Raw genomic sequence first — 71,608 nt, 5'->3', positions numbered from 1 at the left:
TCCGCAGAGGTTTTCCCAGAGCCGCTTCAAAGCTTCCCTCGCGGAGCTGGGGCGTCGCAGGGGGTCATCAAAGCACGCACGTACACACACACACACACACACACACACACACAGGCGTTGTTGTCCAAACAGAAAGTATTTACAACAAATTCGACAAGCGGTTTTTCTCTGCCAGCAGCAAATGCCTGAGGGCCCCTACAGCTTCACAAATCATAGCACAAAGAGCCTAAAGTTCCTCTAAAATTTAGGGAAATAATTCAAAATAGATCTGCTAGGGGAAAACGATCACTGGCGGCAGGGTACACAATACACCCGAGCCTCAGCTCTCCTCCGCAGAGTCAGTGCCCACGCCCAAGTGCGACGCTGATGGCACCCGAACATTTGCTGTAGCAGGCAGCAGAGCCAGCAGCTCAGGGGAGCAATTTTAAAAACCAGGAGGCACTTAAACCAACCCTTAATTGACCCAGTTACTGCAGGAGAGTCCCGACTACTCGCCCTGGAGTCCTACTGTCACCAGCAAAAAGCACCAACCAAAGCTTGGGGGAACTTTGGTACAGCACAAGAGAAGGGAGTGGGGGTAGCGTAGCCGTATCGCAGAGCTGCTGCTTTTCACACCATTTTATCATCCCTGATAATTGAAAGTAAGGCCGGGTGGGCTGACCCCACCACCACCACTCCTGGCAGCATGTTTGGTCCACAACGCTAGAATAATTATTCTGCTCCCTCCCGCCCCTACAGCTTCGTCATCTGAAAAGATTACAGTCAAAACAATGGCATACACAAATAAAAGTCAAGAGTTGACATAGTAACTCCGGGATTTGGGTATCAACTGTCCGAGAAATCAGAACACCCAGGCTTCACAATGTGCCCAACATCGAGCTGTGCCAAGGGGGGGCGGAAGGAAGAAGCTTTCCGTTTAAGCCTTCAGAGCATCGCTCCATCACTACGTCAATTCACAGCCACCACAGCGTGCCGATGGACATCTTTCTGTGCCAAAAGAAACAAGTGCTTTGTCCTCTTGATATCAAAGGTAGCCACCTATAGTTACGGAACCATGCACAAGACCTTAACTCTGACCAGCAGGGAAACTTAGGACAACTGAGTGCAGATCCTGCCAATTTCTACCAGTTCCAACTGTGCTTTAAGTCTCATTGCAAAGCCTCAGTTAGAAAAAGGATCACCTCGGGGTATCCAACAAGAAGAAGAGTTGTTTTTTTTTTGTTTTTTTTTGTTTTTTTTTTTAATATACCATAGGACTATGCAGTTCAATCATCAATCATCTTGGAAAGCTCAAGGAGGAGGTCATCCTCATCCTTCCCTGGGTCCAAGTCGAGCTCGGCTTCCAGTATGCCGTCTGAGAGTTCCCAAAGTAGCGTCTCTAAATCCTCGTCTACAGATACGGGCGCGTTGCCTGTGGAACTCAGCCGGCGTGTCCTTGCTTCTTCTAGCTGGGAAGAAGCTGAAGTCGAGCTTGAGAACTCCATTGGCTCCACAGATTCTGCCTGGCTTCCAAGATGTGCTTCAGGTCTTGGCAGAGCAAGGAAGAGAACAATCAGTATATGCCATTTCTTAACGGGAAATCCCTTTTCTGCAAACCGGCTCTTAAATCCGTAGCCAACCCCTCCTGCACTTCAATCTTACCCAGGGATTGTTATTCAATTAACCCAGGGCGACATTTAGAGCCCAATATATTAGCAGGTACATTTTTCAGTTTGGGGGTTTCTCTGTGAAGCCAGAGCACCTGGAGTCTAGCAAAGATGGTTCAATTGTTGTAGCAAGAGGCACTTTGCCACCTTGCTTAATTTTCCTGTAAAAATGTTAAGAAGTCTCCATCTGCAAATATCTGTTTGCTAAGTTAGTCATTTTTCCCACGGCACACTCAGCAGAGTTTGCTCCCCACTACAGGAAGCTGATCTGCAGCCATCACTTCCCTCTGCTCTCCCTGCACTCTTGTCACCTTGTATGTTTGTTCGGGTGGCATTCTTGAGGACCAAAAGGCAGAGGACACTACTCATCATTTATCACCTCACGAGGAAGTAGGAGAACTTCACCTCATCCTCATTTAGGTATTCAGACAGAGCAAGAAGTCACTGGAAAGCTGTACCGACTTGCAGCATTTAAAGAAAGTAAGTCTAATTAAGCATTCCTGCTAGCTGCTAGAAAGTCATTTCACGTGACTTATTCCTCTGATGGATTTGGGCTTTAATTATCTCAGAACCCTCCTTTTTTCCCCACGTGTGACAGAACTTATGTTTCACTGGGGATATACACCGATTGAGAAAAAGAACAAGTTGTGGTCATCACCTGTTTTGGGGATTTTCTTCAAGTCTGGTGGCTGGGACGTGCTCCAGCGTGGCTGGAACAGCCTAGAAAGCAGCAAAACAGCATTTAGGACTCATGGGTAAAAGATTCCTTACTAGCTTTTTCCTCCATGCTGCTTCTCCTCTGGCATTGCGGAGCCTTAGCCAAAATACAAAACCAAGGTGCTCCTGAAGAAAGTTAATATTCACTTGGAGGTTACTAATGATCTTGTGTCTTTTAAGAACACAGCATTAATGGACAAAATCCTCCACACCAGAGAAATCACAGAATCACAGAGGACTAAGTAAATAGTGCCATTAATCTAATAAATATGGAAGGGTACTACAAGAATTCTGTAGGCAGCTACTGGATTTAAAAGGAAACAGAAAGCCTGTAGAACTTTTGAGTTTTCCATCTTTTCTCCTAGAGGAGGGTGTAAATTTTACAAGGGATCCATTTCTGCATTAGCCCCTGTCCTTACCATAGCTGCTTTTTTGGCTGGAGGTCCCATTGTGTCAGCGTCAGAGGCAGTCCGTGGCTTCACAGCTGCTACAGCAGAGGGAAAACTGCCAGGTGCCTTACGTTTCAGTGCCTTCTTCTTGGGGGAAGCGACTTTCCCATCCCAAGGCTTCGCAAACATGTTAAAGTTGGCTAGAGTAAAAGGAAGAGAGAACTGATACAGTCTTGCTCTGCCTCATGAAAAATCCACGTTCTCTTCCTCATTTCCACGGCCCGTCTACACAGTTAACTGTATTTGGCCAGCAGAATTACACTGCCATTGCCTGGATTCTCAGCAATATCTTCCACATAGTAAACTCCGTCTACCAACAATCCATACAAAGGAACAAAGGAACTGAATAGCTACAGTAAATCATAATCCAGGACGAGGGAAACTCAGACACAGAGCGATCCCAAGTGCAAGCAATACTCTAAGACGTTGTATGAAGTCTAGTAAGATTCACAAATGTTGACAGCTTTTGTATTTAAAGTCTTGCTCCCTCTAGGAAAGGAAAAGCAGCAGGTATAGTAAGACAAGAGAGTGTATGCAACTGTTGTACCAGCTTCCTCTCCCCTGCAGTGATGTCCCACAAAATCTATTAAGTTGTTCTACAAAATCCAAATTTGTAGAGTCATATTCTAGTCTCCCATTCCTGACCTAACATCTGGCTGGCAGGAGAAGAAACGAAAGAAAGCTGGGTACTTGTTTTCTTTGTGTGTTTATTTCCTCGTGTCCCATGAGACAGAGAGAAAGGCTACAATGTGCAGTGCATGCAGCCTTTAAGCCCTCCTTATCTCCCTCACACAATCTCATTTTACAAAGTTGATATAATCTTAACAACGAGGCCTTTGATCCTCTGTCATTTTTGACAGAAACTGGCCCCCCACATTAAGACGCTGAAGCATGCTTTACAAACACATACACGTGTCAAGTTAAGCAACACATGCCAAAGAGGAAGGTGAACTTGAACTCAACGCAGGGAGGACTTCATACCATAAACAGATGGCAGAAAAAAACAGAATACCAAAATTAGACTAAAAAGCCCCTCAATGTGTTAATTTTCTAGTGGGAAATACAGAATACCATCACGTAATTAACGAAAACAGACATGGTTGCATGTTCTGGCCCTTCTTTGCCTTTGAACTTTGCAGCCTTAAACTCTTTTATCCTCTGCATTGAAGGAAAAAGCAAAGCAGATCCTGAGCAAACGGAACTTGCTCAATATGGGAAGCACCTCACCGGGGCAGGTATTAAAGCATCTTATTACCTGATAGCTTTGTGTTCCATAACGATTTCTGCCCGGCTGGGGCAGGTCCAGGTTGTGCTGGGGGAGCTGGCACATTTTCTCCACTCTGCTGCATCCGCAGAGCTTTCTCGCGCTTTATTTCTTCCAGGGTTTTAACACGCACTTCTCCTTCTGGCTTGGCTTTACCTGCCGGCTCCTTCGACTGCACTTTGCTGGGCCCGGAAAGAGTGAGCACGCTCTGCTTCTTGGGCTCACCCTCAATTTTTGCCCCTGCGCTGGGATCTTTGGTTTTACCATGCCATTCAGCCTGGGCTTTGGCTTGACATTCTCGTCTCTGAAGAGCTCTCTCACGACGGATTTCCTCCAGTGTTTTCACATGGACCTCTCCCTTTGGCTTAGCAGCCTTCCCTGTCATCATCAAGAAATGAGAAGCGCCAACATTTAAAGAGAGTCCAACAATAGTTTAAGTCTCCAAAATTTGTCACAGTACTAAGGAAAACTAAGCCTGAGCGTTCCCAATAACGCATCTTAGGACAATAGCCTAACATTCTCCTCCTCCTCTGAGCCACTTGTTGTATTTTGAAGACCAGCCCTATCCAGAGAGAGTTGCTACACAGAAATGCTAGTTTACTTGATTACTTTTTCAGACTGCATTTCAAATTCCTGCTCCCGGCAGTGGCTCTATTCTAATTGTATATGATGGTTCACAGAAGCAGCTTAAAACCTTGACAAGGCACAAGCGGAAAATAAACACACACCTAGAGCCAGATTTCTGATAGTGGCTGTCAGAAGAGCTTCAGCACTCGAGCAAGAGGAATCAGTTCTTTGTTTTCATTTGAATTCCTTTTTAGGGCTGTATGAAAACGGTCTAAGTTCACGGAAAGGAAGAAGGAGAAAGTATATTTAATAGCCAGTTGTTACCTTTCGCAGTACTAGTCCGTTGAGAAGGTAATCCTAGCCTCTCCTTCACAGACTTGGGAACTTGAACTGCAAAACAGAAAAAGACCAAATTAGGGAGGCTGCATAAACGTCAACTTTGTGTTCACATTCAAAAACAAGGCAGGAAAGGTAACTTTGAATCCCGGTGATTAAGACCTCAGCCAACATGCAAAAAGAAACATCGCAGGAAAAGGACAAACAGAAAGCCTAACTACAAAACCCGTGAATCACATCCAGATGCCTGTTTAGTAGCTGTACCTCTCTTTGGTGCTTTGTCAGCATTTCCCGGAACCTCCACCTTCTTCCCCAGCCTTTCAGCAAGGCTGCGCTTCACCGGAAGGGCGCTTACATCAGCTTCAGACAGAGAAAACAAGGAATATTTTAAGAACATTTCTTTGCAGGAAGATTTGAGAACAGTCAACCACAAGCTTCTATTTTTCAAGCATATTTTCATAAAATTGCCTTTCAGCTGCTAAATGGTTTTTTTGCCATTTCTGCAGTCAACACAGATCTCCACTGCAACGCATTTTCCTCTCATACGTCAAAAATACTCTTCAATGCAGTCATATAGAGAAGGCGGCACCTAAATAACAGCTCATAAAAAGTTCTTACCCACGGAGGCTTTCCGTTTTCCTTGTTTCTCAGCAAGATCTAGTCGAACCACAGGTTCCTCCCCTAAAACAAAAGTAAAATTTTTCTATTTCATAGAAACCAGTAGCCAATAGAAATAGTATACTGTTAGCCCATGTCCAAAAAAAACCCAGCAAGGCACTGTTTTGACAGCTAAACCACACAAACTCATATTTCAACTATAATTAACTTAGAAAAAGTATCCATAGTCTCAGTGTTTGCCTCAAATTCCAGCTGAATGTAGTCGAGAATGAATCTGAGTCTGCTTGACAGCTATACTTTGTGCAGAACAGAGCTGCATAAGCAAGCAGAATATTATTAGGTACAAATGCTGAGAAATATTCCTTTCTAAGGTGAATGTCTATGGGTAGAAGTACTTCTTCACTTCTTTCCCTTTCAAAGGAATTTGCACAACTCTAAACAATATAATTTATACACAGACTCCTATCGCACTACTGTCCACACGTGCCACTGTCAGCCTCTTTAAAGCTTCAGAAATTGCTTCTTACATAGCACTGTCCTCTAGAGCTCTTTCTTCTCGTTACTCTCCTGTTTTTCAGTTATCCCCCTATTTGCATACTGACACATTTTTTTCTTTCTCCTGCTACTGCACTTAACCTGAGCACCAAAGCTTTCCAGTACAACCAGGGACTTTCAGCATAAAAGCATGTTTTGAACAGAAGGCGGCAGCACCAGGAGGCTAACAGGGGTGAATTGCCTTCCTTCTTGCTTAACCTTCCAGTTTAGGAGTAATGAAATCAAAACAAAAGCATGAATTATTACCTTCCTCTGTAGACAGTGTCACAGTTCTCACCACTGTCCGGACATTTTCCTTTTCCGGAGCAGGAAAAATCATAGAATCGACGGGAGGAAGAGAAGATCTTGAAGGACCTTCTGCTCAGAGCAAGCAAAACATAAGGAAGTTTACCAAACAGAAAAAACTATCACGAAGAACAAAAAACTTTAATTATTCATTACTGTCAAACATACAGTGACCAGAGCATGCAAATAAGAGAGGTGACTAGTTTGCCTCTGGTTGCCCTTGGAATTCCCATCTAGAATACCAGCTGGCTGAGAATCAGGTTGCTCGATGCCCCCAGCTAAACATGGAAGTCTATCCCTCAAGCAGCTCCCAGCCACCATCACCTGCCATTCTGAAGCCAATCAAATTTCACTTCTTTGGCAAAATAGTTGGATTCACCAAAGCATAGCCAGCTACCCGGTATTACTGGAAGAGGTTTTTTTTGAAAGAAAAATCATCACACAGGATGAAGGTGAACCGGGTAAGGAAGCAGGGAATATTAACTCACCACCGTGTCTCTTAGTTTTTTCCTTCATTTTCTGCAATTTGATTTCTTCAAGTGTTTTTATTCCAAAATTCAGACCGTCCTCTGAAAACAGAAAACAGTTAATGAGACTAAGGCTTAGAGGCACTCACTGAGGACCACAGATCCTCAGGCTTCTTAGTGCTCAGGAACTTTCAGAAGTATTTAGAATAAAGCCTGTCAACACTCCTCACAAGTGAAACAACCATAGAATCAATGGCATTTTGCCCCTCCTTTCACCCTTCAGGGTAAAAACTGTAGTTTTAATTTTAATCCATTTACGTGATATTAGATCCCTCTATCGTTAGATATGGCTTTCAACAGTGGTTGCCAGGCTGCACGTGCAGCCATTTAAACTCCATGCTGTGACCCTGTTTTGTTCTCCAAAAGGAAAGAAAAGCAGTTCAACTTTCTGACCCAATGGGCACATGATGGTATCAGGGAGAAATGAGATCATGGAAATAACCGAGTCCATTCAGCACCCCTACATTCTGTTGTGTTTTTACGCCACATTGCTTTTGAGTTAATTGTCAAGTTATCCTGCCGATTTATCCTACTACAGGTGCTGGAATACCTTGTTTAGCAGTAGTAGCACTGGCTTTCCGAGTGGAAATCATCCGTAATCCATTTTGGCCTTCCTCAGCTGGTTGCTGGACGGGAGTTTTAGTTTCTTCTCCTTCCGCAGAAAGCTGGTCTGAAGGGGAAAAATCTATTCAGTTATGCATAGGCCAGATTGTTCGTGATTATGTAGCTCATGCAATGACACTTCAGTCCATGGTTCCTATAAAAAAGTTGGTTTTTTTTTTTTTTTTTTTTTTTTTTTTAATACAGCTACACTGACCTGATGAACTCGTAAGTAGACTACCCTAGGACAAAACATCTAGGACTCTAGATTCTCTCTGCAGCTTTAACTACTACACGACATATTACTCTTCAGACAAAAAAAAAGGAATTTCCTTCCTAGTTTCACATAGAGCTTTACACAACAGACCAGCTAAAGCCAAGAGTGGTTCTAAGCTTTCCTCCAACATTTCAGGTTCTGTCCACTGACTGCCAGACAAAGCCACCAGTGACCTGAGCGGACTGCCTGCCCTATCGCTAGTCAGACCTCAGGTCATCTGTGATTTATACATTCATTTACAGCACAAATTCCTTCCAAGAACCAAAGACTTACACAATCATTTACAGCACAAATTCCTTCCAGGAACCAAACCATGCTCACCATCATCATCTTCATCATCATCTGCAGCATTGATTACAACTGGAGGGTGTGTAGGGCTTGGGACATTTTCCGAGTTTTCCACTTTCATCACCCGCCTTAGCTATGGAGAGGGATTGGACTGGACAGAAAGTTTGTTTTGCTGCAGTGACATCTGAGCCACTTTCAAATCATCGTCCGCGGACTCAGGCGGACTTGGCAGTGTAGCTAGAGGAAGAGGAGGATCATCAGTAATATGGCAGTTTAAAACTTTGACCACAATGCACGAAGATGGTAGCTAAGGCAGATAACCTGCACAGGCAATGAATGCAGCATCTCCTTTTGCCCATCCCGCCACTGTTTACACCGTGAACAATGACTTGCCTTCAAACAACAACACATCTCCCTGCCACCCAGCAGAAGACGAAACAACAGAAAGCAAACTGCAAGGCAAATATCACACAAAGCAGAGAGAAGCTGAGCATGAAAGCAGAAAACAAATACCAGCAGTACAGCAGCAGTACACTCGGTTTAGCTGACCACCTAGGACTGCAGACCTTTTCCTGCACTCACAAATGAACGGTTACCTGATGTCTCCTACACTATTGGCACCCACTAAGTAATATGCAAAATTAATTCTTCAATACTTAAAGAAAAAGGACCTAAACTCACTCTTGCTTGGTGGTAAGAAGACGCCATCGATGTAACGTCCCTTTGCGTGATGAAAAGCACAGTTGGCTTTCTGACAGCCTACTGGCTGCTTCTCCCAGTAGCAGGGAATCTCAGCGCGCTTTTTCTGAAGACAGAAAGAAAGACAAGCTCGTGATAACATGCACCTAAGGTTTGCAAAGAGATGCACAGTTCCAGGTCACGACAGCGATAGGGCTGTCACAATACAGTGCTGAAACATCATTCCAAAGGTCAGTTTATCACGGAAGTATAGTATTTCCGGGCATATTCACAAAGTTTGCAGAAGCTGTAACCACTATGCACGTTTAGCCTTGTCATCATTCAGTTTGAGAAGACAGGCACTCTCAGACATCAGTTTAGGGTGGGTTAAACTAATACACCCAGGATTATACTAGGATTATTCAGAGGGAAAAAGAACATCTTAAATTGCCTACGTTAACTCTATCCAGAACTACTTCTCGGAGACTTCGTTCTTCTGCACCTTTAACTTTCCCCACTGCTTCCTAGCCCAGGCAGCTAGAACAGCATTATCTGAAGGACTCCGGGACACAAGAGACCTGATAGATCATTATCAAGCCTGCTCTCAGGAGGCTAGTACAGCCTGTTTATTACCCCCCTGCTCCAGCAGCTTTTAGCAGTCTAGTTAGCGGTTATTCTGCATCTGTTGAGAAAATACTGTCGGCGTCTAATAAAAGAAAATCTTGCTAAGACATACCTAAGGCATTGATTTTATTTCCCTCTCCTTCCTCCCACCCCCTCCCCTGCTAACAGAAACCAGTGTAATTCCAAAGCAAAGGACTCTGTCCTGCAAAAGCACAATCAGCACACCTACAGCACTGAAAAATGCTTTTGTTGATTTATTTTGAGAACACATCTTTAGGCACTCACATCGATTTCCATGTGTCTGAATCGGCAGACATTCCTGAAACAACGACCCTCCTGCCACAGCGTGCAGACTGTCTCGTTCCCCAGAGCAGCTTCACAGTGGCGGAAGGAACAGTTGTCTCCCTGTAACCAAAAGGAAACCAACAAGGAAAATATAGTACAGCCTCAAAAACGTCCATGCTACTGCCTCAGGTTGCTACGATTGAATTCAGAATCTATCTGGTTATCACGTTAACCAAAGACCAGTGTGCCTCCTCCTCCTACTCTACCCCTTCCTGAAAAAAATGAAAAAAAAAAAAAAAAAAAACAACAAAAAAACAAAGCAAAGCAAAGCAAAAGAAACCCAGCCATACCTTGGTACAGGTAGAATAGAAATAGAAGTAGCAATCGTCTCCTTGTTTAGACATGCCGACAAGTTCTGATAACAAGCTCGGGTTCTCTCCACAGGGACTTCCTCTGCTCTTGGAGAGAGCTGTCTTCACCCTTGCTTGGGCTGAAAGTCTTCCACTGGCTTGTGATCAGTGAAATCTTCTTTTTAAAAGTAACCCTAAACAAAGTACCAACAAGTGAAAAATAATGAGTAACAAGCATTTTTCCAGCTTTCTTCTGTTCATCAAATTAGTCTCTTGAGGAGAGCAATGCCTTGAAATCAGCTGTTACGGGAACTAACACAATATTAAACTAAAGTTCTGTAAAGCTGCCAGGAGCTTTGTCAGCAAGTGTTCTCTTCCACGTCCTCAATAATATGCCTTGGAGCACATCCGGAAGCCTGAAAAGGGAGTCACTTCTTCAAAAACCACCTGATCATACATGCAAGGCAATGATCAACTATGGCTACGAGTAACTTCTACAGAACGCAGTATGACGCATTAAATAGCACGTTCCAGTCACTGTGGGTCTTCGAGTTCACCTACCTGGACAACCTCAGCAAAGTTATCGATCTTCAAAGACTTCCAGTTAACTTCTCCTGGAGGCCGAACCAACACTGAATCCGTGAATTAATGATAAAGGGGTAGGAAGAATTTGCCTCCTCACTTTGCCAAGGGAGCCTCTCATCCACAATTCAAACATAGGATGTGCTTTTAAACAGCTTATAACTAATGGAGGAAGCAAGTCCATCTGAACACTCTCTCAGACTGGAGACAGCCAGGGTTAGTTAGCTCTTCAAAAAATAAAAACCAAAAAAAAAAACACCACAAAACAAAACAAAAACAAAAAAACCCAGTGCATTTAGAGATGAACTCGTGATTCAAAGTGGCTGCAAAAATGAGGCTCCATCTTCCACAGCCAGAAAATTTGACTTTTTTTTTTTTTTTTAATTCAAAATTCAGTATGTTCCAATCTCTGGTCTTCAAGATTTCTTCACCTATTAAGAAAACACTAAAACCTTTCCCCGTCTTTATTACCTGTACAGCAAAAAACACACCAGTGCACAGAAATACACAAATGTGCATACGCATACACACATATGTGTTTAGACACACACACACGAGGAGTGAGTGATAGAAAGTTAGCGAGAGCGACAGTGGAAATCAGAAGTTTTGCCTTTTTGACACAGAGAGCGCGTAAAAACTCTCTCATTTTGAGGGAACTAGAAAAAAATGGAGGATCTACCAAATATTTTGATGAGTATGCCTTCGAGGCCAATGCTTTATACCATGAGTGATCTGGGGGCCAGCACACAAATATGCATACATATGTATCACACAGTATCACGGATTTCTAGGTTGGAAGAGACCTCAAGATCATCGAGTCCAACCTCCGACCTAACACTAAGTACTCCACTAAACCATATCGCTAAGCTCTACATCTAAACGTCTTTTAAAGACCTCCAGGGATGGTGACTCCACCACCTCCCTGGGCAGCCCGTTCCAATGCTTAATAACCCTTTCGGTAAAGAAGTACTTCCTAACATCCAACCTAAAACTCCCCTGTCGCAACTTTCGCCCATTCCCCCTCGTCCTGTCACCAGGCACGTAGGAGAACAGACCAACCCCCACCTCTTTACAGCCTCCTTTAAGGTAACTGTAGAGAGCGATAAGGTCGCCCCTGAGCCTCCTCTTCTCCAGGCTGAACAAGCCCAGCTCCCTCAGCCGCTCCTCGTAAGACTTGTTCTCCAGACCCCTCACCAGCTTGGTCGCCCTTCTCTGGACTCGCTCGAGCACGTCCATGTCCTTCCTGTAGCGAGGGGCCCAAAACTGAACACAGTACTCAAGGTGCGGCCTCACCAGAGCCGAGTACAGGGGGACAATCACTTCCCTAGACCTGCTGGCCACACTGCTTCTTATACAGGCCAGGATGCTGTTGGCCTTCTTGGCCACCTGGGCACACTGCTGGCTCATATTCAGCCGACTGTCAACCAACACTCCCAGGTCCTTCTCGGCCAGGCAGCTTTCCAGCCACTCATCTCCCAGCCTGTAGCTCTGCTTGGGGTTGTTGCGCCCCAGGTGCAGGACCCGGCACTTGGCCTTGTTGATCTTCATACAGTTGACCTCAGCCCATCGCTCCAGCCTATCCAGATCAAATATGTACATGCATACAGGATAAACATATCTATACACACAAGCGTGCACAGTATATGTCGTATGGTATCCATATCGAGAACAACTCGTAGCCCTGATCAGACACGTAGAGTTGCAATCAATTAACAGCAGGAAGACAGCAGATCAAGGATACAGCAAGCTTTGAGAGGCAGGGCAATGCTCACTTTGCCAGTGGCATGGCTGCATGATACCAAGAATTTTGAATTAGTTTGATTTTTTGGAAGCAATTTGTTTTCTTTCTGCGCTGTAGCAAATACCACAGGTTTGCCATCACGTGCTGTTCCCTAATCCATATATCCATCATCATCCATTGCTGCAAGATCATGAAAGGTTAGAAAAGATGACTTAGGTCCAATTTAACAGCCAATGATTTTTCAATGACCAGAGCTGCAACAGATTTTATTTAGCCACAAGCAGGTTTTTTTTTTCTGATGTGAAGTCAGATATTTTGATTTTTTTTTAAGACACTAAATGTCATAAAACCTGCAACCAGACCAGATAAAGTTCAAATTAGAGTGATTCTGAAGCCTTTCATTAAAATGCTGCACATTTCTGTGCAAATTATTTCTGACTCTTCTGGACAAAAGCGGATGAAATAGTTCTTACAAATTAATAATAAAAGGTTGGAACCTTTTACTCACACAAACACTAGTGAATTTTCCAGGAAGTATTATTTTGGCAGGGAATTTTCCCAAATCTAAAGTAAAGAGGGGAAAAGTTGGGTTCCCGTATTAGTTGTTGGTTTTGACTGCTTGACAAAGGGAATAAAAACAGTAGTTAAGTGCAAGGTTTCCTTCTCTTCTTTAGTATTGAGAGGAATCGTCACTTCTGACCTTTAGCACCTTCAGAAACACACTTAGTGCCATGCAGATTCCTCTGCATCTACTTCTAAAAATTACTGGTGCTCCTTAGCATGGAAGTTGGACTTGAAATCTTTCCCAGACTGAGCTCTTTTGAATGCCCAAGGAGCTCATCATTTTGCTTGTTGCCTTCCATTTTCCTGAACAGACCCAGAACGCTGTTCAGGATATGAATGGATCTGGTCTAAGGAATGGGAAGAAAGCAAAAACCAAGGATACCTCACAGCCCTAAATGCCATAAAAAGCAGTCTCATTTTAAAAAAGATCTCCAAAGCTTTTTTTTTTTTTTTTTTCTCCTTGTTGTGACCCTGCTTTTTAATCACCCAGCATCAGCCTTGCTGCAAAACAGTCTCCGCTGATTTACCTGCTTGTTAAAGCACCCCACAGGCTTCAAGTGTTGTGTGCTAGGTGTCAAATTATATTTAACGGTGCATAGGTAAACCATTCATCTTCCCATGGTCAAAGCACAGAAGAGCCTCCTGCTAACACAGCTCATCCTTGCTGTAACTGCTTTTAAACCTATTTGTTGGTAAGAAAAGAGCTCAGTACACCACCTTCACAGGGCAAAAATTCACATGGAAGAGCAGAAAAACCCAGAAGTGCTTCCTGAACTTCACGTTACCAACAGCACCATCGGATTTAGATCCTTGCCTGGCATCCAGGATGCACGGCCTGCAAGCACTGCTGCGATGTGGAAGTGCCAAGGCAGGTTTCTGGCCTGCCCTAAAACACTTTTTTTTTTTTTTCTTTTACAAACAATACAAAGAGTGTGCCAGGTATGCTGTAATGCCCGTGTGCCAGGTCAATAGAGGATATCCAAACAACAGAGGCGCTTCTCCTAATTTCTGGCGTGAAAACACTTTCACAGCATTCTTTTCACGAAGAAACCCCTCTCTATCTTCTCCAATGCTCCAGGACCTGCTGCAGCTGCAGCGGCTGCGCTGGTACCAGCCGCATCTTTGACAAATCTTTTCAATGGTTCTGCTTTACCTCGGCACAGTTGAGGTCACTCCTCTTCCTCTTCCAGCTGAGGAAGCAGCTTGCGGGCTCTGCCACACGGTCGGTGCAGAAGCGAAAGCTGGGAACACAGCAGTCAAACTCTCACTGCTAACGAAGCCACCAGGGCAGAGGGCTGACACAGACCCGCCAGAGGCGAACCGTACCCGCTCTCCCTCCCGGCTGCGAGGCTCGCCACAGCAGCCCCGACCCGAAGCGCTCACAATGCTTTGCTTGGTGATGTCACCGATGAGTCAGAGTCCCCAGATGAGCATCTGCCTTGCCACTCTTTAATGTTGGTGTTGTTTTTTGGTTGGTTGCTTGCTTGCTTTTGAAACTTATGTAGGTTATGGTAAACCTTCAGGTAAACCACAGATCAATGGGGAAGAAGTCCCACACGAGGGAAGGCCGTGCATTTCTTCCAGGCAATGGCGCATTCTTTAACATGCTGCATTCGACAAAGAAGCTCTCTCCATTTTGCGCAGTGGCAACAGGCACGACTGCAACACACGCACGTGTAGGCAGCACCTGCAGGTCCCAAACCGTTAACCAATTTTTAGATAGCACCAATTTTTTATGTAGTTGCTTTCCCTTCATCCATAACCCCTTTTTTCCTTTCTTTATATCGGGTGGCTCTCCTCCATTGTTCTGTCATTTTACTCCCCAGTGTCTGAGCAGGCACTGGGAATCGTTTCCAGAGGAAGGGTACTGCTGAAGCTACAACATTTACTCTCAGGGAAAAGAGAGTATGTGAAAGAATACATACTTCCTTTCTTTTTCCTGTTGTTTTTTTTTTTTAAATCTCTGAAATCAACGCTGCGGCCTGGCAGCAAATAACTATGGGAGTAATGATGATTCCTCATCCTCACTGTAACGTTGTAGTTAATGTCATAAAGAAGCAATTTCCCCAGACAGTGGCCATTTGAGATGGGAAGGGGCAGTAAGAGGAAGTTTTCCTTAGACTAGCTCTTCCCCCAGAACACCTCGCCATCCAGCAACAAATTCAATTCACCTGCTCCGCCTGATCAGTCAAACGCGCGTCCGACTCCAGCACACGTCACAGCGGTGGTTCTGACGTGGTTTGAGAATCACCTATCCGCAGAATATCTCGGGTTTGTACACTCAAATAACGCAGTCTTTTCCAAATAAGGCCCAGAGCTCACACTCCGAGTGCAGCCTAACAGCACCAGAGGGCCGGTAGGCTAAACATTCCCATCCTGGCAACAGGACTGACCCGGGCAACAGTAAGCATCCCTTCTGCACTTTCGTCGTGAACATCAACATAAGGAAACAGAGACCTCCTCGATCCAAGTTTGAAGAAACAAACACAAAGGTCACCCAAGCGGGTTGTTTTCAGCAAACTAACGGAGAAATTAAGGTGACAACCGCGTGCATCCAGAGTTAGTCAGATCCCGAAGGCAGTTCCTTTGGGAAACGCAGGAGCAGCGCGCCAGATGACGGCTACCTTACAGCGCACCCCTCAGAGGCACTGCTACGAAAGGAAGGCAGAAGGTTGGAACTCAAAATAACTCGCAAGGCGCCCGTTAAGGGGGAAGCTTTAATTTCCTGAGCAGAACCTCCCCCCTGAAGGCAGCCCAGGGACTCTTTGCTTCCCTAGGGAGACGGCAGGGACGGGGCAGGGCGGTGGGATGGAGGGACACAGGGCCAGATGGACGGCCAGACGGCCGGATGGATGGACAGACGGACGGCCAGACGGCCCAAAAGGCCTGAGCAAGGGCTGAGGAGCGGGAGGGAAGGGCAGGGCGAGGGGAAGGGGAAGGGCGGCCCTGGGCCTGACAGGGCACCTTGGGCCTAACCCCGGGCAGCAGCTCCCCATCTCACAGGGCCCACGGGGGGCTGCCTGTAACAGGAGATGCGGGCAGGTAAATTTTACAAGCACTGCATCACAAATACCCTGCAACACCTGAACTATTCACTGGGACAGCCTCCTTCCTCACCTCCTGAAAGCTCCAGCTGGCAAACCAAGGACAAAATGAAAGGCAGATGTGGAGGACCTCGTAAGATACTGTTTTGTTCCCTACGTGCCCACTGCTGGTGACACGTAATGCCTCCTGTTCCCAAACGACATCGGCACGTTACATCTTTACTACATGCTGAAAGGAACTCAGCAACTTGAACACAACTTAGAATTACCCATCCCGGCAGCAGGCTGTCCAGCTGAAGCTGCTTTAGCCAATCAAGTGTGTCACGCTGCCCCTCAAAGGTTTCTTCCTGGGAACGTCTGCTGTGACACTCCTGACGTATTACTTCTCGGAATGGCAGAACTGCGCTGGGTAGGCCCCACAGCAAGACTCGTATTTCTGTCCTTCCCTTTCAGGAAAGGATCTCCCACCTTGAATTTATTAATTTTCATGATGATGATACACAAATTGAAGTTTTGAAAAACTGAATGCTGATTAACAGATTTCTAGCACAGCCTGTGCATCAAAATTCATTTCTCTCCATTTAGGTAATCTTAGTTTCTGAGTTACAGTTACAGTCAAAATTTTTCTTCTTCGATTTTTTTCTTTTTCTTTTTTTTTTTTTTTTTTTTTTGTGATCAGAAAAACGAGGGGACTGGCTGTCCCAAGTCAGCCGGGGAACTTCTCTTTGGTCGATGCATCAAGCAACTCGGCTCTCTTGGGGAAACTTAAATAGAAAAGACAGATCTCCAAACGGATAAAAAAAATAAATCAAATGATAAAAACCCAACCGACACATCTGATACCCCAGCTTATTGAACAGCACAAGGGTTTAATCTACAGGCTCTGTCCAAAGCAGCAAGAAGTGACAGATTTAATCCAAACCAGTTGCCCGCTCTCACTCTCTGATCTGGAGACGTTATTGGACAAGCATGCATAGCAGTAACACTTGTAAACACTGGGTTACTGCACCACAGCCCCAAATCCCTCACGGGCCCACTAAGATACTTTTACTGACTGATCCACAATAAACACTCCCAAAAAGATTCTCAACAAGCTAAACCCTGTTTAGAAAGAATCTGAGGAACCTGTCACTGCAGCAACAAAGGGCTGCAATTGTATGCAAAATCTCCAACACCCTCCTTAGCACCCTGCTAGCTCAAGGACTGTGTGGGGCTTCCGTGCCCTGAACGAGTCCACCCTGGCCACATAACGCAGATGTAATGGTCAAGAAAGCACATAGCGTTATCGAAACTTATCAGATCCACAGCAAAAAGAAAAGCCCACGCTTCTATATTTCTCCTCCTTCTCCATTCACAGAAGGAAGAGACTGAAAACAGGCAGATTTGTGGTTTACATTTACAGTTAATGTGAAAAATGGCTATTTGTGAAATACATCACGTATTGTTTCAAGCTACAAACAACTCGCTCCCACAAAGGAAAGACTTTTGACCTCAGCATGCAACCCCAGTTACAAATAACTTCCTATCTACCAGTGGGCCGCGTTCCCCTGGCACTCAGTCACTCCGCAGCACGGCAGCCACCTTTGTTCTAAGGATGGCAAATTCTACTTAGAAACGCTCTGTAGAAGAGTGATGTTGTCCCCTTTTAACACGATCCAGCCTGCAGCAAAGAGAAGGGAAAGAGGGGATTAGAGAGAGCCCAGAACCTGAGAATAATCTCGTGTTTTCAGAAAGTGTTTTGTGTGGTTGAGCAGGGTTTTGCCCATCATGCAGAGTGCAGGCCGCCTGGTATTACACGTTTCAAAGACCAGAACTGGTCTCAGGCAGGGACAGATTCTCCTTCATCCAGCAAAATCAGCAGCTCAAAAATCATCAGGGACAGAGATGTAGCCAGGAATTGCTCACTGAACTTCAACAGCAAGGCTCGTCACACGGTTGGTACGTCTCAGTGCTGCTACCTAGAAGGCTCACCCGGGCAGGTTTCAGACCGCGCGTCACTCGGGTTGCACAGACACACGACACACCCAGCTGTTTCCTTGATTTTGCCTTGGAGTGAATCTCCTCTGCGTCGTCCAGCGCCAAATTCACGTACTCGTCAAAGCCCTAGAAATCGGCAACAGTGGCAATTAGTTCAGCAACAACACGAACCATCGTCAGCTGTGCTGACCCAGGCTGGACAACGAAGACTAATTGTTAGAGAAGCACGATTTCTTTTTTCCCTTGGGCTAGTTTTTCTTGACAAGAAAAAATAGGATTGTGAATGAGGGAAAACAAACTAACGATGTAACGTGGGGTCGTGCTGACACTCACGATGATGCAGCCTTCTATCCGCACGTTCACTTGCTCAGCCACACCTGGATCCTCGAGCTCTGCAGAACGAAGGAGGAGAGTAAATTGGAACACAAACACCGCGAGCAGTTTTGTTCTCTCTCGTGTGTTCAGAAATACCCGCTAACCATAGCCGCTAGAGCTCCCAAAAACTCCAAGGAGCAACTCTCAGGGGCAGTTTCAATTAACAGTCTGACATTTTAGAGTCTTATATGACTGGGTGAATACTACACGTTTGCTGAAGGACACGTTTCCAGTCACAAGGGAACACTCCTGCACGCCCGGCTGCACGATCCCACTCCCGTTAACACGAGGGGGAAACGCCGGGCTGCGCAGCAGCTCCTTGTACCCACCACCACGCCGCACAGCTCTCCATTCCCCACAAACCTGCCCCGAGCAACGGGTGGGAGCCGAAAACTCAGCGAGGGAGATCCCCGGACCCTCCCCGCTCCCCCCACCCCCTCCAAATCCCCATCCCCATCCCCTCCCCGTCCTCTCCCCGCGCTACTCACGCTCTGCAGGTAGCGGAAGATGAGGTTCTGGGGCACTGCGTGAAGGGCTCAGCACGGGGACAAGAGCTCCAGGCCCGGGACAAGGCCTCAAGACAAGGCCTCAAACCCTGCAACGAGGCCCCAGGGCCCCGGGACAAGGCCTCAAGGTCCGGGCCGAGACCCCTGAGGCCCGGGCCGCCCCCCACCCGCTCCCCCGTCGCTCCCCGGCCGCAGGAAGGCTACGATGGGCTGCACCATCACCGTCTGCACCTTCTGGTCCTGCCCGCGGTACGCCATGGCTGCCGCCGCCTCGCTGCTCCCGCCGCCCCTGCTGGGCCGCCTCCGGAAGCCCCTGAGGCCGGGCGGGAGCGCACAAGGGACGCTGGGATGCTGGAGGAGCGTGGGGGGCCGCTCTAGCAGGCCGGGAGGACCGCGTCTCTATGGTCGCAGGCAGGAGTCCCTGCGCCAGCTTTATTGGTGAGCAGCGAGGCTGGGGGGGGGAGGGGGGCAAGACAGCCTTAAATAAAATACAAATATAAAAAGTGTTATAAATGGCTGTTATAAATCCAAATAGGATTACAATCAAAGTTTACAATTTATTAAACGAATAGAGGCAAGCAAGCAGCGCTGGGTGCGCCGGGAGTCTCTGCTCCCCCAGGACGCACACCTGTTACGTAAGGCGGCTGGTTTTGATGCTCCCAGGCTAATACATATTCATTACTACTTCGAGAAGAGGCAGGGTTATTAGAATTGGTTTCCGGAATCCGAAACCCCTCCCAGGGGCGCCTGCGTATCAGTCTCTGGTGGTCTCTCGGGGCTTGCTCGGGCTGAATGCTGGTTGTCTTCCTCCCAGGCTTTTGTCCTTCAATTGTCCTTCAGCTCCCCCTTCCTCCTCGTTTGGGAGCCTCTGCGCCGGATTTCAGAAACTCTAGCAACATCCCCTGCAGTAGTCAGCACTTTTCCCTAAAAACCCCTTTGTTCTCTTATCACCTAGACCCGGGCCTCGATGGTAACCCTTCAAATCCCTTAGTGACACGAATTGCTGGACCATTCCTTACAAAAGGAAGGATAAAATATGTAGAGGAGCAATGGCACACGCGAAAGCCCAGCGCCGCGGGCAGAGGCAGCGAAGGTTGACGGCAGAACAGTGCTCGGTTTGAACACGGAGAGGGAAAGCGAGGGGAAGGTGGCCGAAGCCGGCCGCAGTCTCTGAGCTCTCCTCCTCCTGATTGTTTTCTCTCAAAGACATTTCTGTCTGTGTGCGGGCACCCGGAGCCGGCAGAAGTCCCCGTGAAGTCCTTCGGCAGGACGGAGGGCTGCGTGGGCTCCAGTGAGAGAGGGAGCTAGGAGAATCTTATCAAGTAGAGATAGAGCGCTGACGGCATTAAACTAGGATGCTACTTAGTGTCTTTGCTAACTATGGTGCATTGTGCCAATTAACTAAAGCAAGAAGCCTTGGGCCCCTTACCAAGGTCAGTCTCCTAATAAGAGAGCGAGCCTATCTTAAGAAACTGGGAGAAACTGGTCCTGCAGGTGGACAAGAGCCAAGGAGCAACTGAGTCTGTGCAAAGACAAGAGGTCAACTAGCGGTGACGAGGAAGAGTCATCAATCTTCATGCCCACGACCTCCCGTGCTGCCCAGCGCTGAATAAACATACCTACTTTACAATCTCACTGATTGTGGAGTCCGTTTTCCGCAAGTCGCCAGCAGCAGTTTCTTCCGCAGAGGTTTTCCCAGAGCCGCTTCAAAGCTTCCCTCGCGGAGCTGGGGCGTCGCAGGGGGTCATCAAAGCACGCACGTACACACACACACACACACACACACACACACAGGCGTTGTTGTCCAAACAGAAAGTATTTACAACAAATTCGACAAGCGGTTTTTCTCTGCCAGCAGCAAATGCCTGAGGGCCCCTACAGCTTCACAAATCATAGCACAAAGAGCCTAAAGTTCCTCTAAAATTTAGGGAAATAATTCAAAATAGATCTGCTAGGGGAAAACGATCACTGGCGGCAGGGTACACAATACACCCGAGCCTCAGCTCTCCTCCGCAGAGTCAGTGCCCACGCCCAAGTGCGACGCTGATGGCACCCGAACATTTGCTGTAGCAGGCAGCAGAGCCAGCAGCTCAGGGGAGCAATTTTAAAAACCAGGAGGCACTTAAACCAACCCTTAATTGACCCAGTTACTGCAGGAGAGTCCCGACTACTCGCCCTGGAGTCCTACTGTCACCAGCAAAAAGCACCAACCAAAGCTTGGGGGAACTTTGGTACAGCACAAGAGAAGGGAGTGGGGGTAGCGTAGCCGTATCGCAGAGCTGCTGCTTTTCACACCATTTTATCATCCCTGATAATTGAAAGTAAGGCCGGGTGGGCTGACCCCACCACCACCACTCCTGGCAGCATGTTTGGTCCACAACGCTAGAATAATTATTCTGCTCCCTCCCGCCCCTACAGCTTCATCATCTGAAAAGATTACAGTCAAAACAATGGCATACACAAATAAAAGTCAAGAGTTGACATAGTAACTCCGGGATTTGGGTATCAACTGTCCGAGAAATCAGAACACCCAGGCTTCACAATGTGCCCAACATGGAGCTGTGCCAAGGGGGGGCGGAAGGAAGAAGCTTTCCGTTTAAGCCTTCAGAGCATCGCTCCATCACTACGTCAATTCACAGCCACCACAGCGTGCCGATGGACATCTTTCTGTGCCAAAAGAAACAAGTGCTTTGTCCTCTTGATATCAAAGGTAGCCACCTATAGTTACGGAACCATGCACAAGACCTTAACTCTGACCAGCAGGGAAACTTAGGACAACTGAGTGCAGATCCTGCCAATTTCTACCAGTTCCAACTGTGCTTTAAGTCTCATTGCAAAGCCTCAGTTAGAAAAAGGATCACCTCGGGGTATCCAACAAGAAGAAGAGTTGGTTTTTTTTTGTTTTTTTTGGTTTTTTTTAATATACCATAGGACTATGCAGTTCAATCATCAATCATCTTGGAAAGCTCAAGGAGGAGGTCATCCTCATCCTTCCCTGGGTCCAAGTCGAGCTCGGCTTCCAGTATGCCGTCTGAGAGTTCCCAAAGTAGCGTCTCTAAATCCTCGTCTACAGATACGGGCGCGTTGCCTGTGGAACTCAGCCGGCGTGTCCTTGCTTCTTCTAGCTGGGAAGAAGCTGAAGTCGAGCTTGAGAACTCCATTGGCTCCACAGATTCTGCCTGGCTTCCAAGATGTGCTTCAGGTCTTGGCAGAGCAAGGAAGAGAACAATCAGTATATGCCATTTCTTAACGGGAAATCCCTTTTCTGCAAACCGGCTCTTAAAACCGTAGCCAACCCCTCCTGCACTTCAATCTTACCCAGGGATTGTTATTCAATTAACCCAGGGCGACATTTAGAGCCCAATATATTAGCAGGTACATTTTTCAGTTTGGGGGTTTCTCTGTGAAGCCAGAGCACCTGGAGTCTAGCAAAGATGGTTCAATTGTTGTAGCAAGAGGCACTTTGCCACCTTGCTTAATTTTCCTGTAAAAATGTTATAAGAAGTCTCCATCTGCAAATATCTGTTTGCTAAGTTAGTCATTTTTCCCACGGCACACTCAGCAGAGTTTGCTCCCCACTACAGGAAGCTGATCTGCAGCCATCACTTCCCTCTGCTCTCCCTGCACTCTTGTCACCTTGTATGTTTGTTCGGGTGGCATTCTTGAGGACCAAAAGGCAGAGGACACTACTCATCATTTATCACCTCACGAGGAAGTAGGAGAACTTCACCTCATCCTCATTTAGGTATTCAGACAGAGCAAGAAGTCACTGGAAAGCTGTACCGACTTGCAGCATTTAAAGAAAGTAAGTCTAATTAAGCATTCCTGCTAGCTGCTAGAAAGTCATTTCACGTGACTTATTCCTCTGATGGATTTGGGCTTTAATTATCTCAGAACCCTCCTTTTTTTCCCCACGTGTGACAGAACTTATGTTTCACTGGGGATATACACCGATTGAGAAAAAGAACAAGTTGTGGTCATCACCTGTTTTGGGGATTTTCTTCAAGTCTGGTGGCTGGGACGTGCTCCAGCGTGGCTGGAACAGCCTAGAAAGCAGCAAAACAGCATTTAGGACTCATGGGTAAAAGATTCCTTACTAGCTTTTTCCTCCATGCTGCTTCTCCTCTGGCATTGCGGAGCCTTAGCCAAAATACAAAACCAAGGTGCTCCTGAAGAAAGTTAATATTCACTTGGAGGTTACTAATGATCTTGTGTCTTTTAAGAACACAGCATTAATGGACAAAATCCTCCACACCAGAGAAATCACAGAATCACAGAGGACTAAGTAAATAGTGCCATTAATCTAATAAATATGGAAGGGTACTACAAGAATTCTGTAGGCAGCTACTGGATTTAAAAGGAAACAGAAAGCCTGTAGAACTTTTGAGTTTTCCATCTTTTCTCCTAGAGGAGGGTGTAAATTTTACAAGGGATCCATTTCTGCATTAGCCCCTGTCCTTACCATAGCTGCTTTTTTGGCTGGAGGTCCCATTGTGTCAGCGTCAGAGGCAGTCCGTGGCTTCACAGCTGCTACAGCAGAGGGAAAACTGCCAGGTGCCTTACGTTTCAGTGCCTTCTTCTTGGGGGAAGCGACTTTCCCATCCCAAGGCTTCGCAAACATGTTAAAGTTGGCTAGAGTAAAAGGAAGAGAGAACTGATACAGTCTTGCTCTGCCTCATGAAAAATCCACGTTCTCTTCCTCATTTCCACGGCCCGTCTACACAGTTAACTGTATTTGGCCAGCAGAATTACACTGCCATTGCCTGGATTCTCAGCAATATCTTCCACATAGTAAACTCCGTCTACCAACAATCCATACAAAGGAACAAAGGAACTGAATAGCTACAGTAAATCATAATCCAGGACGAGGGAAACTCAGACACAGAGCGATCCCAAGTGCAAGCAATACTCTAAGACGTTGTATGAAGTCTAGTAAGATTCACAAATGTTGACAGCTTTTGTATTTAAAGTCTTGCTCCCTCTAGGAAAGGAAAAGCAGCAGGTATAGTAAGACAAGAGAGTGTATGCAACTGTTGTACCAGCTTCCTCTCCCCTGCAGTGATGTCCCACAAAATCTATTAAGTTGTTCTACAAAATCCAAATTTGTAGAGTCATATTCTAGTCTCCCATTCCTGACCTAACATCTGGCTGGCAGGAGAAGAAACGAAAGAAAGCTGGGTACTTGTTTTCTTTGTGTGTTTATTTCCTCGTGTCCCATGAGACAGAGAGAAAGGCTACAATGTGCAGTGCATGCAGCCTTTAAGCCCTCCTTATCTCCCTCACACAATCTCATTTTACAAAGTTGATATAATCTTAACAACGAGGCCTTTGATCCTCTGTCATTTTTGACAGAAACTGGCCCCCCACATTAAGACGCTGAAGCATGCTTTACAAACACATACACGTGTCAAGTTAAGCAACACATGCCAAAGAGGAAGGTGAACTTGAACTCAACGCAGGGAGGACTTCATACCATAAACAGATGGCAGAAAAAAACAGAATACCAAAATTAGACTAAAAAGCCCCTCAATGTGTTAATTTTCTAGTGGGAAATACAGAATACCATCACGTAATTAACGAAAACAGACATGGTTGCATGTTCTGGCCCTTCTTTGCCTTTGAACTTTGCAGCCTTAAACTCTTTTATCCTCTGCATTGAAGGAAAAAGCAAAGCAGATCCTGAGCAAACGGAACTTGCTCAATATGGGAAGCACCTCACCGGGGCAGGTATTAAAGCATCTTATTACCTGATAGCTTTGTGTTCCATAACGATTTCTGCCCGGCTGGGGCAGGTCCAGGTTGTGCTGGGGGAGCTGGCACATTTCCTCCACTCTGCTGCATCCGCAGAGCTTTCTCGCGCTTTATTTCTTCCAGGGTTTTAACACGCACTTCTCCTTCTGGCTTGGCTTTACCTGCCGGCTCCTTCGACTGCACTTTGCTGGGCCCGGAAAGAGTGAGCACGCTCTGCTTCTTGGGCTCACCCTCAATTTTTGCCCCTGCGCTGGGATCTTTGGTTTTACCATGCCATTCAGCCTGGGCTTTGGCTTGACATTCTCGTCTCTGAAGAGCTCTCTCACGACGGATTTCCTCCAGTGTTTTCACATGGACCTCTCCCTTTGGCTTAGCAGCCTTCCCTGTCATCATCAAGAAATGAGAAGCGCCAACATTTAAAGAGAGTCCAACAATAGTTTAAGTCTCCAAAATTTGTCACAGTACTAAGGAAAACTAAGCCTGAGCGTTCCCAATAACGCATCTTAGGACAATAGCCTAACATTCTCCTCCTCCTCTGAGCCACTTGTTGTATTTTGAAGACCAGCCCTATCCAGAGAGAGTTGCTACACAGAAATGCTAGTTTACTTGATTACTTTTTCAGACTGCATTTCAAATTCCTGCTCCCGGCAGTGGCTCTATTCTAATTGTATATGATGGTTCACAGAAGCAGCTTAAAACCTTGACAAGGCACAAGCGGAAAATAAACACACACCTAGAGCCAGATTTCTGATAGTGGCTGTCAGAAGAGCTTCAGCACTCGAGCAAGAGGAATCAGTTCTTTGTTTTCATTTGAATTCCTTTTTAGGGCTGTATGAAAACGGTCTAAGTTCACGGAAAGGAAGAAGGAGAAAGTATATTTAATAGCCAGTTGTTACCTTTCGCAGTACTAGTCCGTTGAGAAGGTAATCCTAGCCTCTCCTTCACAGACTTGGGAACTTGAACTGCAAAACAGAAAAAGACCAAATTAGGGAGGCTGCATAAACGTCAACTTTGTGTTCACATTCAAAAACAAGGCAGGAAAGGTAACTTTGAATCCCGGTGATTAAGACCTCAGCCAACATGCAAAAAGAAACATCGCAGGAAAAGGACAAACAGAAAGCCTAACTACAAAACCCGTGAATCACATCCAGATGCCTGTTTAGTAGCTGTACCTCTCTTTGGTGCTTTGTCAGCATTTCCCGGAACCTCCACCTTCTTCCCCAGCCTTTCAGCAAGGCTGCGCTTCACCGGAAGGGCGCTTACATCAGCTTCAGACAGAGAAAACAAGGAATATTTTAAGAACATTTCTTTGCAGGAAGATTTGAGAACAGTCAACCACAAGCTTCTATTTTTCAAGCATATTTTCATAAAATTGCCTTTCAGCTGCTAAATGGTTTTTTTGCCATTTCTGCAGTCAACACAGATCTCCACTGCAACGCATTTTCCTCTCATACGTCAAAAATACTCTTCAATGCAGTCATATAGAGAAGGCGGCACCTAAATAACAGCTCATAAAAAGTTCTTACCCACGGAGGCTTTCCGTTTTCCTTGTTTCTCAGCAAGATCTAGTCGAACCACAGGTTCCTCCCCTAAAACAAAAGTAAAATTTTTCTATTTCATAGAAACCAGTAGCCAATAGAAATAGTATACTGTTAGCCCATGTCCAAAAAAAAACCCAGCAAGGCACTGTTTTGACAGCTAAACCACACAAACTCATATTTCAACTATAATTAACTTAGAAAAAGTATCCATAGTCTCAGTGTTTGCCTCAAATTCCAGCTGAATGTAGTCGAGAATGAATCTGAGTCTGCTTGACAGCTATACTTTGTGCAGAACAGAGCTGCATAAGCAAGCAGAATATTATTAGGTACAAATGCTGAGAAATATTCCTTTCTAAGGTGAATGTCTATGGGTAGAAGTACTTCTTCACTTCTTTCCCTTTCAAAGGAATTTGCACAACTCTAAACAATATAATTTATACACAGACTCCTATCGCACTACTGTCCACACGTGCCACTGTCAGCCTCTTTAAAGCTTCAGAAATTGCTTCTTACATAGCACTGTCCTCTAGAGCTCTTTCTTCTCGTTACTCTCCTGTTTTTCAGTTATCCCCCTATTTGCATACTGACACATTTTTTTCTTTCTCCTGCTACTGCACTTAACCTGAGCACCAAAGCTTTCCAGTACAACCAGGGACTTTCAGCATAAAAGCATGTTTTGAACAGAAGGCGGCAGCACCAGGAGGCTAACAGGGGTGAATTGCCTTCCTTCTTGCTTAACCTTCCAGTTTAGGAGTAATGAAATCAAAACAAAAGCATGAATTATTACCTTCCTCTGTAGACAGTGTCACAGTTCTCACCACTGTCCGGACATTTTCCTTTTCCGGAGCAGGAAAAATCATAGAATCGACGGGAGGAAGAGAAGATCTTGAAGGACCTTCTGCTCAGAGCAAGCAAAACATAAGGAAGTTTACCAAACAGAAAAAACTATCACGAAGAACAAAAAACTTTAATTATTCATTACTGTCAAACATACAGTGACCAGAGCATGCAAATAAGAGAGGTGACTAGTTTGCCTCTGGTTGCCCTTGGAATTCCCATCTAGAATACCAGCTGGCTGAGAATCAGGTTGCTCGATGCCCCCAGCTAAACATGGAAGTCTATCCCTCAAGCAGCTCCCAGCCACCATCACCTGCCATTCTGAAGCCAATCAAATTTCACTTCTTTGGCAAAATAGTTGGATTCACCAAAGCATAGCCAGCTACCCGGTATTACTGGAAGAGGTTTTTTTTGAAAGAAAAATCATCACACAGGATGAAGGTGAACCGGGTAAGGAAGCAGGGAATATTAACTCACCACCGTGTCTCTTAGTTTTTTCCTTCATTTTCTGCAATTTGATTTCTTCAAGTGTTTTTATTCCAAAATTCAGACCGTCCTCTGAAAACAGAAAACAGTTAATGAGACTAAGGCTTAGAGGCACTCACTGAGGACCACAGATCCTCAGGCTTCTTAGTGCTCAGGAACTTTCAGAAGTATTTAGAATAAAGCCTGTCAACACTCCTCACAAGTGAAACAACCATAGAATCAATGGCATTTTGCCCCTCCTTTCACCCTTCAGGGTAAAAACTGTAGTTTTAATTTTAATCCATTTACGTGATATTAGATCCCTCTATCGTTAGATATGGCTTTCAACAGTGGTTGCCAGGCTGCACGTGCAGCCATTTAAACTCCATGCTGTGACCCTGTTTTGTTCTCCAAAAGGAAAGAAAAGCAGTTCAACTTTCTGACCCAATGGGCACATGATGGTATCAGGGAGAAATGAGATCATGGAAATAACCGAGTCCATTCAGCACCCCTACATTCTGTTGTGTTTTTACGCCACATTGCTTTTGAGTTAATTGTCAAGTTCTCCTGCCGATTTATCCTACTACAGGTGCTGGAATACCTTGTTTAGCAGTAGTAGCACTGGCTTTCCGAGTGGAAATCATCCGTAATCCATTTTGGCCTTCCTCAGCTGGTTGCTGGACGGGAGTTTTAGTTTCTTCTCCTTCCGCAGAAAGCTGGTCTGAAGGGGAAAAATCTATTCAGTTATGCATAGGCCAGATTGTTCGTGATTATGTAGCTCATGCAATGACACTTCAGTCCATGGTTCCTATAAAAAAGTTGTTTTTTTTTTTTTTTTTTTTTTTTTTTTTAATACAGCTACACTGACCTGATGAACTCGTAAGTAGACTACCCTAGGACAAAACATCTAGGACTCTAGATTCTCTCTGCAGCTTTAACTACTACACGACATATTACTCTTCAGACAAAAAAAAAGGAATTTCCTTCCTAGTTTCACATAGAGCTTTACACAACAGACCAGCTAAAGCCAAGAGTGGTTCTAAGCTTTCCTCCAACATTTCAGGTTCTGTCCACTGACTGCCAGACAAAGCCACCAGTGACCTGAGCGGACTGCCTGCCCTATCGCTAGTCAGACCTCAGGTCATCTGTGATTTATACATTCATTTACAGCACAAATTCCTTCCAAGAACCAAAGACTTACACAATCATTTACAGCACAAATTCCTTCCAGGAACCAAACCATGCTCACCATCATCATCTTCATCATCATCTGCAGCATTGATTACAACTGGAGGGTGTGTAGGGCTTGGGACATTTTCCGAGTTTTCCACTTTCATCACCCGCCTTAGCTATGGAGAGGGATTGGACTGGACAGAAAGTTTGTTTTGCTGCAGTGACATCTGAGCCACTTTCAAATCATCGTCCGCGGACTCAGGCGGACTTGGCAGTGTAGCTAGAGGAAGAGGAGGATCATCAGTAATATGGCAGTTTAAAACTTTGACCACAATGCACGAAGATGGTAGCTAAGGCAGATAACCTGCACAGGCAATGAATGCAGCATCTCCTTTTGCCCATCCCGCCACTGTTTACACCGTGAACAATGACTTGCCTTCAAACAACAACACATCTCCCTGCCACCCAGCAGAAGACGAAACAACAGAAAGCAAACTGCAAGGCAAATATCACACAAAGCAGAGAGAAGCTGAGCATGAAAGCAGAAAACAAATACCAGCAGTACAGCAGCAGTACACTCGGTTTAGCTGACCACCTAGGACTGCAGACCTTTTCCTGCACTCACAAATGAACGGTTACCTGATGTCTCCTACACTACTGGCACCCACTAAGTAATATGCAAAATTAATTCTTCAATACTTAAAGAAAAAGGACCTAAACTCACTCTTGCTTGGTGGTAAGAAGACGCCATCGATGTAACGTCCCTTTGCGTGATGAAAAGCACAGTTGGCTTTCTGACAGCCTACTGGCTGCTTCTCCCAGTAGCAGGGAATCTCAGCGCGCTTTTTCTGAAGACAGAAAGAAAGACAAGCTCGTGATAACATGCACCTAAGGTTTGCAAAGAGATGCACAGTTCCAGGTCACGACAGCGATAGGGCTGTCACAATACAGTGCTGAAACATCATTCCAAAGGTCAGTTTATCACGGAAGTATAGTATTTCCGGGCATATTCACAAAGTTTGCAGAAGCTGTAACCACTATGCACGTTTAGCCTTGTCATCATTCAGTTTGAGAAGACAGGCACTCTCAGACATCAGTTTAGGGTGGGTTAAACTAATACACCCAGGATTATACTAGGATTATTCAGAGGGAAAAAGAACATCTTAAATTGCCTACGTTAACTCTATCCAGAACTACTTCTCGGAGACTTCGTTCTTCTGCACCTTTAACTTTCCCCACTGCTTCCTAGCCCAGGCAGCTAGAACAGCATTATCTGAAGGACTCCGGGACACAAGAGACCTGATAGATCATTATCAAGCCTGCTCTCAGGAGGCTAGTACAGCCTGTTTATTACCCCCCTGCTCCAGCAGCTTTTAGCAGTCTAGTTAGCGGTTATTCTGCATCTGTTGAGAAAATACTGTCGGCGTCTAATAAAAGAAAATCTTGCTAAGACATACCTAAGGCATTGATTTTATTTCCCTCTCCTTCCTCCCACCCCCTCCCCTGCTAACAGAAACCAGTGTAATTCCAAAGCAAAGGACTCTGTCCTGCAAAAGCACAATCAGCACACCTACAGCACTGAAAAATGCTTTTGTTGATTTATTTTGAGAACACATCTTTAGGCACTCACATCGATTTCCATGTGTCTGAATCGGCAGACATTCCTGAAACAACGACCCTCCTGCCACAGCGTGCAGACTGTCTCGTTCCCCAGAGCAGCTTCACAGTGGCGGAAGGAACAGTTGTCTCCCTGTAACCAAAAGGAAACCAACAAGGAAAATATAGTACAGCCTCAAAAACGTCCATGCTACTGCCTCAGGTTGCTACGATTGAATTCAGAATCTATCTGGTTATCACGTTAACCAAAGACCAGTGTGCCTCCTCCTCCTACTCTACCCCTTCCTGAAAAAAATGAAAAAAAAAAAAAAAAAAAACAACAAAAAAACAAAGCAAAGCAAAGCAAAAGAAACCCAGCCATACCTTGGTACAGGTAGAATAGAAATAGAAGTAGCAATCGTCTCCTTGTTTAGACATGCCGACAAGTTCTGATAACAAGCTCGGGTTCTCTCCACAGGGACTTCCTCTGCTCTTGGAGAGAGCTGTCTTCACCCTTGCTTGGGCTGAAAGTCTTCCACTGGCTTGTGATCAGTGAAATCTTCTTTTTAAAAGTAACCCTAAACAAAGTACCAACAAGTGAAAAATAATGAGTAACAAGCATTTTTCCAGCTTTCTTCTGTTCATCAAATTAGTCTCTTGAGGAGAGCAATGCCTTGAAATCAGCTGTTACGGGAACTAACACAATATTAAACTAAAGTTCTGTAAAGCTGCCAGGAGCTTTGTCAGCAAGTGTTCTCTTCCACGTCCTCAATAATATGCCTTGGAGCACATCCGGAAGCCTGAAAAGGGAGTCACTTCTTCAAAAACCACCTGATCATACATGCAAGGCAATGATCAACTATGGCTACGAGTAACTTCTACAGAACGCAGTATGACGCATTAAATAGCACGTTCCAGTCACTGTGGGTCTTCGAGTTCACCTACCTGGACAACCTCAGCAAAGTTATCGATCTTCAAAGACTTCCAGTTAACTTCTCCTGGAGGCCGAACCAACACTGAATCCGTGAATTAATGATAAAGGGGTAGGAAGAATTTGCCTCCTCACTTTGCCAAGGGAGCCTCTCATCCACAATTCAAACATAGGATGTGCTTTTAAACAGCTTATAACTAATGGAGGAAGCAAGTCCATCTGAACACTCTCTCAGACTGGAGACAGCCAGGGTTAGTTAGCTCTTCAAAAAATAAAAACCAAAAAAAAAAACACCACAAAACAAAACAAAAACAAAAAAACCCAGTGCATTTAGAGATGAACTCGTGATTCAAAGTGGCTGCAAAAATGAGGCTCCATCTTCCACAGCCAGAAAATTTGACTTTTTTTTTTTTTTTTTTAATTCAAAATTCAGTATGTTCCAATCTCTGGTCTTCAAGATTTCTTCACCTATTAAGAAAACACTAAAACCTTTCCCCATCTTTATTACCTGTACAGCAAAAAACACACCAGTGCACAGAAATACACAAATGTGCATACGCATACACACATATGTGTTTAGACACACACACGAGGAGTGAGTGATAGAAAGTTAGCGAGAGCGACAGTGGAAATCAGAAGTTTTGCCTTTTTGACACAGAGAGCGCGTAAAAACTCTCTCATTTTGAGGGAACTAGAAAAAAATGGAGGATCTACCAAATATTTTGATGAGTATGCCTTCGAGGCCAATGCTTTATACCATGAGTGATCTGGGGGCCAGCACACAAATATGCATACATATGTATCACACAGTATCACGGATTTCTAGGTTGGAAGAGACCTCAAGATCATCGAGTCCAACCTCCGACCTAACACTAAGTACTCCACTAAACCATATCGCTAAGCTCTACATCTAAACGTCTTTTAAAGACCTCCAGGGATGGTGACTCCACCACCTCCCTGGGCAGCCCGTTCCAATGCTTAATAACCCTTTCGGTAAAGAAGTACTTCCTAACATCCAACCTAAAACTCCCCTGTCGCAACTTTCGCCCATTCCCCCTCGTCCTGTCACCAGGCACGTAGGAGAACAGACCAACCCCCACCTCTTTACAGCCTCCTTTAAGGTAACTGTAGAGAGCGATAAGGTCGCCCCTGAGCCTCCTCTTCTCCAGGCTGAACAAGCCCAGCTCCCTCAGCCGCTCCTCGTAAGACTTGTTCTCCAGACCCCTCACCAGCTTGGTCGCCCTTCTCTGGACTCGCTCGAGCACGTCCATGTCCTTCCTGTAGCGAGGGGCCCAAAACTGAACACAGTACTCAAGGTGCGGCCTCACCAGAGCCGAGTACAGGGGGACAATCACTTCCCTAGACCTGCTGGCCACACTGCTTCTTATACAGGCCAGGATGCTGTTGGCCTTCTTGGCCACCTGGGCACACTGCTGGCTCATATTCAGCCGACTGTCAACCAACACTCCCAGGTCCTTCTCGGCCAGGCAGCTTTCCAGCCACTCATCTCCCAGCCTGTAGCTCTGCTTGGGGTTGTTGCGCCCCAGGTGCAGGACCCGGCACTTGGCCTTGTTGATCTTCATACAGTTGACCTCAGCCCATCGCTCCAGCCTATCCAGATCAAATATGTACATGCATACAGGATAAACATATCTATACACACAAGCGTGCACAGTATATGTCGTATGGTATCCATATCGAGAACAACTCGTAGCCCTGATCAGACACGTAGAGTTGCAATCAATTAACAGCAGGAAGACAGCAGATCAAGGATACAGCAAGCTTTGAGAGGCAGGGCAATGCTCACTTTGCCAGTGGCATGGCTGCATGATACCAAGAATTTTGAATTAGTTTGATTTTTTGGAAGCAATTTGTTTTCTTTCTGCGCTGTAGCAAATACCACAGGTTTGCCATCACGTGCTGTTCCCTAATCCATATATCCATCATCATCCATTGCTGCAAGATCATGAAAGGTTAGAAAAGATGACTTAGGTCCAATTTAACAGCCAATGATTTTTCAATGACCAGAGCTGCAACAGATTTTATTTAGCCACAAGCAGGTTTTTTTTTTCTGATGTGAAGTCAGATATTTTGATTTTTTTTTAAGACACTAAATGTCATAAAACCTGCAACCAGACCAGATAAAGTTCAAATTAGAGTGATTCTGAAGCCTTTCATTAAAATGCTGCACATTTCTGTGCAAATTATTTCTGACTCTTCTGGACAAAAGCGGATGAAATAGTTCTTACAAATTAATAATAAAAGGTTGGAACCTTTTACTCACACAAACACTAGTGAATTTTCCAGGAAGTATTATTTTGGCAGGGAATTTTCCCAAATCTAAAGTAAAGAGGGGAAAAGTTGGGTTCCCGTATTAGTTGTTGGTTTTGACTGCTTGACAAAGGGAATAAAAACAGTAGTTAAGTGCAAGGTTTCCTTCTCTTCTTTAGTATTGAGAGGAATCGTCACTTCTGACCTTTAGCACCTTCAGAAACACACTTAGTGCCATGCAGATTCCTCTGCATCTACTTCTAAAAATTACTGGTGCTCCTTAGCATGGAAGTTGGACTTGAAATCTTTCCCAGACTGAGCTCTTTTGAATGCCCAAGGAGCTCATCATTTTGCTTGTTGCCTTCCATTTTCCTGAACAGACCCAGAACGCTGTTCAGGATATGAATGGATCTGGTCTAAGGAATGGGAAGAAAGCAAAAACCAAGGATACCTCACAGCCCTAAATGCCATAAAAAGCAGTCTCATTTTAAAAAAGATCTCCAAAGCTTTTTTTTTTTTTTTTTCTCCTTGTTGTGACCCTGCTTTTTAATCACCCAGCATCAGCCTTGCTGCAAAACAGTCTCCGCTGATTTACCTGCTTGTTAAAGCACCCCACAGGCTGCAAGTGTTGTGTGCTAGGTGTCAAATTATATTTAACGGTGCATAGGTAAACCATTCATCTTCCCATGGTCAAAGCACAGAAGAGCCTCCTGCTAACACAGCTCATCCTTGCTGTAACTGCTTTTAAACCTATTTGTTGGTAAGAAAAGAGCTCAGTACACCACCTTCACAGGGCAAAAATTCACATGGAAGAGCAGAAAAACCCAGAAGTGCTTCCTGAACTTCACGTTACCAACAGCACCATCGGATTTAGATCCTTGCCTGGCATCCAGGATGCACGGCCTGCAAGCACTGCTGCGATGTGGAAGTGCCAAGGCAGGTTTCTGGCCTGCCCTAAAACACTTTTTTTTTTTTTTCTTTTACAAACAATACAAAGAGTGTGCCAGGTATGCTGTAATGCCCGTGTGCCAGGTCAATAGAGGATATCCAAACAACAGAGGCGCTTCTCCTAATTTCTGGCGTGAAAACACTTTCACAGCATTCTTTTCACGAAGAAACCCCTCTCTATCTTCTCCAATGCTCCAGGACCTGCTGCAGCTGCAGCGGCTGCGCTGGTACCAGCCGCATCTTTGACAAATCTTTTCAACGGTTCTGCTTTACCTCGGCACAGTTGAGGTCACTCCTCTTCCTCTTCCAGCTGAGGAAGCAGCTTGCGGGCTCTGCCACACGGTCGGTGCAGAAGCGAAAGCTGGGAACACAGCAGTCAAACTCTCACTGCTAACGAAGCCACCAGGGCAGAGGGCTGACACAGACCCGCCAGAGGCGAACCGTACCCGCTCTCCCTCCCGGCTGCGAGGCTCGCCACAGCAGCCCCGACCCGAAGCGCTCACAATGCTTTGCTTGGTGATGTCACCGATGAGTCAGAGTCCCCAGATGAGCATCTGCCTTGCCACTCTTTAATGTTGGTGTTGTTTTTTGGTTGGTTGCTTGCTTGCTTTTGAAACTTATGTAGGTTATGGTAAACCTTCAGGTAAACCACAGATCAATGGGGAAGAAGTCCCACACGAGGGAAGGCCGTGCATTTCTTCCAGGCAATGGCGCATTCTTTAACATGCTGCATTCGACAAAGAAGCTCTCTCCATTTTGCGCAGTGGCAACAGGCACGACTGCAACACACGCACGTGTAGGCAGCACCTGCAGGTCCCAAACCGTTAACCAATTTTTAGATAGCACCAATTTTTTATGTAGTTGCTTTCCCTTCATCCATAACCCCTTTTTTCCTTTCTTTATATCGGGTGGCTCTCCTCCATTGTTCTGTCATTTTACTCCCCAGTGTCTGAGCAGGCACTGGGAATCGTTTCCAGAGGAAGGGTACTGCTGAAGCTACAACATTTACTCTCAGGGAAAAGAGAGTATGTGAAAGAATACATACTTCCTTTCTTTTTCCTGTTGTTTTTTTTTTTTAAATCTCTGAAATCAACGCTGCGGCCTGGCAGCAAATAACTATGGGAGTAATGATGATTCCTCATCCTCACTGTAACGTTGTAGTTAATGTCATAAAGAAGCAATTTCCCCAGGCAGTGGCCATTTGAGATGGGAAGGGGCAGTAAGAGGAAGTTTTCCTTAGACTAGCTCTTCCCCCAGAACACCTCGCCATCCAGCAACAAATTCAATTCACCTGCTCCGCCTGATCAGTCAAACGCGCGTCCGACTCCAGCACACGTCACAGCGGTGGTTCTGACGTGGTTTGAGAATCACCTATCCGCAGAATATCTCGGGTTTGTACACTCAAATAACGCAGTCTTTTCCAAATAAGGCCCAGAGCTCACACTCCGAGTGCAGCCTAACAGCACCAGAGGGCCGGTAGGCTAAACATTCCCATCCTGGCAACAGGACTGACCCGGGCAACAGTAAGCATCCCTTCTGCACTTTCGTCGTGAACATCAACATAAGGAAACAGAGACCTCCTCGATCCAAGTTTGAAGAAACAAACACAAAGGTCACCCAAGCGGGTTGTTTTCAGCAAACTAACGGAGAAATTAAGGTGACAACCGCGTGCATCCAGAGTTAGTCAGATCCCGAAGGCAGTTCCTTTGGGAAACGCAGGAGCAGCGCGCCAGATGACGGCTACCTTACAGCGCACCCCTCAGAGGCACTGCTACGAAAGGAAGGCAGAAGGTTGGAACTCAAAATAACTCGCAAGGCGCCCGTTAAGGGGGAAGCTTTAATTTCCTGAGCAGAACCTCCCCCCTGAAGGCAGCCCAGGGACTCTTTGCTTCCCTAGGGAGACGGCAGGGACGGGGCAGGGCGGTGGGATGGAGGGACACAGGGCCAGATGGACGGCCAGACGGCCGGATGGATGGACAGACGGACGGCCAGACGGCCCAAAAGGCCTGAGCAAGGGCTGAGGAGCGGGAGGGAAGGGCAGGGCGAGGGGAAGGGGAAGGGCGGCCCTGGGCCTGACAGGGCACCTTGGGCCTAACCCCGGGCAGCAGCTCCCCATCTCACAGGGCCCACGGGGGGCTGCCTGTAACAGGAGATGCGGGCAGGTAAATTTTACAAGCACTGCATCACAAATACCCTGCAACACCTGAACTATTCACTGGGACAGCCTCCTTCCTCACCTCCTGAAAGCTCCAGCTGGCAAACCAAGGACAAAATGAAAGGCAGATGTGGAGGACCTCGTAAGATACTGTTTTGTTCCCTACGTGCCCACTGCTGGTGACACGTAATGCCTCCTGTTCCCAAACGACATCGGCACGTTACATCTTTACTACATGCTGAAAGGAACTCAGCAACTTGAACACAACTTAGAATTACCCATCCCGGCAGCAGGCTGTCCAGCTGAAGCTGCTTTAGCCAATCAAGTGTGTCACGCTGCCCCTCAAAGGTTTCTTCCTGGGAACGTCTGCTGTGACACTCCTGACGTATTACTTCTCGGAATGGCAGAACTGCGCTGGGTAGGCCCCACAGCAAGACTCGTATTTCTGTCCTTCCCTTTCAGGAAAGGATCTCCCACCTTGAATTTATTAATTTTCATGATGATGATACACAAATTGAAGTTTTGAAAAACTGAATGCTGATTAACAGATTTCTAGCACAGCCTGTGCATCAAAATTCATTTCTCTCCATTTAGGTAATCTTAGTTTCTGAGTTACAGTTACAGTCAAAATTTTTCTTCTTCGATTTTTTTCTTTTTCTTTTTTTTTTTTTTTTTTTTTTGTGATCAGAAAAACGAGGGGACTGGCTGTCCCAAGTCAGCCGGGGAACTTCTCTTTGGTCGATGCATCAAGCAACTCGGCTCTCTTGGGGAAACTTAAATAGAAAAGACAGATCTCCAAACGGATAAAAAAAATAAATCAAATGATAAAAACCCAACCGACACATCTGATACCCCAGCTTATTGAACAGCACAAGGGTTTAATCTACAGGCTCTGTCCAAAGCAGCAAGAAGTGACAGATTTAATCCAAACCAGTTGCCCGCTCTCACTCTCTGATCTGGAGACGTTATTGGACAAGCATGCATAGCAGTAACACTTGTAAACACTGGGTTACTGCACCACAGCCCCAAATCCCTCACGGGCCCACTAAGATACTTTTACTGACTGATCCACAATAAACACTCCCAAAAAGATTCTCAACAAGCTAAACCCTGTTTAGAAAGAATCTGAGGAACCTGTCACTGCAGCAACAAAGGGCTGCAATTGTATGCAAAATCTCCAACACCCTCCTTAGCACCCTGCTAGCTCAAGGACTGTGTGGGGCTTCCGTGCCCTGAACGAGTCCACCCTGGCCACATAACGCAGATGTAATGGTCAAGAAAGCACATAGCGTTATCGAAACTTATCAGATCCACAGCAAAAAGAAAAGCCCACGCTTCTATATTTCTCCTCCTTCTCCATTCACAGAAGGAAGAGACTGAAAACAGGCAGATTTGTGGTTTACATTTACAGTTAATGTGAAAAATGGCTATTTGTGAAATACATCACGTATTGTTTCAAGCTACAAACAACTCGCTCCCACAAAGGAAAGACTTTTGACCTCAGCATGCAACCCCAGTTACAAATAACTTCCTATCTACCAGTGGGCCGCGTTCCCCTGGCACTCAGTCACTCCGCAGCACGGCAGCCACCTTTGTTCTAAGGATGGCAAATTCTACTTAGAAACGCTCTGTAGAAGAGTGATGTTGTCCCCTTTTAACACGATCCAGCCTGCAGCAAAGAGAAGGGAAAGAGGGGATTAGAGAGAGCCCAGAACCTGAGAATAATCTCGTGTTTTCAGAAAGTGTTTTGTGTGGTTGAGCAGGGTTTTGCCCATCATGCAGAGTGCAGGCCGCCTGGTATTACACGTTTCAAAGACCAGAACTGGTCTCAGGCAGGGACAGATTCTCCTTCATCCAGCAAAATCAGCAGCTCAAAAATCATCAGGGACAGAGATGTAGCCAGGAATTGCTCACTGAACTTCAACAGCAAGGCTCGTCACACGGTTGGTACGTCTCAGTGCTGCTACCTAGAAGGCTCACCCGGGCAGGTTTCAGACCGCGCGTCACTCGGGTTGCACAGACACACGACACACCCAGCTGTTTCCTTGATTTTGCCTTGGAGTGAATCTCCTCTGCGTCGTCCAGCGCCAAATTCACGTACTCGTCAAAGCCCTAGAAATCGGCAACAGTGGCAATTAGTTCAGCAACAACACGAACCATCGTCAGCTGTGCTGACCCAGGCTGGACAACGAAGACTAATTGTTAGAGAAGCACGATTTCTTTTTTCCCTTGGGCTAGTTTTTCTTGACAAGAAAAAATAGGATTGTGAATGAGGGAAAACAAACTAACGATGTAACGTGGGGTCGTGCTGACACTCACGATGATGCAGCCTTCTATCCGCACGTTCACTTGCTCAGCCACACCTGGATCCTCGAGCTCTGCAGAACGAAGGAGGAGAGTAAATTGGAACACAAACACCGCGAGCAGTTTTGTTCTCTCTCGTGTGTTCAGAAATACCCGCTAACCATAGCCGCTAGAGCTCCCAAAAACTCCAAGGAGCAACTCTCAGGGGCAGTTTCAATTAACAGTCTGACATTTTAGAGTCTTATATGACTGGGTGAATACTACACGTTTGCTGAAGGACACGTTTCCAGTCACAAGGGAACACTCCTGCACGCCCGGCTGCACGATCCCACTCCCGTTAACACGAGGGGGAAACGCCGGGCTGCGCAGCAGCTCCTTGTACCCACCACCACGCCGCACAGCTCTCCATTCCCCACAAACCTGCCCCGAGCAACGGGTGGGAGCCGAAAACTCAGCGAGGGAGATCCCCGGACCCTCCCCGCTCCCCCCACCCCCTCCAAATCCCCATCCCCATCCCCTCCCCGTCCTCTCCCCGCGCTACTCACGCTCTGCAGGTAGCGGAAGATGAGGTTCTGGGGCACTGCGTGAAGGGCTCAGCACGGGGACAAGAGCTCCAGGCCCGGGACAAGGCCTCAAGACAAGGCCTCAAACCCTGCAACGAGGCCCCAGGGCCCCGGGACAAGGCCTCAAGGTCCGGGCCGAGACCCCTGAGGCCCGGGCCGCCCCCCACCCGCTCCCCCGTCGCTCCCCGGCCGCAGGAAGGCTACGATGGGCTGCACCATCACCGTCTGCACCTTCTGGTCCTGCCCGCGGTACGCCATGGCTGCCGCCGCCTCGCTGCTCCCGCCGCCCCTGCTGGGCCGCCTCCGGAAGCCCCTGAGGCCGGGCGGGAGCGCACAAGGGACGCTGGGATGCTGGAGGAGCGTGGGGGGCCGCTCTAGCAGGCCGGGAGGACCGCGTCTCTATGGTCGCAGGCAGGAGTCCCTGCGCCAGCTTTATTGGTGAGCAGCGAGGCTGGGGGGGGGAGGGGGGCAAGACAGCCTTAAATAAAATACAAATATAAAAAGTGTTATAAATGGCTGTTATAAATCCAAATAGGATTACAATCAAAGTTTACAATTTATTAAACGAATAGAGGCAAGCAAGCAGCGCTGGGTGCGCCGGGAGTCTCTGCTCCCCCAGGACGCACACCTGTTACGTAAGGCGGCTGGTTTTGATGCTCCCAGGCTAATACATATTCATTACTACTTCGAGAAGAGGCAGGGTTATTAGAATTGGTTTCCGGAATCCGAAACCCCTCCCAGGGGCGCCTGCGTATCAGTCTCTGGTGGTCTCTCGGGGCTTGCTCGGGCTGAATGCTGGTTGTCTTCCTCCCAGGCTTTTGTCCTTCAATTGTCCTTCAGCTCCCCCTTCCTCCTCGTTTGGGAGCCTCTGCGCCGGATTTCAGAAACTCTAGCAACATCCCCTGCAGTAGTCAGCACTTTTCCCTAAAAACCCCTTTGTTCTCTTATCACCTAGACCCGGGCCTCGATGTTAACCCTTCAAATCCCTTAGTGACACGAATTGCTGGACCATTCCTTACAAAAGGAAGGATAAAATATGTAGAGGAGCAATGGCACACGCGAAAGCCCAGCGCCGCGGGCAGAGGCAGCGAAGGTTGACGGCAGAACAGTGCTCGGTTTGAACACGGAGAGGGAAAGCGAGGGGAAGGTGGCCGAAGCCGGCCGCAGTCTCTGAGCTCTCCTCCTCCTGATTGTTTTCTCTCAAAGACATTTCTGTCTGTGTGCGGGCACCCGGAGCCGGCAGAAGTCCCCGTGAAGTCCTTCGGCAGGACGGAGGGCTGCGTGGGCTCCAGTGAGAGAGGGAGTTAGGAGAATCTTATCAAGTAGAGATAGAGCGCTGACGGCATTAAACTAGGATGCTACTTAGTGTCTTTGCTAACTATGGTGCATTGTGCCAATTAACTAAAGCAAGAAGCCTTGGGCCCCTTACCAAGGTCAGTCTCCTAATAAGAGAGCGAGCCTAGAAACTGGTCCTGCAGGTGGACAAGAGCCAAGGAGCAACTGAGTCTGTGCAAAGACAAGAGGTCAACTAGCGGTGACGAGGAAGAGTCATCAATCTTCATGCCCACGACCTCCCGTGCTGCCCAGCGCTGAATAAACATACCTACTTTACAATCTCACTGATTGTGGAGTCCGTTTTCCGCAAGTCGCCAGCAGCAGTTTCTTCCGCAGAGGTTTTCCCAGAGCCGCTTCAAAGCTTCCCTCGCGGAGCTGGGGCGTCGCAGGGGGTCATCAAAGCACGCACGTACACACACACACACACACACACACACACACAGGCGTTGTTGTCCAAACAGAAAGTATTTACAACAAATTCGACAAGCGGTTTTTCTCTGCCAGCAGCAAATGCCTGAGGGCCCCTACAGCTTCACAAATCATAGCACAAAGAGCCTAAAGTTCCTCTAAAATTTAGGGAAATAATTCAAAATAGATCTGCTAGGGGAAAACGATCACTGGCGGCAGGGTACACAATACACCCGAGCCTCAGCTCTCCTCCGCAGAGTCAGTGCCCACGCCCAAGTGCGACGCTGATGGCACCCGAACATTTGCTGTAGCAGGCAGCAGAGCCAGCAGCTCAGGGGAGCAATTTTAAAAACCAGGAGGCACTTAAACCAACCCTTAATTGACCCAGTTACTGCAGGAGAGTCCCGACTACTCGCCCTGGAGTCCTACTGTCACCAGCAAAAAGCACCAACCAAAGCTTGGGGGAACTTTGGTACAGCACAAGAGAAGGGAGTGGGGGTAGCGTAGCCGTATCGCAGAGCTGCTGCTTTTCACACCATTTTATCATCCCTGATAATTGAAAGTAAGGCCGGGTGGGCTGACCCCACCACCACCACTCCTGGCAGCATGTTTGGTCCACAACGCTAGAATAATTATTCTGCTCCCTCCCGCCCCTACAGCTTCGTCATCTGAAAAGATTACAGTCAAAACAATGGCATACACAAATAAAAGTCAAGAGTTGACATAGTAACTCCGGGATTTGGGTATCAACTGTCCGAGAAATCAGAACACCCAGGCTTCACAATGTGCCCAACATCGAGCTGTGCCAAGGGGGGGCGGAAGGAAGAAGCTTTCCGTTTAAGCCTTCAGAGCATCGCTCCATCACTACGTCAATTCACAGCCACCACAGCGTGCCGATGGACATCTTTCTGTGCCAAAAGAAACAAGTGCTTTGTCCTCTTGATATCAAAGGTAGCCACCTATAGTTACGGAACCATGCACAAGACCTTAACTCTGACCAGCAGGGAAACTTAGGACAACTGAGTGCAGATCCTGCCAATTTCTACCAGTTCCAACTGTGCTTTAAGTCTCATTGCAAAGCCTCAGTTAGAAAAAGGATCACCTCGGGGTATCCAACAAGAAGAAGAGTTGTTTTTTTTTTGTTTTTTTTTGTTTTTTTAATATACCATAGGACTATGCAGTTCAATCATCAATCATCTTGGAAAGCTCAAGGAGGAGGTCATCCTCATCCTTCCCTGGGTCCAAGTCGAGCTCGGCTTCCAGTATGCCGTCTGAGAGTTCCCAAAGTAGCGTCTCTAAATCCTCGTCTACAGATACGGGCGCGTTGCCTGTGGAACTCAGCCGGCGTGTCCTTGCTTCTTCTAGCTGGGAAGAAGCTGAAGTCGAGCTTGAGAACTCCATTGGCTCCACAGATTCTGCCTGGCTTCCAAGATGTGCTTCAGGTCTTGGCAGAGCAAGGAAGAGAACAATCAGTATATGCCATTTCTTAACGGGAAATCCCTTTTCTGCAAACCGGCTCTTAAAACCGTAGCCAACCCCTCCTGCACTTCAATCTTACCCAGGGATTGTTATTCAATTAACCCAGGGCGACATTTAGAGCCCAATATATTAGCAGGTACATTTTTCAGTTTGGGGGTTTCTCTGTGAAGCCAGAGCACCTGGAGTCTAGCAAAGATGGTTCAATTGTTGTAGCAAGAGGCACTTTGCCACCTTGCTTAATTTTCCTGTAAAAATGTTATAAGAAGTCTCCATCTGCAAATATCTGTTTGCTAAGTTAGTCATTTTTCCCACGGCACACTCAGCAGAGTTTGCTCCCCACTACAGGAAGCTGATCTGCAGCCATCACTTCCCTCTGCTCTCCCTGCACTCTTGTCACCTTGTATGTTTGTTCGGGTGGCATTCTTGAGGACCAAAAGGCAGAGGACACTACTCATCATTTATCACCTCACGAGGAAGTAGGAGAACTTCACCTCATCCTCATTTAGGTATTCAGACAGAGCAAGAAGTCACTGGAAAGCTGTACCGACTTGCAGCATTTAAAGAAAGTAAGTCTAATTAAGCATTCCTGCTAGCTGCTAGAAAGTCATTTCACGTGACTTATTCCTCTGATGGATTTGGGCTTTAATTATCTCAGAACCCTCCTTTTTTCCCCACGTGTGACAGAACTTATGTTTCACTGGGGATATACACCGATTGAGAAAAAGAACAAGTTGTGGTCATCACCTGTTTTGGGGATTTTCTTCAAGTCTGGTGGCTGGGACGTGCTCCAGCGTGGCTGGAACAGCCTAGAAAGCAGCAAAACAGCATTTAGGACTCATGGGTAAAAGATTCCTTACTAGCTTTTTCCTCCATGCTGCTTCTCCTCTGGCATTGCGGAGCCTTAGCCAAAATACAAAACCAAGGTGCTCCTGAAGAAAGTTAATATTCACTTGGAGGTTACTAATGATCTTGTGTCTTTTAAGAACACAGCATTAATGGACAAAATCCTCCACACCAGAGAAATCACAGAATCACAGAGGACTAAGTAAATAGTGCCATTAATCTAATAAATATGGAAGGGTACTACAAGAATTCTGTAGGCAGCTACTGGATTTAAAAGGAAACAGAAAGCCTGTAGAACTTTTGAGTTTTCCATCTTTTCTCCTAGAGGAGGGTGTAAATTTTACAAGGGATCCATTTCTGCATTAGCCCCTGTCCTTACCATAGCTGCTTTTTTGGCTGGAGGTCCCATTGTGTCAGCGTCAGAGGCAGTCCGTGGCTTCACAGCTGCTACAGCAGAGGGAAAACTGCCAGGTGCCTTACGTTTCAGTGCCTTCTTCTTGGGGGAAGCGACTTTCCCATCCCAAGGCTTCGCAAACATGTTAAAGTTGGCTAGAGTAAAAGGAAGAGAGAACTGATACAGTCTTGCTCTGCCTCATGAAAAATCCACGTTCTCTTCCTCATTTCCACGGCCCGTCTACACAGTTAACTGTATTTGGCCAGCAGAATTACACTGCCATTGCCTGGATTCTCAGCAATATCTTCCACATAGTAAACTCCGTCTACCAACAATCCATACAAAGGAACAAAGGAACTGAATAGCTACAGTAAATCATAATCCAGGACGAGGGAAACTCAGACACAGAGCGATCCCAAGTGCAAGCAATACTCTAAGACGTTGTATGAAGTCTAGTAAGATTCACAAATGTTGACAGCTTTTGTATTTAAAGTCTTGCTCCCTCTAGGAAAGGAAAAGCAGCAGGTATAGTAAGACAAGAGAGTGTATGCAACTGTTGTACCAGCTTCCTCTCCCCTGCAGTGATGTCCCACAAAATCTATTAAGTTGTTCTACAAAATCCAAATTTGTAGAGTCATATTCTAGTCTCCCATTCCTGACCTAACATCTGGCTGGCAGGAGAAGAAACGAAAGAAAGCTGGGTACTTGTTTTCTTTGTGTGTTTATTTCCTCGTGTCCCATGAGACAGAGAGAAAGGCTACAATGTGCAGTGCATGCAGCCTTTAAGCCCTCCTTATCTCCCTCACACAATCTCATTTTACAAAGTTGATATAATCTTAACAACGAGGCCTTTGATCCTCTGTCATTTTTGACAGAAACTGGCCCCCCACATTAAGACGCTGAAGCATGCTTTACAAACACATACACGTGTCAAGTTAAGCAACACATGCCAAAGAGGAAGGTGAACTTGAACTCAACGCAGGGAGGACTTCATACCATAAACAGATGGCAGAAAAAAACAGAATACCAAAATTAGACTAAAAAGCCCCTCAATGTGTTAATTTTCTAGTGGGAAATACAGAATACCATCACGTAATTAACGAAAACAGACATGGTTGCATGTTCTGGCCCTTCTTTGCCTTTGAACTTTGCAGCCTTAAACTCTTTTATCCTCTGCATTGAAGGAAAAAGCAAAGCAGATCCTGAGCAAACGGAACTTGCTCAATATGGGAAGCACCTCACCGGGGCAGGTATTAAAGCATCTTATTACCTGATAGCTTTGTGTTCCATAACGATTTCTGCCCGGCTGGGGCAGGTCCAGGTTGTGCTGGGGGAGCTGGCACATTTCCTCCACTCTGCTGCATCCGCAGAGCTTTCTCGCGCTTTATTTCTTCCAGGGTTTTAACACGCACTTCTCCTTCTGGCTTGGCTTTACCTGCCGGCTCCTTCGACTGCACTTTGCTGGGCCCGGAAAGAGTGAGCACGCTCTGCTTCTTGGGCTCACCCTCAATTTTTGCCCCTGCGCTGGGATCTTTGGTTTTACCATGCCATTCAGCCTGGGCTTTGGCTTGACATTCTCGTCTCTGAAGAGCTCTCTCACGACGGATTTCCTCCAGTGTTTTCACATGGACCTCTCCCTTTGGCTTAGCAGCCTTCCCTGTCATCATCAAGAAATGAGAAGCGCCAACATTTAAAGAGAGTCCAACAATAGTTTAAGTCTCCAAAATTTGTCACAGTACTAAGGAAAACTAAGCCTGAGCGTTCCCAATAACGCATCTTAGGACAATAGCCTAACATTCTCCTCCTCCTCTGAGCCACTTGTTGTATTTTGAAGACCAGCCCTATCCAGAGAGAGTTGCTACACAGAAATGCTAGTTTACTTGATTACTTTTTCAGACTGCATTTCAAATTCCTGCTCCCGGCAGTGGCTCTATTCTAATTGTATATGATGGTTCACAGAAGCAGCTTAAAACCTTGACAAGGCACAAGCGGAAAATAAACACACACCTAGAGCCAGATTTCTGATAGTGGCTGTCAGAAGAGCTTCAGCACTCGAGCAAGAGGAATCAGTTCTTTGTTTTCATTTGAATTCCTTTTTAGGGCTGTATGAAAACGGTCTAAGTTCACGGAAAGGAAGAAGGAGAAAGTATATTTAATAGCCAGTTGTTACCTTTCGCAGTACTAGTCCGTTGAGAAGGTAATCCTAGCCTCTCCTTCACAGACTTGGGAACTTGAACTGCAAAACAGAAAAAGACCAAATTAGGGAGGCTGCATAAACGTCAACTTTGTGTTCACATTCAAAAACAAGGCAGGAAAGGTAACTTTGAATCCCGGTGATTAAGACCTCAGCCAACATGCAAAAAGAAACATCGCAGGAAAAGGACAAACAGAAAGCCTAACTACAAAACCCGTGAATCACATCCAGATGCCTGTTTAGTAGCTGTACCTCTCTTTGGTGCTTTGTCAGCATTTCCCGGAACCTCCACCTTCTTCCCCAGCCTTTCAGCAAGGCTGCGCTTCACCGGAACGGCGCTTACATCAGCTTCAGACAGAGAAAACAAGGAATATTTTAAGAACATTTCTTTGCAGGAAGATTTGAGAACAGTCAACCACAAGCTTCTATTTTTCAAGCATATTTTCATAAAATTGCCTTTCAGCTGCTAAATGGTTTTTTTGCCATTTCTGCAGTCAACACAGATCTCCACTGCAATGCATTTTCCTCTCATACGTCAAAAATACTCTTCAATGCAGTCATATAGAGAAGGCGGCACCTAAATAACAGCTCATAAAAAGTTCTTACCCACGGAGGCTTTCCGTTTTCCTTGTTTCTCAGCAAGATCTAGTCGAACCACAGGTTCCTCCCCTAAAACAAAAGTAAAATTTTTCTATTTCATAGAAACCAGTAGCCAATAGAAATAGTATACTGTTAGCCCATGTCCAAAAAAAACCCAGCAAGGCACTGTTTTGACAGCTAAACCACACAAACTCATATTTCAACTATAATTAACTTAGAAAAAGTATCCATAGTCTCAGTGTTTGCCTCAAATTCCAGCTGAATGTAGTCGAGAATGAATCTGAGTCTGCTTGACAGCTATACTTTGTGCAGAACAGAGCTGCATAAGCAAGCAGAATATTATTAGGTACAAATGCTGAGAAATATTCCTTTCTAAGGTGAATGTCTATGAGTAGAAGTACTTCTTCACTTCTTTCCCTTTCAAAGGAATTTGCACAACTCTAAACAATATAATTTATACACAGACTACACAGACTCCTATCGCACTACTGTCCACACGTGCCACTGTCAGCCTCTTTAAAGCTTCAGAAATTGCTTCTTACATAGCACTGTCCTCTAGAGCTCTTTCTTCTCGTTACTCTCCTGTTTTTCAGTTATCCCCCTATTTGCATACTGACACATTTTTTTCTTTCTCCTGCTACTGCACTTAACCTGAGCACCAAAGCTTTCCAGTACAACCAGGGACTTTCAGCATAAAAGCATGTTTTGAACAGAAGGCGGCAGCACCAGGAGGCTAACAGGGGTGAATTGCCTTCCTTCTTGCTTAACCTTCCAGTTTAGGAGTAATGAAATCAAAACAAAAGCATGAATTATTACCTTCCTCTGTAGACAGTGTCACAGTTCTCACCACTGTCCGGACATTTTCCTTTTCCGGAGCAGGAAAAATCATAGAATCGACGGGAGGAAGAGAAGATCTTGAAGGACCTTCTGCTCAGAGCAAGCAAAACATAAGGAAGTTTACCAAACAGAAAAAACTATCACGAAGAACAAAAAACTTTAATTATTCATTACTGTCAAACATACAGTGACCAGAGCATGCAAATAAGAGAGGTGACTAGTTTGCCTCTGGTTGCCCTTGGAATTCCCATCTAGAATACCAGCTGGCTGAGAATCAGGTTGCTCGATGCCCCCAGCTAAACATGGAAGTCTATCCCTCAAGCAGCTCCCAGCCACCATCACCTGCCATTCTGAAGCCAATCAAATTTCACTTCTTTGGCAAAATAGTTGGATTCACCAAAGCATAGCCAGCTACCCGGTATTACTGGAAGAGGTTTTTTTTGAAAGAAAAATCATCACACAGGATGAAGGTGAACCGGGTAAGGAAGCAGGGAATATTAACTCACCACCGTGTCTCTTAGTTTTTTCCTTCATTTTCTGCAATTTGATTTCTTCAAGTGTTTTTATTCCAAAATTCAGACCGTCCTCTGAAAACAGAAAACAGTTAATGAGACTAAGGCTTAGAGGCACTCACTGAGGACCACAGATCCTCAGGCTTCTTAGTGCTCAGGAACTTTCAGAAGTATTTAGAATAAAGCCTGTCAACACTCCTCACAAGTGAAACAACCATAGAATCAATGGCATTTTGCCCCTCCTTTCACCCTTCAGGGTAAAAACTGTAGTTTTAATTTTAATCCATTTACGTGATATTAGATCCCTCTATCGTTAGATATGGCTTTCAACAGTGGTTGCCAGGCTGCACGTGCAGCCATTTAAACTCCATGCTGTGACCCTGTTTTGTTCTCCAAAAGGAAAGAAAAGCAGTTCAACTTTCTGACCCAATGGGCACATGATGGTATCAGGGAGAAATGAGATCATGGAAATAACCGAGTCCATTCAGCACCCCTACATTCTGTTGTGTTTTTACGCCACATTGCTTTTGAGTTAATTGTCAAGTTCTCCTTCCGATTTATCCTACTACAGGTGCTGGAATACCTTGTTTAGCAGTAGTAGCACTGGCTTTCCGAGTGGAAATCATCCGTAATCCATTTTGGCCTTCCTCAGCTGGTTGCTGGACGGGAGTTTTAGTTTCTTCTCCTTCCGCAGAAAGCTGGTCTGAAGGGGAAAAATCTATTCAGTTATGCATAGGCCAGATTGTTCGTGATTATGTAGCTCATGCAATGACACTTCAGTCCATGGTTCCTATAAAAAAGTTGTTTTTTTTTTGTTTTTTTTTTTTTTTTAATACAGCTACACTGACCTGATGAACTCGTAAGTAGACTACCCTAGGACAAAACATCTAGGACTCTAGATTCTCTCTGCAGCTTTAACTACTACACAACATATTACTCTTCAGACAAAAAAAAAGGAATTTCCTTCCTAGTTTCACATAGAGCTTTACACAACAGACCAGCTAAAGCCAAGAGTGGTTCTAAGCTTTCCTCCAACATTTCAGGTTCTGTCCGCTGACTGCCAGACAAAGCCACCAGTGACCTGAGCGGACTGCCTGCCCTATCGCTAGTCAGACCTCAGGTCATCTGTGATTTATACATTCATTTACAGCACAAATTCCTTCCAAGAACCAAAGACTTACACAATCATTTACAGCACAAATTCCTTCCAGGAACCAAACCATGCTCACCATCATCATCTTCATCATCATCTGCAGCATTGATTACAACTGGAGGGTGTGTAGGGCTTGGGACATTTTCCGAGTTTTCCACTTTCATCACCCGCCTTAGCTATGGAGAGGGATTGGACTGGACAGAAAGTTTGTTTTGCTGCAGTGACATCTGAGCCACTTTCAAATCATCGTCCGCGGACTCAGGCGGACTTGGCAGTGTAGCTAGAGGAAGAGGAGGATCATCAGTAATATGGCAGTTTAAAACTTTGACCACAATGCACGAAGATGGTAGCTAAGGCAGATAACCTGCACAGGCAATGAATGCAGCATCTCCTTTTGCCCATCCCGCCACTGTTTACACCGTGAACAATGACTTGCCTTCAAACAACAACACATCTCCCTACCACCCAGCAGAAGACGAAACAACAGAAAGCAAACTGCAAGGCAAATATCACACAAAGCAGAGAGAAGCTGAGCATGAAAGCAGAAAACAAATACCAGCAGTACAGCAGCAGTACACTCGGTTTAGCTGACCACCTAGGACTGCAGACCTTTTCCTGCACTCACAAATGAACGGTTACCTGATGTCTCCTACACTATTGGCACCCACTAAGTAATATGCAAAATTAATTCTTCAATACTTAAAGAAAAAGGACCTAAACTCACTCTTGCTTGGTGGTAAGAAGACGCCATCGATGTAACGTCCCTTTGCGTGATGAAAAGCACAGTTGGCTTTCTGACAGCCTACTGGCTGCTTCTCCCAGTAGCAGGGAATCTCAGCGCGCTTTTTCTGAAGACAGAAAGAAAGACAAGCTCGTGATAACATGCACCTAAGGTTTGCAAAGAGATGCACAGTTCCAGGTCACGACAGCGATAGGGCTGTCACAATACAGTGCTGAAACATCATTCCAAAGGTCAGTTTATCACGGAAGTATAGTATTTCCGGGCATATTCACAAAGTTTGCAGAAGCTGTAACCACTATGCACGTTTAGCCTTGTCATCATTCAGTTTGAGAAGACAGGCACTCTCAGACATCAGTTTAGGGTGGGTTAAACTAATACACCCAGGATTATACTAGGATTATTCAGAGGGAAAAAGAACATCTTAAATTGCCTACGTTAACTCTATCCAGAACTACTTCTCGGAGACTTCGTTCTTCTGCACCTTTAACTTTCCCCACTGCTTCCTAGCCCAGGCAGCTAGAACAGCATTATCTGAAGGACTCCGGGACACAAGAGACCTGATAGATCATTATCAAGCCTGCTCTCAGGAGGCTAGTACAGCCTGTTTATTACCCCCCTGCTCCAGCAGCTTTTAGCAGTCTAGTTAGCGGTTATTCTGCATCTGTTGAGAAAATACTGTCGGCGTCTAATAAAAGAAAATCTTGCTAAGACATACCTAAGGCATTGATTTTATTTCCCTCTCCTTCCTCCCACCCCCTCCCCTGCTAACAGAAACCAGTGTAATTCCAAAGCAAAGGACTCTGTCCTGCAAAAGCACAATCAGCACACCTACAGCACTGAAAAATGCTTTTGTTGATTTATTTTGAGAACACATCTTTAGGCACTCACATCGATTTCCATGTGTCTGAATCGGCAGACATTCCTGAAACAACGACCCTCCTGCCACAGCGTGCAGACTGTCTCGTTCCCCAGAGCAGCTTCACAGTGGCGGAAGGAACAGTTGTCTCCCTGTAACCAAAAGGAAACCAACAAGGAAAATATAGTACAGCCTCAAAAACGTCCATGCTACTGCCTCAGGTTGCTACGATTGAATTCAGAATCTATCTGGTTATCACATTAACCAAAGACCAGTGTGCCTCCTCCTCCTACTCTACCCCTTCCTGAAAAAAATGAAAAAAAAAAAAACAACAAAAAAACAAAGCAAAGCAAAGCAAAAGAAACCCAGCCATACCTTGGTACAGGTAGAATAGAAATAGAAGTAGCAATCGTCTCCTTGTTTAGACATGCCGACAAGTTCTGATAACAAGCTCGGGTTCTCTCCACAGGGACTTCCTCTGCTCTTGGAGAGAGCTGTCTTCACCCTTGCTTGGGCTGAAAGTCTTCCACTGGCTTGTGATCAGTGAAATCTTCTTTTTAAAAGTAACCCTAAACAAAGTACCAACAAGTGAAAAATAATGAGTAACAAGCATTTTTCCAGCTTTCTTCTGTTCATCAAATTAGTCTCTTGAGGAGAGCAATGCCTTGAAATCAGCTGTTACGGGAACTAACACAATATTAAACTAAAGTTCTGTAAAGCTGCCAGGAGCTTTGTCAGCAAGTGTTCTCTTCCACGTCCTCAATAATATGCCTTGGAGCACATCCGGAAGCCTGAAAAGGGAGTCACTTCTTCAAAAACCACCTGATCATACATGCAAGGCAATGATCAACTATGGCTACGAGTAACTTCTACAGAACGCAGTATGACGCATTAAATAGCACGTTCCAGTCACTGTGGGTCTTCGAGTTCACCTACCTGGACAACCTCAGCAAAGTTATCGATCTTCAAAGACTTCCAGTTAACTTCTCCTGGAGGCCAAACCAACACTGAATCCGTGAATTAATGATAAAGGGGTAGGAAGAATTTGCCTCCTCACTTTGCCAAGGGAGCCTCTCATCCACAATTCAAACATAGGATGTGCTTTTAAACAGCTTATAACTAATGGAGGAAGCAAGTCCATCTGAACACTCTCTCAGACTGGAGACAGCCAGGGTTAGTTAGCTCTTCAAAAAATAAAAACCAAAAAAAAAAACACCACAAAACAAAACAAAAACAAAAAAACCCAGTGCATTTAGAGATGAACTCGTGATTCAAAGTGGCTGCAAAAATGAGGCTCCATCTTCCACAGCCAGAAAATTTGACTTTTTTTTTTTTTTTTAATTCAAAATTCAGTATGTTCCAATCTCTGGTCTTCAAGATTTCTTCACCTATTAAGAAAACACTAAAACCTTTCCCCGTCTTTATTACCTGTACAGCAAAAAACACACCAGTGCACAGAAATACACAAATGTGCATACGCATACACACATATGTGTTTAGACACACACACGAGGAGTGAGTGATAGAAAGTTAGCGAGAGCGACAGTGGAAATCAGAAGTTTTGCCTTTTTGACACAGAGAGCGCGTAAAAACTCTCTCATTTTGAGGGAACTAGAAAAAAATGGAGGATCTACCAAATATTTTGATGAGTATGCCTTCGAGGCCAATGCTTTATACCATGAGTGATCTGGGGGCCAGCACACAAATATGCATACATATGTATCACACAGTATCACGGATTTCTAGGTTGGAAGAGACCTCAAGATCATCGAGTCCAACCTCCGACCTAACACTAAGTACTCCACTAAACCATATCGCTAAGCTCTACATCTAAACGTCTTTTAAAGACCTCCAGGGATGGTGACTCCACCACCTCCCTGGGCAGCCCGTTCCAATGCTTAATAACCCTTTCGGTAAAGAAGTACTTCCTAACATCCAACCTAAAACTCCCCTGTCGCAACTTTCGCCCATTCCCCCTCGTCCTGTCACCAGGCACGTAGGAGAACAGACCAACCCCCACCTCTTTACAGCCTCCTTTAAGGTAACTGTAGAGAGCGATAAGGTCGCCCCTGAGCCTCCTCTTCTCCAGGCTGAACAAGCCCAGCTCCCTCAGCCGCTCCTCGTAAGACTTGTTCTCCAGACCCCTCACCAGCTTGGTCGCCCTTCTCTGGACTCGCTCGAGCACGTCCATGTCCTTCCTGTAGCGAGGGGCCCAAAACTGAACACAGTACTCAAGGTGCGGCCTCACCAGAGCCGAGTACAGGGGGACAATCACTTCCCTAGACCTGCTGGCCACACTGCTTCTTATACAGGCCAGGATGCTGTTGGCCTTCTTGGCCACCTGGGCACACTGCTGGCTCATATTCAGCCGACTGTCAACCAACACTCCCAGGTCCTTCTCGGCCAGGCAGCTTTCCAGCCACTCATCTCCCAGCCTGTAGCTCTGCTTGGGGTTGTTGCGCCCCAGGTGCAGGACCCGGCACTTGGCCTTGTTGATCTTCATACAGTTGACCTCAGCCCATCGCTCCAGCCTATCCAGATCAAATATGTACATGCATACAGGATAAACATATCTATACACACAAGCGTGCACAGTATATGTCGTATGGTATCCATATCGAGAACAACTCGTAGCCCTGATCAGACACGTAGAGTTGCAATCAATTAACAGCAGGAAGACAGCAGATCAAGGATACAGCAAGCTTTGAGAGGCAGGGCAATGCTCACTTTGCCAGTGGCATGGCTGCATGATACCAAGAATTTTGAATTAGTTTGATTTTTTGGAAGCAATTTGTTTTCTTTCTGCGCTGTAGCAAATACCACAGGTTTGCCATCACGTGCTGTTCCCTAATCCATATATCCATCATCATCCATTGCTGCAAGATCATGAAAGGTTAGAAAAGATGACTTAGGTCCAATTTAACAGCCAATGATTTTTCAATGACCAGAGCTGCAACAGATTTTATTTAGCCACAAGCAGGTTTTTTTTTTCTGATGTGAAGTCAGATATTTTGATTTTTTTTTAAGACACTAAATGTCATAAAACCTGCAACCAGACCAGATAAAGTTCAAATTAGAGTGATTCTGAAGCCTTTCATTAAAATGCTGCACATTTCTGTGCAAATTATTTCTGACTCTTCTGGACAAAAGCGGATGAAATAGTTCTTACAAATTAATAATAAAAGGTTGGAACCTTTTACTCACACAAACACTAGTGAATTTTCCAGGAAGTATTATTTTGGCAGGGAATTTTCCCAAATCTAAAGTAAAGAGGGGAAAAGTTGTGTTCCCGTATTAGTTGTTGGTTTTGACTGCTTGACAAAGGGAATAAAAACAGTAGTTAAGTGCAAGGTTTCCTTCTCTTCTTTAGTATTGAGAGGAATCGTCACTTCTGACCTTTAGCACCTTCAGAAACACACTTAGTGCCATGCAGATTCCTCTGCATCTACTTCTAAAAATTACTGGTGCTCCTTAGCATGGAAGTTGGACTTGAAATCTTTCCCAGACTGAGCTCTTTTGAATGCCCAAGGAGCTCATCATTTTGCTTGTTGCCTTCCATTTTCCTGAACAGACCCAGAACACTGTTCAGGATATGAATGGATCTGGTCTAAGGAATGGGAAGAAAGCAAAAACCAAGGATACCTCACAGCCCTAAATGCCATAAAAAGCAGTCTCATTTTAAAAAAGATCTCCAAAGCTTTTTTTTTTTTTTTAAACTGACATCTGCCAATATGGCGATCCAAGTGCTGAACAGAAACCAACTGAACTAGCCCCTGAAAGCCTGAATAAAAATGAGTAACTCTGGTGCACTCAGCAGGTCTGTAATAGAAGTTGGCAAGATTTTTAGATTTCTTTTTTCTCCAGGGTGCTAGTAAAGTTTTTGCGTTACGAGATTTTGAACTCTTTTTGTACAAAAGAATTACAGATGCACTACAGTCACGGTAGCTGGGGGTCTGGAAATACATGCCAACAAGTGTCATAAACTTTGCCTTTGCTGAAGGAAGATAACTAGTCCAAAGAAAACCTGCCTAGTTTGTTTTACAGGCTTGTCTTTCTCAGTATGGAACAAACTGACCTCCCTGGTCTAACTTTCCAGTTGGCTATTCTGCCTTTGTCCTGGAGAGAAGAGCAAGAAGGGAACAAAATATTTTTGCACTCCAAAAAATGCATTAGGGAAGGATTATCACACCTACCTAAGGGTAATTTCTTGTTTGTTTATAAAGCACAAAGTCTTTCTCTTGGACAGTCTCTGTTGCTGGCCTGTTTTGTGCCTTCCATTTATAATAAAGGTATTAAAGATGCTTACCCCGTTTTGGTGGTTTTTTATTTTAAGAACAGTGTAAGCGGACAGTCGGATGACAAGCAAGAAAGAACAGCATAAATCCTTGTTGTGACCCGGCTTTTTAATCACCCAGCATCAGCCTTGCTGCAAAACAGTCTCCGCTGATTTACCTGCTTGTTAAAGCACCCCACAGGCTGCAAGTGTTGTGTGCTAGGTGTCAAACTATATTTAACGGTGCATAGGTAAACCATTCATCTTCCCATGGTCAAAGCACAGAAGAGCCTCCTGCTAGCACAGCTCATCCTTGCTGTAACTGCTTTTAAACCTATTTGTTGGTAAGAAAAGAGCTCAGTACACCACCTTCACAGGGCAAAAATTCACATGGAAGAGCAGAAAAACCCAGAAGTGCTTCCTGAACTTCACGTTACCAACAGCACCATCGGATTTAGATCCTTGCCTGGCATCCAGGATGCACGGCCTGCAAGCACTGCTGCGATGTGGAAGTGCCAAGGCAGGTTTTTGGCCTGCCCTAAAACACTTTTTTTTTTTTTTTCTTTTACAAACAATACAAAGAGTGTGCCAGGTATGCTGTAATGCCCGTGTGCCAGGTCAATAGAGGATATCCAAACAACAGAGGCGCTTCTCCTAATTTCTGGCGTGAAAACACTTTCACAGCATTCTTTTCACGAAGAAACCCCTCTCTATCTTCTCCAATGCTCCAGGACCTGCTGCAGCTGCAGCGGCTGCGCTGGTACCAGCCGCATCTTTGACAAATCTTTTCAACGGTTCTGCTTTACCTCGGCACAGTTGAGGTCACTCCTCTTCCTCTTCCAGCTGAGGAAGCAGCTTGCGGGCTCTGCCACACGGTCAGTGCAGAAGCGAAAGCTGGGAACACAGCAGTCAAACTCTCACTGCTAACGAAGCCACCAGGGCAGAGGGCTGACACAGACCCGCCAGAGGCGAACCGTACCCGCTCTCCCTCCCGGCTGCGAGGCTCGCCACAGCAGCCCCGACCCGAAGCGCTCACAATGCTTTGCTTGGTGATGTCACCGATGAGTCAGAGTCCCCAGATGAGCATCTGCCTTGCCACTCTTTAATGTTGGTGTTGTTTTTTGGTTGGTTGCTTGCTTGCTTTTGAAACTTATGTAGGTTATGGTAAACCTTCAGGTAAACCACAGATCAATGGGGAAGAAGTCCCACACGAGGGAAGGCCGTGCATTTCTTCCAGGCAATGGCGCATTCTTTAACATGCTGCATTCGACAAAGAAGCTCTCTCCATTTTGCGCAGTGGCAACAGGCACGACTGCAACACACGCACGTGTAGGCAGCACCTGCAGGTCCCAAACCGTTAACCAATTTTTAGATAGCACCAATTTTTTATGTAGTTGCTTTCCCTTCATCCATAACCCCTTTTTTCCTTTCTTTATATCGGGTGGCTCTCCTCCATTGTTCTGTCATTTTACTCCCCAGTGTCTGAGCAGGCACTGGGAATCGTTTCCAGAGGAAGGGTACTGCTGAAGCTACAACATTTACTCTCAGGGAAAAGAGAGTATGTGAAAGAATACATACTTCCTTTCTTTTTCCTGTTGTTTTTTTTTTTAAATCTCTGAAATCAACGCTGCGGCCTGGCAGCAAATAACTATGGGAGTAATGATGATTCCTCATCCTCACTGTAACGTTGTAGTTAATGTCATAAAGAAGCAATTTCCCCAGGCAGTGGCCATTTGAGATGGGAAGGGGCAGTAAGAGGAAGTTTTCCTTAGACTAGCTCTTCCCCCAGAACACCTCGCCATCCAGCAAAAAATTCAATTCACCTGCTCCGCCTGATCAGTCAAACGCGCGTCCGACTCCAGCACACGTCACAGCGGTGGTTCTGACGTGGTTTGAGAATCACCTATCCGCAGAATATCTCGGGTTTGTACACTCAAATAACGCAGTCTTTTCCAAATAAGGCCCAGAGCTCACACTCCGAGTGCAGCCTAACAGCACCAGAGGGCCGGTAGGCTAAACATTCCCATCCTGGCAACAGGACTGACCCGGGCAACAGTAAGCATCCCTTCTGCACTTTCGTCGTGAACATCAACATAAGGAAACAGAGACCTCCTCGATCCAAGTTTGAAGAAACAAACACAAAGGTCACCCAAGCGGGTTGTTTTCAGCAAACTAACGGAGAAATTAAGGTGACAACCGCGTGCATCCAGAGTTAGTCAGATCCCGAAGGCAGTTCCTTTGGGAAACGCAGGAGCAGCGCGCCAGATGACGGCTACCTTACAGCGCACCCCTCAGAGGCACTGCTACGAAAGGAAGGCAGAAGGTTGGAACTCAAAATAACTCGCAAGGCGCCCGTTAAGGGGGAAGCTTTAATTTCCTGAGCAGAACCTCCCCCCTGAAGGCAGCCCAGGGACTCTTTGCTTCCCTAGGGAGACGGCAGGGACGGGGCAGGGCGGTGGGATGGAGGGACACAGGGCCAGATGGACGGCCAGACAGCCGGATGGATGGACAGACGGACGGCCAGACGGCCCAAAAGGCCTGAGCAAGGGCTGAGGAGCGGGAGGGAAGGGCAGGGCGAGGGGAAGGGGAAGGGCGGCCCTGGGCCTGACAGGGCACCTTGGGCCTAACCCCGGGCAGCAGCTCCCCATCTCACAGGGCCCACGGGGGGCTGCCTGTAACAGGAGATGCGGGCAGGTAAATTTTACAAGCACTGCATCACAAATACCCTGCAACACCTGAACTATTCACTGGGACAGCCTCCTTCCTCACCTCCTGAAAGCTCCAGCTGGCAAACCAAGGACAAAATGAAAGGCAGATGTGGAGGACCTCGTAAGATACTGTTTTGTTCCCTACGTGCCCACTGCTGGTGACACGTAATGCCTCCTGTTCCCAAACGACATCGGCACGTTACATCTTTACTACATGCTGAAAGGAACTCAGCAACTTGAACACAACTTAGAATTACCCATCCCGGCAGCAGGCTGTCCAGCTGAAGCTGCTTTAGCCAATCAAGTGTGTCACGCTGCCCCTCAAAGGTTTCTTCCTGGGAACGTCTGCTGTGACACTCCTGACGTATTACTTCTCGGAATGGCAGAACTGCGCTGGGTAGGCCCCACAGCAAGACTCGTATTTCTGTCCTTCCCTTTCAGGAAAGGATCTCCCACCTTGAATTTATTAATTTTCATGATGATGATACACAAATTGAAGTTTTGAAAAACTGAATGCTGATTAACAGATTTCTAGCACAGCCTGTGCATCAAAATTCATTTCTCTCCATTTAGGTAATCTTAGTTTCTGAGTTACAGTTACAGTCAAAATTTTTCTTCTTCGATTTTTTTCTTTTTCTTTTTTTTTTTTTTTTTTTTTTGTGATCAGAAAAACGAGGGGACTGGCTGTCCCAAGTCAGCCGGGGAACTTCTCTTTGGTCGATGCATCAAGCAACTCAGCTCTCTTGGGGAAACTTAAATAGAAAAGACAGATCTCCAAACGGATAAAAAAAATAAATCAAATGATAAAAACCCAACCGACACATCTGATACCCCAGCTTATTGAACAGCACAAGGGTTTAATCTACAGGCTCTGTCCAAAGCAGCAAGAAGTGACAGATTTAATCCAAACCAGTTGCCCGCTCTCACTCTCTGATCTGGAGACGTTATTGGACAAGCATGCATAGCAGTAACACTTGTAAACACTGGGTTACTGCACCACAGCCCCAAATCCCTCACGGGCCCACTAAGATACTTTTACTGACTGATCCACAATAAACACTCCCAAAAAGATTCTCAACAAGCTAAACCCTGTTTAGAAAGAATCTGAGGAACCTGTCACTGCAGCAACAAAGGGCTGCAATTGTATGCAAAATCTCCAACACCCTCCTTAGCACCCTGCTAGCTCAAGGACTGTGTGGGGCTTCCGTGCCCTGAACGAGTCCACCCTGGCCACATAACGCAGATGTAATGGTCAAGAAAGCACATAGCGTTATCGAAACTTATCAGATCCACAGCAAAAGGAAAAGCCCACGCTTCTATATTTCTCCTCCTTCTCCATTCACAGAAGGAAGAGACTGAAAACAGGCAGATTTGTGGTTTACATTTACAGTTAATGTGAAAAATGGCTATTTGTGAAATACATCACGTATTGTTTCAAGCTACAAACAACTCGCTCCCACAAAGGAAAGACTTTTGACCTCAGCATGCAACCCCAGTTACAAATAACTTCCTATCTACCAGTGGGCCGCGTTCCCCTGGCACTCAGTCACTCCGCAGCACGGCAGCCACCTTTGTTCTAAGGATGGCAAATTCTACTTAGAAACGCTCTGTAGAAGAGTGATGTTGTCCCCTTTTAACACGATCCAGCCTGCAGCAAAGAGAAGGGAAAGAGGGGATTAGAGAGAGCCCAGAACCTGAGAATAATCTCGTGTTTTCAGAAAGTGTTTTGTGTGGTTGAGCAGGGTTTTGCCCATCATGCAGAGTGCAGGCCGCCTGGTATTACACGTTTCAAAGACCAGAACTGGTCTCAGGCAGGGACAGATTCTCCTTCATCCAGCAAAATCAGCAGCTCAAAAATCATCAGGGACAGAGATGTAGCCAGGAATTGCTCACTGAACTTCAACAGCAAGGCTCGTCACACGGTTGGTACGTCTCAGTGCTGCTACCTAGAAGGCTCACCCGGGCAGGTTTCAGACCGCGCGTCACTCGGGTTGCACAGACACACGACACACCCAGCTGTTTCCTTGATTTTGCCTTGGAGTGAATCTCCTCTGCGTCGTCCAGCGCCAAATTCACGTACTCGTCAAAGCCCTAGAAATCGGCAACAGTGGCAATTAGTTCAGCAACAACACGAACCATCGTCAGCTGTGCTGACCCAGGCTGGACAACGAAGACTAATTGTTAGAGAAGCACGATTTCTTTTTTCCCTTGGGCTAGTTTTTCTTGACAAGAAAAAATAGGATTGTGAATGAGGGAAAACAAACTAACGATGTAACGTGGGGTCGTGCTGACACTCACGATGATGCAGCCTTCTATCCGCACGTTCACTTGCTCAGCCACACCTGGATCCTCGAGCTCTGCAGAACGAAGGAGGAGAGTAAATTGGAACACAAACACCGCGAGCAGTTTTGTTCTCTCTCGTGTGTTCAGAAATACCCGCTAACCATAGCCGCTAGAGCTCCCAAAAACTCCAAGGAGCAACTCTCAGGGGCAGTTTCAATTAACAGTCTGACATTTTAGAGTCTTATATGACTGGGTGAATACTACACGTTTGCTGAAGGACACGTTTCCAGTCACAAGGGAACACTCCTGCACGCCCGGCTGCACGATCCCACTCCCGTTAACACGAGGGGGAAACGCCGGGCTGCGCAGCAGCTCCTTGTACCCACCACCACGCCGCACAGCTCTCCATTCCCCACAAACCTGCCCCGAGCAACGGGTGGGAGCCGAAAACTCAGCGAGGGAGATCCCCGGACCCTCCCCGCTCCCCCCACCCCCTCCAAATCCCCATCCCCATCCCCTCCCCGTCCTCTCCCCGCGCTACTCACGCTCTGCAGGTAGCGGAAGATGAGGTTCTGGGGCACTGCGTGAAGGGCTCAGCACGGGGACAAGAGCTCCAGGCCCGGGACAAGGCCTCAAGACAAGGCCTCAAACCCTGCAACGAGGCCCCAGGGCCCCGGGACAAGGCCTCAAGGTCCGGGCCGAGACCCCTGAGGCCCGGGCCGCCCCCCACCCGCTCCCCCGTCGCTCCCCGGCCGCAGGAAGGCTACGATGGGCTGCACCATCACCGTCTGCACCTTCTGGTCCTGCCCGCGGTACGCCATGGCTGCCGCCGCCTCGCTGCTCCCGCCGCCCCTGCTGGGCCGCCTCCGGAAGCCCCTGAGGCCGGGCGGGAGCGCACAAGGGACGCTGGGATGCTGGAGGAGCGTGGGGGGCCGCTCTAGCAGGCCGGGAGGACCGCGTCTCTATGGTCGCAGGCAGGAGTCCCTGCGCCAGCTTTATTGGTGAGCAGCGAGGCTGGGGGGGGGAGGGGGGCAAGACAGCCTTAAATAAAATACAAATATAAAAAGTGTTATAAATGGCTGTTATAAATCCAAATAGGATTACAATCAAAGTTTACAATTTATTAAACGAATAGAGGCAAGCAAGCAGCGCTGGGTGCGCCGGGAGTCTCTGCTCCCCCAGGACGCACACCTGTTACGTAAGGCGGCTGGTTTTGATGCTCCCAGGCTAATACATATTCATTACTACTTCGAGAAGAGGCAGGGTTATTAGAATTGGTTTCCGGAATCCGAAACCCCTCCCAGGGGCGCCTGCGTACCAGTCTCTGGTGGTCTCTCGGGGCTTGCTCGGGCTGAATGCTGGTTGTCTTCCTCCCAGGCTTTTGTCCTTCAATTGTCCTTCATCTCCCCCTTCCTCCTCGTTTGGGAGCCTCTGCGCCGGATTTCAGAAACTCTAGCAACATCCCCTGCAGTAGTCAGCACTTTTCCCTAAAAACCCCTTTGTTCTCTTATCACCTAGACCCGGGCCTCGATGTTAACCCTTCAAATCCCTTAGTGACACGAATTGCTGGACCATTCCTTACAAAAGGAAGGATAAAATATGTAGAGGAGCAATGGCACACGCGAAAGCCCAGCGCCGCGGGCAGAGGCAGCGAAGGTTGACGGCAGAACAGTGCTCGGTTTGAACACGGAGAGGGAAAGCGAGGGGAAGGTGGCCGAAGCCGGCCGCAGTCTCTGAGCTCTCCTCCTCCTGATTGTTTTCTCTCAAAGACATTTCTGTCTGTGTGCGGGCACCCGGAGCCGGCAGAAGTCCCCGTGAAGTCCTTCGGCAGGACGGAGGGCTGCGTGGGCTCCAGTGAGAGAGGGAGTTAGGAGAATCTTATCAAGTAGAGATAGAGCGCTGACGGCATTAAACTAGGATGCTACTTAGCGTCTTTGCTAACTATGGTGCATTGTGCCAATTAACTAAAGCAAGAAGCCTTGGGCCCCTTACCAAGGTCAGTCTCCTAATAAGAGAGCGAGCCTATCTTAAGAAACTGGGAGAAACAGGTCCTGCAGGTGGACAAGAGCCAAGGAGCAACTGAGTCTGTGCAAAGACAAGAGGTCAACTAGCGGTGACGAGGAAGAGTCATCAATCTTCATGCCCACGACCTCCCGTGCTGCCCAGCGCTGAATAAACATACCTACTTTACAATCTCACTGATTGTGGAGTCCGTTTTCCGGAAGTCGCCAGCAGCAGTTTCTTCCGCAGAGGTTTTCCCAGAGCCGCTTCAAAGCTTCCCTCGCGGAGCTGGGGCGTTGCAGGGGGTCATCAAAGCACGCACGTACACACACACACACACACACACACACACACAGGCGTTGTTGTCCAAACAGAAAGTATTTACAACAAATTCGACAAGCGGTTTTTCTCTGCCAGCAGCAAATGCCTGAGGGCCCCTACAGCTTCACAAATCATAGCACAAAGAGCCTAAAGTTCCTCTAAAATTTAGGGAAATAATTCAAAATAGATCTGCTAGGGGAAAACGATCACTGGCGGCAGGGTACACAATACACCCGAGCCTCAGCTCTCCTCCGCAGGGTCAGTGCCCACGCCCAAGTGCGACGCTGATGGCACCCGAACATTTGCTGTAGCAGGCAGCAGAGCCAGCAGCTCAGGGGAGCAATTTTAAAAACCAGGAGGCACTTAAACCAACCCTTAATTGACCCAGTTACTGCAGGAGAGTCCCGACTACTCGCCCTGGAGTCCTACTGTCACCAGCAAAAAGCACCAACCAAAGCTTGGGGGAACTTTGGTACAGCACAAGAGAAGGGAGTGGGGGTAGCATAGCCGTATCGCAGAGCTGCTGCTTTTCACACCATTTTATCATCCCTGATAATTGAAAGTAAGGCCGGGTGGGCTGACCCCACCACCACCACTCCTGGCAGCATGTTTGGTCCACAATGCTAGAATAATTATTTTGCTCCCTCCCGCCCCTACAGCTTCATCATCTGAAAAGATTACAGTCAAAACAATGGCATACACAAATAAAAGTCAAGAGTTGACATAGTAACTCCGGGATTTGGGTATCAACTGTCCGAGAAATCAGAACACCCAGGCTTCACAATGTGCCCAACATCGAGCTGTGCCAAGGGGGGGCGGAAGGAAGAAGCTTTCCGTTTAAGCCTTCAGAGCATCGCTCCATCACTACGTCAATTCACAGCCACCACAGCGTGCCGATGGACATCTTTCTGTGCCAAAAGAAACAAGTGCTTTGTCCTCTTGATATCAAAGGTAGCCACCTATAGTTACGGAACCATGCACAAGACCTTAACTCTGACCAGCAGGAAAACTTAGGACAACTGAGTGCAGATCCTGCCAATTTCTACCAGTTCCAACTGTGCTTTAAGTCTCATTGCAAAGCCTCAGTTAGAAAAAGGATCACCTCAGGGTATCCAACAAGAAGAAGAGTTGTTTTCTTTTTTTTTTTTTTTTTTTTTTTTTTTCAATATACCATAGGACTATGCAGTTCAATCATCAATCTTCTTGGAAAGCTCAAGGAGGAGGTCATCCTCATCCTTCCCTGGGTCCAAGTCGAGCTCGGCTTCCAGTATGCCGTCTGAGAGTTCCCAAAGTAGCTTCTCTAAATCCTCGTCTACAGATACGGGCGCGTTGCCTGTGGAACTCAGCCGGCGTGTCCTTGCGTCTTCTAGCTGGGAAGAAGCTGAAGTCGAGCTTGAGAACTCCATTGGCTCCACGGATTCTGCCTGGCTTCCAAGATGTGCTTCAGGTCTTGGCAGAGCAAGGAAGAGAACAATCAGTATATGCCATTTCTTAACGGGAAATCCCTTTTCTGCAAACCGGCTCTTAAAACCGTAGCCAACCCCTCCTGCACTTCAGTCTTACCCAGGGATTGTTATTCAATTAACCCAGGGCTACATTTAGAGCCCAATATATTAGCAGGTACATTTTTCAGTTTGGGGGTTTCTCTGTGAAGCCAGAGCACCCGGAGTCTAGCAAAGATGGGAAACCAACATGGCCTCCCGGAAGCCCAGTGTCCGAGAACTACATCTCCCGGCATGCTCTGGGAAAACAATATGGACTCCCGGAAACCCGGTGGCCAAGAACTACATTTCCCAGCACTCCCCAGAAAATTGAGCCTCGCAGCGTGCCGTAGGACGCCATTTTTTGCTCTGTTACATTACCGGTTTCGTGTTTATGGAGGGTTTTCCCGCCGTTTTGGGGGGTTTCCCCTCAATTTCGGGTTTTCAGCTCTCCATTTCAGAGTTCTTCCCCGCAATTTTGGGGTTCCTTCCCCTAATTTGGTGCTTCGCCCCCCCCCCTTTTGGGGTTCACCCTCCATTTTGGGGATTCCCCCCAATTCCAAGCCCCCCACAATTTTGGAGGCCCCCACCATCCTTTCTTGGCCTGCCACCCTAATATTAAGGTTCTTTCCCCCAATGTTGGGGTTCTCACCACATGTTTGAGGTTCCTTCCCTTAATTTGGGGCTTAGCTCCCCGGGATCTGGGGCTTTAACTCCAATTTTGAGGGTCCCCCCCAAGTTTGGGGATTCCTCCCCAGGTCTGGGGGGGGTCCACATTCAATTCTGGAATTTCACACTTCCATTTAAGTCTTCTTCCCCCCAATTTGGGGGTTCACCCACCCAATTTTGGGGGTTCCTCCCCTAATTTGGGGGGGACACAACCGATTGTAGAGTCCCCCACCCTCCTTTTTTGGGTTCCCCCCTAATATTAAAAGTTCTTCCGCCCAATTTTGGGGGACCCCACAATTTTGACGTTCCTTCCCCTAACTTGGGGCTTCAACCCTTCAATTTTGGGGGGGGCTCCCACCCTCTTATTTTGGCCTTCCGCCCTAATATTAGGCCTAACCCCTAAGAACCTTGACCCCTAACGCTATGGCAACCACGGATCTAACCCTAACCCCTACCCCAACAAACCCTAGAAACCCTAACCCTAAAAACCCTTACAGCCCTAACCCGATAAAATTTACCACACTAAACCCCTGAAGACTGTTCTGGGGGGTCCACATTCAATTTTGGAATTTCACACTTCCGTTTAAGTGTTCTGCCCCCCCAATATGGGGGTTCGCCCACCCAATTTTGGGGGTTCCTCCCCTAATTGGGGGGGACACAACCAATTTTGAGGGGGACACAACCAATTTGGGGGGGGACACAACCAATTTGGGGGGTCCCCCCAATTTTAGAGTCCCCCACCCTCCTTTTTTGGGTTTCCCCCAATATTAAGAGCTCTTCCGCCCAATTTTGGGGGACCCCACAATTTTGACGTTTCTTCCCCTAAATTGGGGCTTCGACCCTTCAATTTTGGGGGGGGCTCCCCCCTTAGTTTGGCCTTCCACCCTAATATTGGGCCTTAGCCCTAAGAACCCTGACCCCTAACACTACGGCTCCCACGGATCTAACCCTAACCCCTACCCCAAAAAACCCTAGAAACCCTAACCCTAAAAACCCTTACAGTCCTAACCCGATAAAATTTACCACACTAGACCTACGCCTAAAAGCCCTAACCCTAAAAATTAAGACCCTCTAAACCCTAACCCAAAACGTAAAGATTCTCAAAGCCCTAACGCTGGAGACCCTAACCTTAAAAAAAAAAAATAAGACCTTAAAACCCTAACCCTAAATACCTGACCATAACTAAAACCCTAAGACCCTAACCCTAAAAACCCTATCAACACTAAAACCACAAAATACTTTAAAACCTTAACACACTAACCCCCAAACCCTAACCCTTATAACTCCAACCCTAACAACCTTAAAATCCTAACCCTAAACCCTGGAAACCCTAACCCTGAAACCCAACCCTAGTGCCTTAGCCCTGAAACCTTAAAACCCTAACACCTTATTAGAAACACTCTGTAACCAATACCATAGGCTCAGGCAAGTATCTCAGTGAGGTAGCATTTTTATTCACGATTGCAATGGCAGGCGTCCCACAAGCCACCTACTAGTTCCATAACACAGTTTATATAATTTTTTTTTTCCTCTCGGTGACCAGGACCCTCCCCAGTTTCCCCATTGACTGGGTAATCCATGTTCACAATCTATCCAGTGCTTCACAGAAAATACACAGCTGCTGGCCTGTTACTAGTCAATTTTATTTTTTTCTTGACTGTTTTCCTCTTTGAGGTGGTAATGTTTCTTACACCGTGATTTCCACCCAATTGCTCTAAGGATTCTGGTTGTCTGCATTTTACAAGCTTGTCTGTTAAGCTTTCTTATCACTGCAAGCATATATCAATACCACCTTCCTTCCCTCTAAACGATGTAACTCTGTGCAAAAACATTTTTATTCCCACAACCTTGATCCCCTTACCCTAAAATCCTTATTCTCTTTAACCCTAACAACTCTAACCACAACCCTAACCCTTCATATCAACCCCCCGACGCTAATGACACTGACTAATGATCCAAACCCCAAACCCCAGGCAACCAACAAAGAAACCGACACAAAGCTGAAAACTACAAAAAAGGCAAAACCCTGGATACAGACCCCAAATCACAAACACGCTACCAAAATGCTACAGAAAAGCCCCAGACGCAGGCCCCAAGCACTACAGCTAGGCCCCAGAAGCTCTAGACACATCCCAAAGCCAAAATGCAATCCCCAAACACTACAGAAAAGCCCCCAAACACCAGACACAGGCTGCAGAAGTCTACAAGCAGGCCCCAGCCACACCCGGATGCAGACCCCAACTGTCCACAAGCAGCTCCCAACCCACCCCCCCCATGAACTGGACCCCCCACCACCACCACCCAGATGCATGCCCCAGGCCCCAGGCCTCAGCCCCAGCCCCCACACCCCAGACTCAGGCCCCAAAGGTGTACAACCAGCTCCCAACTGCCCCCCTCAAAGGGAGGCCCCAAAGCCTGCCAGAGGACCCTAGAGCGTACAAGCAGCTCCCAACCCCCCCGGCACAGGCCCCAACCCCCCCCCCCCAGACACAGGCCCCAAAGGTGTACAAGCAACTCCCCATCCTCCCCAGAGGCACGCCCCAAAGGTGTACAAACAGCCCCAACCCCCCAAGACCCAGACCCCTACAGCGTAGAAGCAGCTCCCAACCCCATGCCCACAAGGCACATGCCCCAACCCCTCCCCCAAGGCAGGCCCTAACAGTGTACAAGCAGCTCCCACCCCCCCCCAGACGCAGGCCCCAAAGGTGTACAAGCAGGCCCCTACAGTATACAAGCAGCTCACAACCACCCCCCCAAAGGCAGGCCCCAACCCCCTCCAGATGCAAGCCCGAAAGGTTAAAAACAGCTCCAACCCCCCAACCCCCCCTGCCCCGCGCAGACGCAGGCCCCAAAGGTGTACAAGCAGTTCCCAACCCCTCCAAGGCAGGCCCCAAAAGTGTACAGGCAGGCCCCTACAGTGTAGAAACGCTCCAACCCCTCCCCTTCCACCTCGAGGGAGGCCCTCCCCCCCCAGTATACACGAAGCTCCCAACCCCCTCTCAGAGGAATGCCTAAAAAAGTATGCAAGCAGCTCCTAACACCCCCCCACCCCCCCCCCAAAAGAGGCAGTCCCCAAAGGTGTACAAGCAGGCCCTCAAATCCCTTAGGTGTACAAGCAGGCCCTTCAAATCCCTTAGCCCCTGCGCCAGCTTTATTGGCGAGCAGCGAGGCTGGGGGGGGGAGGGGGGCAAGACAGCCTTAAATAAAATACAAATATAAAAAGTGTTATAAATGGCTGTTATAAATCCAAATAGGATTACAATCAAAGTTTACAATTTATTAAACGAATAGAGGCAAGCAAGCAGCGCTGGGTGCGCCGGGAGTCTCTGCTCCCCCAGGACGCACACCTGTTACGTAAGGCGGCTGGTTTTGATGCTCCCAGGCTAATACATATTCATTACTACTTCGAGAAGAGGCAGGGTTATTAGAATTGGTTTCCGGAATCCGAAACCCCTCCCAGGGGCGCCTGCGTACCAGTCTCTGGTGGTCTCTCGGGGCTTGCTCGGGCTGAATGCTGGTTGTCTTCCTCCCAGGCTTTTGTCCTTCAATTGTCCTTCAGCTCCCCCTTCCTCCTCGTTTGGGAGCCTCTGCGCCGGATTTCAGAAACTCTAGCAACATCCCCTGCAGTAGTCAGCACTTTTCCCTAAAAACCCCTTTGTTCTTTTATCACCTAGACCCGGGCCTCGATGTTAACCCTTCAAATCCCTTAGTGACACGAATTGCTGGACCATTCCTTACAAAAGGAAGGATAAAATATGTAGAGGAGCAATGGCACACGCGAAAGCCCAGCGCCGCGGGCAGAGGCAGCGAAGGTTGACGGCAGAACAGTGCTCGGTTTGAACACGGAGAGGGAAAGCGAGGGGAAGGTGGCCGAAGCCGGCCGCAGTCTCTGAGCTCTCCTCCTCCTGATTGTTTTCTCTCAAAGCCATTTCTGTCTGTGTGCGGGCACCCGGAGCCGGCAGAAGTCCCCGTGAAGTCCTTCGGCAGGACGGAGGGCTGCGTGGGCTCCAGTGAGAGAGGGAGTTAGGAGAATCTTATCAAGTAGAGATAGAGCGCTGACAGCGTTAAACTAGGATGCTACTTAGCGTCTTTGCTAACTATGGTGCATTGTGCCAATTAACTAAAGCAAGAAGCCTTGGGCCCCTTACCAAGGTCAGTCTCCTAATAAGAGAGTGAGCCTGTCTTAAGAAACTGGGAGAAACTGGTCCTGCAGATGGACAAGAGCCAAGGAGCAACTGAGTCTGTGCAAAGACAAGAGGTCAACTAGCGGTGACGAGGAAGAGTCATCAATCTTCATGCCCACGACCTCCCGTGCTGCCCAGCGCTGAATAAACATACCTACTTTACAATCTCACTGATTGTGGAGTCCCTTTTCCGCAAGTCACTAGCAGCGGTTTCTTCCGCAGAGGTTTTCCCAGAGCCGCTTCAAAGCTTCCCTCGCGGAGCTGGGGCATCGCAGGGGGTCGTCAAAGCACGCACGCGCACACACACACACACGCACACACACACACACAGGCGTTGTTGTCCAAACAGAAAGTATTTACAACAAATTCGACAAGCGGTTTTCCTCTGCCAGCAGCAAATGCCTGAGGGCCCCTACAGCTTCACAAATCATAGCACAAAGAGCCTAAAGTTCCTCTAAAATTTAGGGAAATGATTCAAAATAGATCTGCTAGGGGAAAACGATCACTGGCGGCAGGGTACACAATACACGCGAGTCTCAGCTCTCCTCCGCAGGGTCAGTGCCCACGCCCAAGTGCGACGCTGATGGCACCCGAACATTTGCTGTAGCAGGCAGCAGAGCCAGCAGCTCAGGGGAGCAATTTTAAAAACCAGGAGGCACTTAAACCAACCCTTAATTGACCCAGTTACTGCAGGAGAGTCCTGACTACTCGCCCTGGAGTCCTACTGTCACCAGCAAAAAGCACCAACCAAAGCTTGGGGGAACTTTGGTACAGCACAAGAGAAGGGAGTGGGGGTAGCGTAGCCGTATCGCAGAGCTGCTGCTTTTCACACCATTTTATCATCCCTGATAATTGAAAGTAAGGCCGGGTGGGCTGACCCCACCACCACCACTCCTGGCAGCATGTTTGGTCCACAACGCTAGAATAATTATTTTGCTCCCTCCCGCCCCTACAGCTTCATCATCTGAAAAGATTACAGTCAAAACAATGGCATACACAAATAAAAGTCAAGAGTTGACATAGTAACTCCGGGATTTGGGTATCAACTGTCCGAGAAATCAGAACACCCAGGCTTCACAATGTGCCCAACATCGAGCTGTGCCAAGGGGGGGCGGAAGGAAGAAGCTTTCCGTTTAAGCCTTCAGAGCATCGCTCCATCACTACGTCAATTCACAGCCACCACAGCGTGCCGATGGACATCTTTCTGTGCCAAAAGAAACAAGTGCTTTGTCCTCTTGATATCAAAGGTAGCCACCTATAGTTACGGAACCATGCACAAGACCTTAACTCTGACCAGCAGGAAAACTTAGGACAACTGAGTGCAGATCCTGCCAATTTCTACCAGTTCCAACTGTGCTTTAAGTCTCATTGCAAAGCCTCAGTTAGAAAAAGGATCACCTCGGGGTATCCAACAAGAAGAAGAGTTGTTTTCTTTTTTTTTTTTTTTTTTTTTTTTTCAATATACCATAGGACTATGCAGTTCAATCATCAATCATCTTGGAAAGCTCAAGGAGGAGGTCATCCTCATCCTTCCCTGGGTCCAAGTCGAGCTCGGCTTCCAGTATGCCGTCTGAGAGTTCCCAAAGTAGCATCTCTAAATCCTTGTCTACAGATACGGGCGCGTTGCCTGTGGAACTCAGCCGGCGTGTCCTTGCGTCTTCTAGCTGGGAAGAAGCTGAAGTCGAGCTTGAGAACTCCATTGGCTCCACGGATTCTGCCTGGCTTCCAAGATGTGCTTCAAGTCTTGGCAGAGCAAGGAAGAGAACAATCAGTATATGCCATTTCTTAACGGGAAATCCCTTTTCTGCAAACCGGCTCTTAAAACCGTAGCCAACCCCTCCTGCACTTCAGTCTTACCCAGGGATTGTTATTCAATTAACCCAGGGCTACATTTAGAGCCCAATATATTAGCAGGTACATTTTTCAGTTTGGGGGTTTCTCTGTGAAGCCAGAGCACCCGGAGTCTAGCAAAGATGGGAAACCAACATGGCCTCCCGGAAGCCCAGTGTCCGAGAACTACATCTCCCGGCATGCTCTGGGAAAACAATATGGACTCCCGGAAACCCGGTGGCCAAGAACTACATTTCCCAGCACTCCCCAGAAAATTGAGCCTCGCAGCGTGCCGTAGGACGCCATTTTTTGCTCTGTTACATTACCGGTTTCGTGTTTATGGAGGGTTTTCCCGCCGTTTTGGGGGGTTTCCCCTCAATTTCGGGTTTTCAGCTCTCCATTTCAGAGTTCTTCCCCGCAATTTTGGGGTTCCTTCCCCTAATTTGGTGCTTCGCCCCCCCCCCTTTTGGGGTTCACCCTCCATTTTGGGGATTCCCCCCAATTCCAAGCCCCCCACAATTTTGGAGGCCCCCACCATCCTTTCTTGGCCTGCCACCCTAATATTAAGGTTCTTTCCCCCAATGTTGGGGTTCTCACCACATGTTTGAGGTTCCTTCCCTTAATTTGGGGCTTAGCTCCCCGGGATCTGGGGCTTTAACCCCAATTTTGGGGGTCCCCCCCAAGTTTGGGGATTCCTCCCCAGGTCTGGGGGGGGTCCACATTCAATTCTGGAATTTCACACTTCCATTTAAGTCTTCTTCCCCCCCAATATGGGGGTTCGCCCACCCAATTTTGGGGGTTCCTCCCCTAATTTGGGGGGGACACAACCGATTGTAGAGTCCCCCACCCTCCTTTTTTGGGTTCCCCCCTAATATTAAAAGTTCTTCCGCCCAATTTTGGGGGACCCCACAATTTTGACGTTCCTTCCCCTAACTTGGGGCTTCAACCCTTCAATTTTGGGGGGGGCTCCCACCCTCTTATTTTGGCCTTCCGCCCTAATATTAGGCCTAACCCCTAAGAACCTTGACCCCTAACGCTATGGCAACCACGGATCTAACCCTAACCCCTACCCCAACAAACCCTAGAAACCCTAACCCTAAAAACCCTTACAGCCC

At 46.9% G+C, this 71,608-nt stretch overlaps 5 long non-coding RNA genes across 5 annotated transcripts in view; 1 reads left to right on the top strand and 4 right to left on the bottom strand.

Moving 5' to 3' along the window:
• Positions 1-1,207: 1,207 nt before the first annotated feature.
• On the bottom strand, positions 1,208-11,868 carry LOC308187395. Its single transcript, XR_013944656.1, has 2 exons — positions 8,163-11,868; positions 1,208-7,634 (listed from the first exon to the last, which is right to left on the bottom strand). It is a non-coding gene; the product is annotated as an uncharacterized lncRNA (long non-coding RNA).
• A 12,181-nt stretch (positions 11,869-24,049) lies between these two features.
• Positions 24,050-29,271, bottom strand: LOC308187400. The gene is made up of 2 exons (XR_013944661.1): positions 28,699-29,271; positions 24,050-28,170 (listed from the first exon to the last, which is right to left on the bottom strand). It is a non-coding gene; the product is annotated as an uncharacterized lncRNA (long non-coding RNA).
• Positions 29,272-36,965: 7,694 nt separating this feature from the next.
• Positions 36,966-42,854, bottom strand: LOC308187399. Its single transcript, XR_013944660.1, has 2 exons — positions 41,834-42,854; positions 36,966-40,856 (listed from the first exon to the last, which is right to left on the bottom strand). It is a non-coding gene; the product is annotated as an uncharacterized lncRNA (long non-coding RNA).
• Positions 42,855-53,013: 10,159 nt separating this feature from the next.
• LOC308187401 lies at positions 53,014-70,135 on the top strand. Its single transcript, XR_013944662.1, has 2 exons — positions 53,014-62,366; positions 69,013-70,135. It is a non-coding gene; the product is annotated as an uncharacterized lncRNA (long non-coding RNA).
• LOC308187398 overlaps positions 63,420-71,608 on the bottom strand; it is an 8,473-nt gene continuing 284 nt past the window's right edge. The window contains exon 2 of the long non-coding RNA XR_013944659.1: positions 63,420-64,671. This is a non-coding gene — a long non-coding RNA (uncharacterized lncRNA). The remainder of the gene's footprint in view (positions 64,672-71,608) is intronic.

This window comes from Anser brachyrhynchus (genome assembly GCF_964034855.1).
Source record: "Anser brachyrhynchus genome assembly, contig: SCAFFOLD_136, whole genome shotgun sequence".
Taxonomy (NCBI): domain Eukaryota; kingdom Metazoa; phylum Chordata; class Aves; order Anseriformes; family Anatidae; genus Anser; species Anser brachyrhynchus.
The sequence above is the reverse complement of the archived record's forward strand: the minus strand, read 5'-3'. Positions and strand labels throughout refer to the sequence as shown.